This window comes from Mobula birostris, chromosome 14 (genome assembly GCF_030028105.1).
Source record: "Mobula birostris isolate sMobBir1 chromosome 14, sMobBir1.hap1, whole genome shotgun sequence".
Lineage (NCBI taxonomy): Eukaryota > Metazoa > Chordata > Chondrichthyes > Myliobatiformes > Myliobatidae > Mobula > Mobula birostris.
The window spans coordinates 35564757-35623563 of NC_092383.1; the positions used below are offsets into that span (position 1 = coordinate 35564757).

The 58807-nt window shown below is 41.0% G+C and overlaps 1 protein-coding gene across 4 annotated transcripts; it reads left to right on the forward strand.

The window, feature by feature from the left end:
• The first annotated feature begins 3435 nt into the window (after positions 1 to 3435).
• Positions 3436 to 56914, forward strand: spg21 (SPG21 abhydrolase domain containing, maspardin). Of its 4 annotated transcripts, none has more exons than XM_072278355.1 (10): positions 3436 to 3502; positions 12223 to 12320; positions 14570 to 14731; positions 21027 to 21107; positions 23337 to 23482; positions 24795 to 24911; positions 41071 to 41179; positions 42013 to 42120; positions 52241 to 52381; positions 53601 to 56914. In XM_072278355.1, the coding sequence occupies exons 2-10, from the start codon at positions 12258 to 12260 to the stop codon at positions 53718 to 53720; spliced, it is 1047 nt and encodes a 348-aa protein (XP_072134456.1). In that variant the 5' UTR covers positions 3436 to 3502; positions 12223 to 12257; the 3' UTR covers positions 53721 to 56914. The 4 variants fall into 4 exon arrangements, with proteins under 4 accessions (XP_072134456.1, XP_072134459.1, XP_072134457.1 ...); XM_072278356.1 differs by having other exon boundaries at positions 3470 to 3502; positions 12227 to 12320; XM_072278357.1 differs by lacking the exon at positions 3436 to 3502 and adding an exon at positions 3541 to 3612.
• The last annotated feature ends 1893 nt before the right edge of the window (positions 56915 to 58807 follow it).

Genomic DNA, 58807 nt, shown 5'->3' on the forward strand with positions numbered 1-58807 from the left:
ATAATATTTTCTTATCAAATCAAAAAAAATGTCAGTGGGTCAGGCAGAAGAGGGAAACAATTAACATTTCAGATAGTCATCGAAAATGCTAAAGATTTCCAGCAACTTCTGCACTCATTACAGCTTTTTGCTTTTTTAATCTTTGCTTCAGTGTTTAGTGTAAATTCTGCTCAATTATGTCTAATGCTGATCACCGTTTTATTGCTTTGCAGGTACAACTAATTTCTTTGAGTTCAAAGCATGAAGAATTCTAAATTGCAATTATAATCAACTTGATTATTTATTATTAAATGCACCAAGATTTTGGTCTTTACCATTACATTCTGGAATCTGAAAGTAAAACTGCTGGAGAGTTGGTGAGGACTGTGTTGCAGTTGGCCTCAGGGTGCAGAGATGTATTTCCCAAGTATGACTGAACACACCTTCTGAATTCTGGTATAGTCACTCATTTACATGCACACAGGCTGGAATTTTGGGGTCCAGATGTGTAATTAAGTTCCCCCTCTTTGTGCTTATCTCCCACTTCTCCTCTCCATGTAAAACCCCTCCATGCTCTCCTATTCTGCTCCCCACCTTTCCCTCACTCCCCTCTCCATTCCCATTTGTCTACACCACTTTTTATCCCAGTTTCTTATTTTTCACAGCCTTCTTTATCTCTTCGCTTTCTATTGCTCACCTCTATCAGCACCCTTTCCCAACCGGCTCCAGCCCCACTTTTTCTTTCCCCCCTTCGTTTGCCCCACCATCCCTCTCCCCCTCACCATCCACATCTCCACCACTCTCTCCCTCACCATCCCACTGCCCCCTCACTGTCTCCATCTCTACCACTCTCTCCCCCTCACCGTCCCCTCTCCTCCACCATCCCTGTCTCTTCACCCCTGACCCTCACTCTTCCCCATCCCCGTCTTTCCCCAACTCCCTGCTTACTCCATCGTCCTCCTATCCCACTCCCCGATCTCTCTTCATTGTTTCGCTTCCCTCAAAGTTTCCAACTATCCCCCCGCCTGCCCCGCTTTCACCCACTCTCCCCCACTCCCTTCACCCATGCTCCCCAACCCCCTTCACCCACTCTCCTCCACCCCTTCACCCACTCTCCCCAACCCCCTTCACCCACTCTCCCCTTCCCCCTTCACCCACTCTCCCCCACCTCCTTCACCCACTCTCCCCTTCCCCCTTCACCCACTCTCCCCCACCTCCTTCACCCACTCTCCCCCACTCCCTTCACCCACGCTCCCCAACCCCCTTCACCCACTCTCCTCCACCCCTTCACCCACTCTCCCCAACCCCCTTCACCCACTCTCCCCAACCCCCTTCACCCACTCTCCCCCACCTCCTTCACCCACTCTCCCCTTCCCCCTTCACCCACTCTCCTCCACCCCTTCACCCACTCTCCCCACCCCTTCACCCACTCTCCCCACCTCCTTCACCCACTCTCCCCTTCCCCCTTCACCAACTCTCCCCCAGCCCCTTCACCCACTCTCCCCCACCCCCTTCACCCACTCTCCCCTTCCCCCTTCACCCACTCTCCCCAACCCCCTTCACCCACTCTCCTCCACCCCTTCACCCACTCTCCCCTTCCCCCTTCACCCACTCTCCCCCACCCCTTCGCCCACTCTCCCCACCCCCTTCGCCCACTCTCCCCAACCCCCTTCGCCCACTCTCCTCCACCCCTTCGCCCACTCTCCCCTTCCCCCTTCGCCTACTCTCCCCAACCCCCTTCGCCCACTCTCCCCTTCCCCCACTCTCCCCCACCCCCTTCGCCCACTCTCTCCCACCCCCTTCGCCCACACTCCTCCACCCACTCTCCCCCACCCCCTTCAACCACACTCCTCCACCCCTTCACCCACTCTCCCCTTCCCCCTTCACCCACTCTCCTCCACCCACTTCACCCACTCTCCCCCACCCCCTTCACCCACCCTTCCCTTCCCCCTCCCTCCCCCTTCCCCCTCCCCACTCCCCCCCTCCCCTCTCCCCTCCTCCCCTTCCCCCCTCCCCTCCCCTCCCCTCCCCCCTTCCCCCCCTCCCCCCCTCCCCCCTTCCCCCCTTCCCCCCTCCCCTCCCCTTCCCCCCTCCCCCCTCCCCTTCCTCCCCCCTCTTCCTCCCCCTCCCCTCCCCCTCCCCTTCCTCCCCCTCCCCCTCCCCTTCCTCCCCCCTCCCCTTCCCCCCCTTCCTCCCCCCTCCCCTCCTCCCCTTCCTCCCCCCTCCCCTCCTCCCCTTCCTCCCCCTCCCCTTCCTCCCCCTCCCCCTCTCCCCTTCCTCCCCCTCCCCTTCCTCCCCCTCCCCCTCCCCCTCCCCTTCCTCTTCCTCCCCTTCCTCCCCTTCCTCCCCCTCCCCCTTCCTCCCCCTCCCTCCCCCTCCCCCTTCCTCCCCCTCCCTCCCCCTCCCCCTTCCTCCCCCTCCCCCTTCCTCCCCCTTCCTCCCCCTCCTCCTCCCTCCCCCTTCCTCCCCCTCCTCCTCCCCCTCCCCTTCCTCCCCCTCCCCCTCCCCCTCCCCCTCTCCCCTTCCTCCCCCTCCCCTTCCTCCCCCTCCCCCTCCCCCTCCCCTCCCCCTCCCCCTCCCCCTCCCCCTCCCCCTCCCCCTACTCCCCCTCCCCTCCCCCTCCCTCCCATCCCCCTTCCTCCCCCTCCTCCCCCTTCCTCCCCCTTCCTCCCCCTCCCCCTTCCTCCCCCTCCTCCTCCCCTTCCCCTTCCTCCCCCTCCCCCTCCCCCCTCCCCCCTCCCCCTCCCCCTCCCCCTCCCCCTCCCCCCTTCCCCCTCCCCCCCCTTCCCCCTCCTCCCCTCCCCCCCCCTTCCCCCTCCTCCCCTCCCCCCTCCCCCCCCTCCCCCTCCTCCCCTCCCCCCCCTCCCCTCCCCCCCCTCCCCTCCCCCTCCTCCCCTCCCCCCCCTCCCCTCCCCCCCCTCCCCTCCCCCCCCTCCCCCTCCTCCCCTCCCCCCCCTTCCCCCTCCCCCCCTCCCCCTCCCTCCCCTCCCCCCTCCCCCCTCTCCCCCCTCCTCCCCCCTCCCCCCTCCCTCCCCCCTCCCTCCCCCCTCCCCCCTCCCCCCTCCCCCCTCCCCCCTCCCTCCCCCCTCCCCCCCCTCCCCCCCCTCCCCTCCCCCCCTCCCCTCCCCCTCCCCACCCCCCCTCCCCTCCCCCTCCCCACCCCCCCCCTCCCCTCCTCCCCTCCCCTCCCCTCCCCTCCCCCCCTCCCCTCCTCCCCTCCCCTCCCCTCCCCTCCCCCCCTCCCCTCCCCTCCCCTCCCCTCCCCTCCCCCTTCACCCTCTCTCCCCTTTCCCCTCTCTCCCCTTCCCCCTTCACCCACTCTCCCCCTCCCCTTCCCCCACTCTCCTCCACCCCCTTCCCCCACTCTCCCCGCGTGCACCCTCTCTCCTTCTCTCCCTCGTCTTGTCAATTTATTTATGAACCGCCTCCCCGCCGGAAGGACCGCCCCCTGGACTACCCGGATGGGCCGAGCGTTGATTGGTCACGAGCCGGCTGTTTCCGGTCGGAGATGGTGGTTCGGGAGGTGAGTTCGAGCTCTGGGTCTGGTCGGCTGGGCGCGCAGAGCGGGGCTGAAGCCGCGACGCGGGGACAGCAAGTCTGAGTGAGGCCAAACCGAGCTGGGGCTTGCGGAGGGTAAAAGGCCATGAGGGGGGAACGGTGTGGTGGTGAAGTTAGAACGGAGTGCTGGGTGGTGAAATAGATGACGCTGTGATGCAGCGATGTGAGTGAATTTAGTTGAAGTGAGGAAGGTATAGAGGGAGTGAGGGGGAATGTTCAGAAAAGGGGTTCCAAGTTGATGGGGTAAAGGTATGTGGAAAGGGAGGTGTATTGGGATAGTAACGTGAGGGAGGGGGATTTGCGTTTAACTGCAGGTAGGGCGAGTAATATTGAGGAGTGGAGGTGGGCTTTAGGGTTTTGACATAGGTTTAGAAAAAGTAGCGGATGTTAAGGAGAATTAACGGAGGAGTGGAAAGGTGGATAATGAAAGATGATATGTTGGGGAAGGTTTTTAGATCAAAGTGTGTAGGGATGATTGGTTAGTGCCGGGATATAGGCAACTGTAAACATGTGAGCTAACAAGAGTAAGTTAGAATCTTGTGATAAAAATGATGTGAAAAGTTAGGGGAGTGATTAAGGTATAGAGGTGAAAGGGGTTTTGTGAGGAACTAAAGAGGTGGATGAGAGAGAGTAAATTAAAAAGGGGATAGGAAAATGGTGAAGGGGACAGTTAACAGATGGTAAGAGGAAACTGGGAATAGACAGCATTGAAAAGTGTGGTGAAGTTGTTGGAGAGTGGGTAAAAAGTTTCAGATAGCGCTTTGGAAAGATGTCCTAATTGCCTATCGCACTGTATCACTCAGCTGCCAGGCTTTAAACTGTGAAAGTCATTCCATGAAGCCCTTTCACTTTGAAAATGAATTTCAGAATGTGATGTGGGCAGAGCATTTGATTCCCATTAAAATGCTTCTTCGTTTGGCCCTGTATCAGAGTTTGTATTTTTTCTAAAAAAAAGCATTGGGCTATCTTACAATTTTAAAGGCAATAATGTACATTATTCTGTTTAAATGATACTGATGCTGACTGATGCCCATACTGCACATAAACTACACATCACTGTATGCATCGTCTAGCCTTAAAATTGATCTTGGTGATTAATAATATTTATATAAATAGAAAGTGAAAATCTTGGAGATGCCAATAAGGTAGGCAGCATCCATGAAGGGCCATCAATGACTTTTTATTTAACTCTGGTTCTCCATTGATACCATGTGACTTGCATTTTTTTATTTATTAGGATACAATGTGGAATAGGCCCCTCTGGCCCTTTGAGCCACACCACCCAGCAATCCCTGATTTAATCCTTGCCGTCTGGCTCCCCTGAACGCTTTCCATCCGTGCTGGGTTACAGGCTGGTGACCTGTTTGGAAACTCACCCGGCAGAAGGCAATGGCAAACCACTGCTGCAACTTGCCTCGTACGCGGTTCCCCGCTACGTCAGAGAGGCGTGGAGGGGAATTGTCCGCTAAGCAGGGAAACTCTGGATGCGACGTACCTTTCCTTTTAATCATGGGACAATGTGCAATGACCAATTAACCTCCCAACCTGTTCGCCTTTGGACTGGGAGGAAACCGGAGGGCAATATTTTTAAGCAACACACATAAAAATTGCTGATAAGCGCAGCAGGCCAGGCAGCATCTATAGGAAGAGGTAGAGTCAACGTTTCAGGCCGAGACCCTTTGTCAGGACTAACTGAAAGAAGAGATAGTAAGAGATTTGAAAGTTATATATTTTTAATAACTTATAATATCAATATTTTTAATCTCAAACTTAGAGCAACTGCAGTATTTTTTTTTGTTTTTTGAGCATATTTGTCCAAAAACTGGAAGCGGTCTGGAGGGTTATGGGCTGGGTGCAGTTTTGGCACAGGCTAGAAGGGCCGAATGCCCTGTTTTCTGTGCTATAGTGTTGTACGGTTTTTTGGCGCGTGCGTGTGCGACATTTGCCAGACGAAGTCTTTTTCATGCCTTTACAAGGCACAGAGAGAGAGAGACTGACTGTGTGGTGCGCCACTCCTCACACAGACATTTCGCAGTATTTTTCCCCTTATTTTACAAGGTCGAGTTGTGATCTTGATACTCAACCTGGCACGGGTGGAAAGCGTACTCGGGAGCGGACCCGGCTGGGTTCGAGCCCGGGAACCTCCGTTCCAGGGTCTGGCGCTGATGTCATTGTGCCACCAGCCGGTCCGTGTTCTATAGTTCTAAATGAATGCATTCTCGGTTCTGCCTATATTCTCCAGTGCCTCCACCTGATCTATTATCCAGACTAAAGTTCAGCCCAGCACTCCTAAATGTGGTTTAGCCAAAGCTCCCTGAAGATGGAACATTGCACCCCTGATTTTAGAACATAGAAAAGAGCAGCACGGGAACAAGCTCTTCAGCACATCTTGTAATGCAGAAATAATTAAATTAGTAATTAAATGCTAAGCTAAATAATTCCTTCTACTTTCACAATGTCCATATGCTCCCGTTTTTTGCCACGTTCATGTGCCTACCTAAGAGCCTCTTGAAAGCCTCTATTGTATTTGCCTCCGCCAGCAGACCAGACGAAGCATTCCTGACATCTTTCACTCTGTGGGTGGTGCAATGATCTTGCCTTGCACATGTCCTTTGAACTTGCCCTCCTGTCACTCTGCTTTTAGACATTTCAAGCCTGGGGAAAAGATACTGTCTGCCTGCTCTATCTATAGTCTTATAATCTTATAAACCTTTATCAGATCTCCTTTCAGCCTCTGCTGCTGTAGAGAAAATAACCCAAGTTTGTCCAAACTCTCCTGATAGCACATGCCCACTAATCCTGGTAAGCCTCTTCTACACTCTCTTCAAAGCCTCGACATCCTTCTTATAATGGGGCGATCACAACTAAATGCAATACTCCAGATGAGGCCTAACTAGATTTTATAAACCTGGCTCAACTCAGTTCCTCAACTAATAAAGCTAAACATGCCCTGTACCTTTATCACCCTATCTACCAGTGTGAGCTTTGACCCCAAGATCCCCGAGCTCATCAACACTGTTTCTTTGTCAACAATCTCTGTATAGCACCTACTCAAAAGTATTGTGAAAGTATACTGGAATCTCATTCACTGCAATACTCTTGAGTACTCTTTCAGTTACTACTACAAGGAATACAATAACCTTGTTTAATTATGCCTTGTGAGTCAATTCTGGCTAATTGTTCTATCTTGCGTGATCACCAAGATTACTGGCATCTATCATATATGGAGACTTTGACTGGTATTCTTTCAACTTTTTTTTTAAGTAACTGCATTTGACAACCCTCTGATGGGAAAAAAATATTTTTTATGAATGGGAAGTAATCATCTATTATCATAATTTCATTTAGTTATCTGCAGGTGTAGTCTATCTGAACCTGGGTCTTTTCTGGTTCAATTATGACAGTTGTGTTTTCTGTCTCTTTTGGTGTTCATGGTTAAGTGTTTTGCCATATAACTTGGAGAGTAAATTCAAATCAATCTGTAGTTATTATTTCAGTGAGTAAGTAATTATTGATGGAATAGCCTCACCAAAAGCAAAATATTGTCAATTAATTTAAATCCAAGTTTGATTTCTTACGGAGTGTAATACAGTATTTTGACAATCTATAAAAGCTGGCTTCAGATCAAGTGTAGTAAAGAAGCCTTCTGACTTTGCTCAGCTGATGTATGTGTCCTTCCATGTTGCATACTGCTTGGGAGAGGTAGCATGGGCAGAGTCAGGATTTTAAGGTCCATCACTAAGCATGGCCAGTAAAATCATCAATGACCAACCTGCCTCAGATTTAGGTGAGAGTAACTCTCCCTCTATGGATAGCAATGTTTGAGTATGTGTTGTGCAAAAGAGCCCCAGTAAAAACAAATTCAATGTTCATCAGAATAGAATTGTACCTAGCTGGTGTTCTGCATCTCTGTGATGTTTTATAGGGTTGTGCACTATAATAATAATCCTTATTACAATACTACTTTCAGATGACTTTAATGTATACAGATTCTTTCCAGTGTATTGGAACTGATTCTGGCCGTACTTCAGAAAATTCGGTATTTTGTATAATTTTTATGTACCTTTTTTAAAAATGGTTTGTTCTTCATGTGACACAGCAGTAACAGCTTTCCAGTGGTGACAAGATTATTTCTATCCTTCCAAGAATGCGTGCTAATTGCTGTTAAAAAAATTCTTCCTTGGTATTTAACTTTGAACAATGAAAAAGTTGTTCAAAAAGTTAACTTTAAATGTGTGTATTGGTTTTTGAATAGCTTTTTCATTAGTGAAAAATTGATGTAGCTCTTTTGCAATTATTGTTTAATAGCTATTTGTTATTTCAGTCATTAGTTATTTGCTATGCATAGAAATGGTTAGTGTGACATTTTAGCATCAGTACTGCTTTAGAGCTATCAGCATCAGATCTCTGTTAATGATAATGTGGTTTAACTGTGAGAGTCAGTGACTGGAAATTGAATAAAGAAGTTCAATACCAACAATGAAGGGAAGTCCAGTGGATTTTGATGTGTTTGTGTAGATGCAAGTTTCTTACATTGTTATAGTTGAGGGGGGTGGAAATGGGGGTTGTAGTGGGGATAAGCTCCCACTACCTACTAAATGCTCCCAGTGGTGTGTGGTGTACATCTTGTATAGCCTCTGACAGCCATCCAGCTTCTGGCCTTCACATGTGGTTTAGCTACTAAACCCGGTGGAACTGTTTCTACTGACAGAAGAGGTAAAGACGGGTCACTGGTACGTACAAGCTAGTCACTTCAGGCAGATGGGGTTTATCTGCCGTGGTTGGCAACTCATCTAGGAGAAGGAAAACTGATCTCAAAGCTCTGCTGCCTTGTAGCTGTACCCACTCATGGGGAAAGCCTTGGGCGTAAACCCTAAGGAAAATCCAGAATTGAAGTTCTTAAGGCATTCTTCATTGAGTTAAACGCTGACTGGCAACTCTATGATGCTGATGGTGCCAAACTGTATCGGTCTCTGCCATCCCTTTGCATTCATCAGCTCCGTGGAGAGGAGGAGCCTGTTACATGGGCAACAGCTTGCTCTCCATATTGTGCTGCCCTGATTTGCATACTGGTTTGCACATCATGAAGACAGCTGGATGCAACATCTATGACCTTTACCAACAAGGGCCTCTGAGTAGCTATCTGTGTGTTCATGAGGTGTGGTGGACCAACAGCAGCAGCAGCAGTAGAATTATCAATCTGTAATGTCATGGCTTTGCAACTGAACCACTTTATCATTACAATCAAGGAAGGGAACTAACTTCAGCTCAGCGGAGTGCAGAAGTACAAAGGTGCTGCACAAGATTTGTGCACATGAAACAGCAAAAACAGTATGTAATGGAGCTTAATAATCTCTCAGCCAATAGGTCGTGTGCTTCTTCCAGACCATAGCCTCGCCTTGTCGTGCCCAAATGAAGATAAGTAGATAAAGTGATGGGAGAAGGAAACATTCCTAGATTCCAAACTTTATCCATTTCCAGCTAAATAGAGACATAGAAAACCTACAGCACAGTACAGGCCCTTCGGCCCACAAAGCTGTGCCGAACATGTCCTTACCTTAGAAATTACCTAGGGTTACCCATAGCCCTCTATTTCTCTAAGCTCCATGTACCTATCCAGGAGTCTCTTGAAAGACCTACCATATCCGCCTTCACCACCGTCGCCGGCAGCCCATTCCACACACTCATCACTCTTTGTGCTTTTTTTAAAAAAAAACTTACCTCTGACGTCTGCTCTGTACCTACTTCCAAGCATCTTAAAACTGTGCCCTCTCATGTTGGCCATTTCAGCCCTGGGTAAAAGCCTCTGACTATCCACACGATCAATGCCTCTCATCATCTTATACACCTCTATCAGGTCACCTCTCATCCTCCATCTCGCCAAGAAGAATTTCCATCCCGTCAGTGTTGATCTTCAACAGGATTTTGGGAGGTGTAGTTGGCAGTGCCATCTAGCCACTTACCACAAGCAGGATACAGCCTGCATTTGGAAAATCACGTACACAAGAAGCATTGTTAACTGGAAATTCTTTATGATCTGGTTTTGAGACCTTAGGCTATAGTGCAATCCATTTTATATGAATGACATGATCCAAGAGATGCTAGTCCCTCAGTATGTTCAGGCAGAGAGGGAATAGGTAACTTCACGATGGATGAGGAAGATAGCTGGTTGGTGCTGGAGTCCACTGGTTTAATTGTACTGTAGCTGGTATTGAACATTGAAGGAGGCTGTTCAAGTTCATGACATAGTTAATACACTGAACAGGATGGGAGTAGAAAAGACTACAGTTAATTATGACCCTATGTCTGTGCTTGTGTTTGAAGAACGTTCACTTAAATAAGACATTAGACAGAAAGAGCAACAGTGGAATGGGAGTTCAAGTAGAAAATTTTTTTCTATTCCTTACAGACACTTATCAAATTATGTTAAGCAAGTTTGTTTGTCAGCCTCTGCAAAACACTCTACTTCCTTATGCAATAGGCAGGTAATGAACAGACTACTCCGGAGTTGAATGAAATGAAAGAAAGTCAAACCTGGGTGGAATGCAGTTTGTTAACTGCTTTGGGGCTTTTTGCACCTCTACCAATGTTCCATTTCAGATCCTGAGGGTAGATGCTCCTCTGTTTGGCAAATCATAAACTGTGTTAAAGTCCCAGGAAAAAGAGGCAACTATTTAAAATTGAAATAAGCAGGGTTGTGAATTTGGATTTCTCAGCTTCAGAGTGTTATGGATACTGAATTGGGATCAAGATGGAGTCAATAATCAGGTTAGCTATGATGTTATTGAATTGTGGAACAGACTCATGGGGTTGTATTGCTTACTCTTCCTATCTCTTGTGCTTACAGAATCAGTATTACAAGAGACCCTTTGATCTGTCATGTCTGCATTGGCTCTTTGTAGGAACTCTTCAATTTGGTGATGCACTCTTCTTGAACTGCAAATTTGTTCTCATAGTCAATGTTTGATGACCTTTTGAAGGTCCACTGAAATCTGATTACACTGCTTGAAGGAACAGTGAATCCTGGATCCAAGTTGCCAGTGAAGTGATTTATTTTTCGTTACTGTATTTTACCAATTATTTTATACCAATTCACTTCCCAATGACAACAGTTTCTCATGACTTTATTGGATCAGCTGATTTTATGATCTGGAGGCTCTTTGGAAGACAACAATGAGACATAAAAATTATTGGTTACTGCCGTTTATTAGGTGTTATAAGAGCAAAGAACGAACAAAGAAAAAAAGAGGAAGAATAAAGAAGTTGTGGTTATCCTATACCAAGAACTAGCTCAGACTAGACAAAACACAAGACATTCCAGTGATACAAATAACCTATAAAATAGCCAGTGGTCTGACACCTGCTACAGAGAAACTTCTAGAAGATACAAAATCAGCTGACCTATTACTGAAAAATTCTCTGAACAATTAAGCATTGCTTACTCTTTCTAAAGCTGCAGCAACATATTTAATTAGAAAAAAATTGGTAATAAAACAACACAAGCAACATCAAAGTAAGCCATGTTCAGTAGTTAACAGCTGATTAATTTGCTTAATGTAGCTTGTTTTCATCAGGTACCAACTTAGCTCACTTGCAGTGGCTAGTGTGTATCCATTTGCTTTTGCTTCCGACTTTTACTGATGAGTTGGTAATCAACAGAACTTGATGAGATCCTTCCCACCTTTTTATTTGGTTTTGCTCTGATGCTGCTTAAGAAAGAGCTAAAGGCACTGGTGTGCCCTCTTTGTGATACTTAGTTGTTGTTCGATTATCCCATTCGTTCATTCTATTTGTCCTGATGATGCTGAATGACCATCAATGTTCATCAGTCGACATAATTCCTGACAACACATTCCAGTGAAATGTGTCCAGGTTTTTCCAGTGGAAAAACTTCAATTAACCAACCCCATAATTTTGTGTACCTCTTCGATCTATCATTAACCTCTCGGGCTGGCAATTGCAACTTTTCCACCCGCTGCATAAACCAACATTTCCCCTCTTTGATATCATTCTGATAAACCTCATGGAATTCCTCCAAGACTTTGACATTGCAGGAACTGGGAAGTGGGGAGTGGCACTAATGGATGTACTCTCTTCAGGAGAAATCAAGTATATTCAACTTAGAGTTCAGAAAATTGGGCAGTTATTTCACTGAAACTGACAAAGCTTGCCTGGCAGCATAGGCACATACTGTAGTGTCTAGAACTTGGAGTCTCAGTCTCAAAATTAAGTGTTTTCCTTCAGATAGGAATGTAAACGAATTTCTTCATTTCAAGAAAATATATCTTCTAGAATTCTGTACCCAAGAGGCCCATGAAGGTTCAGTTATTAAAATGTATTTAAGACCGAGTTCAGTAGATTTTACTGAATGGTGGAGCAGACATAAGGGGGCTAAATGGCTATCTCCTATTTTTTTCTGTTCTTATTCTATCCTAAAGTCTTTTGCACAGAACACATACAGTACCCTCAGCTGAAATCTATCATATTCACCTACGAAAAATTCCTCATTCTTCAGGAATTGCCTTATAAACTTGTCCTATCTCACCTTTATATCCCTCAACTTATGACCAGGTGATGACTTTTGCATGGAATAAAGTGATTTGCTATTCCTAAAAGATTTTGCAGAAAAAATGTTAAGTCAAACAATATTTCTAGGTACCTCAATAATGTGTGTGTTTGCTTTAGACAGACGGATTACAGCGTTAGATGTTCCATTCGCAATGGGTGAGATAAAAGTCTCCCCTGATTATAATTGGTTCCGGAGTACAGTTCCGCTGAAAAAGGCAAGTACTGTTTTCTTCTTTTCAGTATGTGGGATTCAAGAGAATTTTTAAAGCATTTCTCTGTATGTTTTAAATCTAATCTATTCAAATAATTGTTGTAGAAATTGGTGGAGTATAGTTGTAGAAGTGAGGGAGACATGGGCATTAGTGAGAATGTGTGGTGATGGAGGGAGGAAGTAAATGAGGATAGAGTTGGGTCTTAATAGAGTCGTTGGATGCATGATGTGTGACAGTGATGTAATCGGCACATATGCGGGGTGGAGATTGGAAATGAGATAGCGAGATTACCAGGGGTACAGTTTGGGAGTGCTGTCTATGCACTGAATTAACTCCAATGTCGCTGTTTAGAGGGTGTATGTATTTTGGAGTGTCCTAAAGTGCTCTGGGTTGTTCGCTCAAGATTATTCCCATGATCGAAATCTGGGTTTGATAAGGGTAGACCTCGGTGCTGTAGCTTGCAGAAGCATGTCATGGACCCTTTCTCTGCCCCCCCCCCCCCCCACCAGTACTTATTGGTTCACTCAGATCAGAATGAGAGGTATTAATTGGTATGCTTAGAAGTGAATGCTGGTGTCACATTCACTCATTGTTAAGTGAACATCGTATGCCAATGAAAACTTTTAAGGATCCCAAAAAAACAGATGAGTAGAATTTTATAAACAGGCTCAGAGAAAGGGCAGATGAATGACAAATGATATTTAATTCAGAAAAAAGTGAGATAAGAACAAGAAATAGCAGAAGCATTCAGTCTGAAATTCTTTGTAGAGTGGAGCAGAGAGCAGTGGACGTAGAACACTGAAATTTAGGTGAAGTTGTTAGAGTTTTTTTTAAGCTTATTCTGAAAAGTTTGAGTGAAAACATGTCAGAGATCTGTGCAAATATAAGGACTGGCATCTACTGACTCCCTTATTCCTTGAATCCCTGAAAATCCATTGATGTCAGCCTTGAAACACTTGCTCTCAATCTGTTTTCAAGTGTTAAAGACTAACTCTGCTCGTATCATGATAAGGCCAGTTCCTCTCGGAATCAGTCTTCTGCATCATTCCCTTGTTTTTATGATGAAATACTTTAAGATACATGTCCATCCTTTTTGCCTTGTATTGTAGTTAGAGTGAGGAAACATTGGGAATTCTGGCTAAAACTCTTTTTGACAATTGCTTCTTGCACAATTTACATCTGTGCTAGATTGAACATCAAGCTAGCAACTCGGCCCCGTAAAACCAGACAAATGCTAAAGAACTGGCAACGTTGCTGCCCAATGTGTGGAAAAGTGAAGTGAGGAACTGAACACAACATTTTCAACAATCAAAGCAATTCATCAGGAGATCCTGTTAATTGAAGGTCTCATTATCTTAACATCCTGCCACTTTTTGTGTGCAGAGGTAGATATAAGCTTCAGTCATAAACTTGCACCTCAACATTTGGATTGAATTTACATAAAATAACTACACAATCTGTCAATTTTTAGCAGAGGTCAGTGGCCTTTTAGCGTTCAACAATTTCACTGGAAGTCTACTTTTTTAGGGCTATTGTGAGAAATTAAAATAGTTAACAGCTTGATTAAAACATACTTTGCACTATAAAGTAATAGTTATCTGCTCATATTCTTCAATTAGGGAAAATATTTGGCATTTATAACCTCTAACAATATAATTTAAAACTCATTATAATTTAGAACTGGGTTTGCCTTGATAAGCTTTCAGTAGTATAGTCCTTGGATCAGCTTTTCCACTTTCAATGACGTGCATATCCTCCAGGGTTCTTCTCCAAGCTGTTGGTGAGTTCTTTGTGATAGATTGGTTAAACTCACTGCTAAGAAGAGATTTTCTGGATGAGTTCTTGAAGAGGAAAGATCATGGTGCCTAGGTAGGTTGGTCAAATCCTGCCAGGAATAACTGCAAATCACTGGTTCCCTTCTCTGGGTTTTGGTTATTAAGTGGCTAAGATGAACCACATGATGTAAATGAACACCAGATTTGACCCAGATCCAAGTGGAAATAAACACAGTATAATGGCTTAATAGTGCCAGGGCAATTGCCTGAGGCTACCCTAAATCAGTGGCTGAAGACCAGGTGACAAATGATGGTATGACTCAGATTTCAATCAAAAGATCTGAATCAGGATGCCTGAAGGAATGGTAATGATGTGATATAACTTGAAAAATGACTAATGTTGATGGTGTTCTTGTGTGCTGGCTGCTGGAGCTGCTGTTTTTATTAACTTGGTTTTAACTTTGCTACTTGTTACAGATAATAGTGGATGATGATGACAGTAAAGTGTGGTCCCTTTATGATGCTGGACCCAGAAACATAAGGTGCCCAATTATATTTCTTCCCCCGGTCAGTGGAACTGCAGATGTGTTTTTCCAGCAGATTTTAGCACTAACTGGATGGGGTTATAGAGTTATCTCTGTAAGTATGGCCAAGTGGCAGGCTGCTGTGCTGTATCATTCTTTAAAGTATAATCACATTAGAAATCTAGATCATTTTGGCACAGTTTAATATACTTGTTTTTATATTCTGCCATGTTAAAGCAATAATAGTTGAGCTAATGTAATAACTTTACCTTTGAGATTAAAATTGCTCACATGCTTACCTTTTGTTTTTGTGTTACCCCTGAACCTAGTTCATATTTATGAAACAGTTTCAGAATTACAGTGGTTATACTATCAGTAACTGTTCATTTTCTCTCCAATATCACTTTGTCCTAACTGTGGATCACGATGTTATGGGAGGCCGTGTTCTATAGAATTAACAGGCACGAACCCCTACTCCCTTCTCCTGTGGCACAGAGTCAAATACAAGGGTTTTTAGCTTCAAGTACTGAGATTTCCCAGAAATTGTTTTAATTCATTGTGATTAGGATTTAATGGAATTACCTGTTGCGGTAGTAGAATCAGACTTAAGGCAAAAGGAAACACTTCGAAGAGAAGAATTGCAGGATAGAGGGAAAGACCAGTGCACTGGAATTTAAGGATGAATGCTTTATTTCTGTGCTATACATGTAGGCTGGTATATGCAGCTTTCTAGCTGACAGTTCTGCAGAAGACTAACAGTTAGCTTCATCTGTGTGTTGCAGGCCAGATGCCATTGCTTACTTTGTGTAAGACCAACACTCTTTAAAAATATTTATAGAACTCTTTTTACACTTCCGCCGCATCTGCTCTCAGGATGAGGCTTTTCATTCCAGGGTGAGGGAGGTGTCTTCCTTTTTTAAAGAAAGAGCTTCCCTTCCTCCACCATCAACTCTGCCCTCAAACGCATCTCCCCCATTTCACGCAGATCTGCTTTCACTCCATCCTCCCGCCACCCCACTAGGAATAGGGTTCCCCTTGTCCTCACCTACCACCCCACCAGCCTCCAGGTCCAACATATTATTCTGGGTAACTTCCGCCACCTCCAACGGGATCCCATCACTAAGCACATCTTTCCCTCCCCACCCTCCGACTTCCGCAGGGATCGCTCCCTACGCGACTCCCTTGTCCATTCGTCCCCCCATCCCTCCCCACTGATCTCCCTCCTGGTACTTATCCTTGTAAGCGGAACAAGCGCTACACATGCCCTTACGCTTCCTCCCTCACCACCATTCAGGGCCCCAGACAGTCCTTCCAGGTGAGGCGACACTTCACCTGTGAATCGGCTGAGGTGATATACTGCGTCCGGTGCTTCTGATGTGGCCTTCAATATATTGGCGAGACCCGACGCAGACTGGGAGATCATTTCGCTGAACGCCTACGCTCTGTCCGCCAGAGAAAGCAGGATCTCCCTGTGGCTACACATTTTAATTCCACGTCCCATTCCCATTCTGATATGTCTATCCACGGCCTCCTCTACTGTCAAGATGAAGCCACAGTCAGGCTGGAGGAACAATACCTTATATTCCGTATGAGTAGCTTCCTACCTGATGGCATGAACATCGACTTCTCAAACCTCCGCTAATGCCCCACCTCCCATCCTCTGGGCTTTCCCCCCCTCGCCTTTTCTTTCTCCCTGGGCCTTCTGTCCCATGATCCTCTCATATCCCCGTTGCCAATCACCTCTCCAGCTGTTGGCTCCATCCCTCCCCCTCCTGTCTTCTCCTATCATTTCAGATCTCCCTCTCCCCCTCCCACTTTCAAATCTCTTACTAGCTCTTCTTTCAGTTAGTCCTGATGAAGGGTCTCGGCCCAAAACGTCGACTGTACCTCTTCCTAGAGATGCTGCCTGGCCTGCTGCGTTCACCAGCAACTTTTATGTGTGTTGTTTGAATTTCCAGCATCTGCAGAGTTCCTCATGTTTGCCTTTTTACACTTCTTGGTTTTTTCTTAAAACTCCAATTTTGCCTCTTTATCAACTTAGACCCTCCTTGCTTTTTTAATGTACCTAATATGTTGACCTACCAATTATCTTTGTGCGATTATTTTGTTTTATTAACATTTCATACTATCTTTACCTTTTTATCTATTCTGGGTATTCTGTGCACCTTGTTTGGCCAATTCCTTAAATTGAGTTTCCAGTTATTTCTATTCCAGTTAAACTGTTTCTGTTTTTAATATCTCAAAAATTAAAAATCATTCTTGGACCACTCTTATTTCTCTCAACTGAATATGAAATTAAATTGTATTATGATTGTTGCTGTTTAGGAGTGATTTCACTTTGAGACAGTTAATTAATCCTATCTTTTTGTGCAATACTAGGTTTGGTATAACCTGCTTTCTGGTTTGCTCCAGGGAAAATACACCTTATTTAAACTACTCTTGCCCATTTGATTTTTGTTCCAGACATGTTTAGTTTAAAATCTCCAATAATTATCACTACCTTTCTCCAAGCTTCCATTATTTCTTTCCTTTATGTACCATGTGGTAACTGTTGAGCCTATGCACTTTTGCACATATTCCCTTATTAAGCCTCATCTGTAGCCAAACTGCTTGCATTCAATTTAGGGTATCATGCCCTATTATACCAAGACCATTATTAATTAACAGAGCCACCCCTTCACCTTAACTTCTTGTCCTCAAATGTTGTACAGTTGGCACTCTGTATCCGCGGATTTAACCAATCGCAGATCAAAAATACTGTACAGGTTTCCCCCGCTATCCGAAAGTAGAGCGCAAATGGCGTAAAGCGAAGGAACAAATGCCATTAATTTATATGGGAAAAATTTTTGAGCATTCCCAGACCCAAAAAATAACCTACCAAATTATAGGAAGGATATCAATAAAATTGAGATAGTACAGAGGAGGTTTAATAAAATGTTGCCTGAGTTTCATCTCCTAAGTTACAGAGAAAGGTTGAACAAGTTAGGTCTTTATTCCTTGGAGCGTAGAAGGTTGAGGGGGGACTTGATAGAGGTGTTTAAAATTATGAGGGGGATTGATAGAGTTGACATGGATAGGCTTTTTCCATTGAGAGTGGGGGAGATTCAAACAAGAGGACATGAGTTGAGAGTTAAAGGGCAAAAAGTTTAGGGGGAACTTCTTTACTCAGAGAGTGGTAGCTGTGTGGAACGAGCTTCCAGCAGAAGTGGTTGAGGCAGGTTCGATGTTGTCGTTTAAAGTTAAATTGGATAGCTGTATGGACAGGAAAGGAATGGAGGGTTATGGGCTGAGTGCAGGTCGGTGGGACTAGGTGAGAGTAAGAGTTTGGCACGGACTAGTAGGGCCGAGATGGCCTCTTTCTGTGCTGTAATTGTTACATGGTTATATGGTTATAAATCATACCAAATAACACACAAAACCTAAAATAACACTAACATATAGTAAAAGCGGGAATGATATGATAACTACACAGCCTATATAAAGTAGAAATAATGTATATACTACAGTGTAGTTTCAGTTACCAGAATCGGGAAGACAGCGAGCACACTGGAAGATTCACACATTTTTCTATCATACAGTTCTTTGTAAGTACTCGAAACATCCTGCAAACCTGCCCTAAACCTACGTAACCTTTCAAAAATAAAGTCATACTTTTCTGCAATCATTGCAGCACTGTCAATCATACGAAAATCTCACGCAATTCAAAGCTATGGCGTGCGTGCTGCCTCTATAACGGCTCGCTGCAAAACAAATGTTAAACACTATTTTCACTGAGGCAGTATCAGCATTCTCAGAAGAGCTACGATGGTTGTGTCTGTACTGAACATGTACAGACTTTTTATCCTTGTCATTATTCCCTAAACAATACAGTACAACCATGTAACAATTACAGCACGGAAACAGGCCATCTCGGCCCTTCTAGTCCGTGCCGAATTCTTACTCTCACCTAGTCCCACCGACCTGTACTCGGCCCATAACCCTCCATTCCTTTCCTGTCCATATATCTATCCAACTTAACTTTAAACCACAACATCGAACCTGCCTCAACCACTTCTGCTGGCAGCTTGTTCCACACAGCTACCACTCTCTGAGTAAAGAAGTTCCTCCTCATGTTACCCTTAAACTTTTTGCCCTTTAACTCTCAACTCATGTCCTCTTGTTTGAATCTCCCCCATTCTCAATGGAAAAAGCCTATCCACGTCAACTCTATCAATCCCCCTCATAATTTTAAATACCTCTATCAAGTCCCCCCTCAACCTTCTACGCTCCAAAGAATAAAGACCTAACTTGTTCAACCTTTCTCTGTAACCTAGGAGATGAAACCCAGGCAACATTTTTGTAAATCTCCTCTGTACTCTCTCAATTTTATTTGCATCTTTCCTATAATTTGGTGACCAGAACTGTACACAATACTCCAAATTTGGCCTTACCAATGCCTTATACAATTTCAATATTACATCCCAACTCATATACTCAATGCTCTGATTAATAAAGGTCAGCATACCAAAAGCTTTCTTCACCACCCTATCCACATGAGATTCCACCTTCAGGGAACTATGCACCATTATTCCTAGATCCCTCCATTCTACAGCATTCTTCAATGCCCTACCATTTACCATGTATGTCCTATTTTGATTAGTCCTATCAAAATGTAGCACCTCACATTTTTCAGCATTAAACTCCATCTGCCATCTTTCAGCCCACTCTAACTGGCTCTTCTATACTAACTAATAATATAACAACTACTTACATAGCATTTACATTGTATAAGGTATTATAAGTAATCTAGAGATGATTTAAAGTATATGGGAGGATGTGGATAGGTTATATGCAAATACTACGCCACTTTATATAACGGACTTGAGCACCCATGAATTTTGGTATCCGTGGGGGGTCCCGGAACCAGTCCCTCGTGGATACAGAGGGCCAGCTGTATACCATTCACTCTTGAGGTCTTGCCCTGTGCCAGCTGGCAAGGAAGTTTCAGTAATGGCTATCAGATCACATCCATTCATTTCTATTTTCACTCAGTTCATTTGTTCAGTTTCAGATTTTATATATATTTAGATGCAGAGCTTTTAATTTTGCCATTTTCATTATTTTCATAACTTTGTAGACTTATCTGCTGATTTACTCTAATATACCTTTCAGCTAGAATCAGTTTTTCATTTTCCTAGATTAAATTCTTTCTTGTACACTTTTAACCACATCTCTCTAATTTTGATCCCTTGTCCTCATTCTTTATTTAAGGTCCCTCCTAATCCCCTAGTTACGCTGCTTGCTGTAGATTCAGTTCCATCACTGTTTGAGTGTAGTCTGTTCCATTGAAATAGCTGCAACTTTTTACAGTACTTGTACCAGTGTTCTGAGAACCAGAGCTTACTTCTGTCACACTAGCCTTTGAGCAGGTAATATGCCCCCATTTATAACCTTTGAGGATTTCCACCTCATACTAGCCATCAGGGCATCTTTTATCTGTCTAAATTGATATCTAAAGTTCTACAACAGGAGGAGCTTCCTTTCTGTTGTAAGCTCCTCACCAGACCTGAGCAGATAACCTGAATCTTTGCACAGAGCAAGTAACATTGGTTTCTGGACTCCGTTTTTTAATTTCTATTGTTCTTTGAACATGAAGTACAAAGAAATACCGAACTCTTGGTCTTCTGTGATTTTCAAATCAGAGCAGAAGATTGCAGGCTAAAACTATTGCTGGTATTTCCATACCCGTGAAATAAAAGGAATGTCAAGTGATCCATAAAGCTAATTTGATGTTATGAAATGTTCTACTGTGCCCAAGAGGTCCATAAAAATACTGAAACAGTTCTTAACCAGAGGATTGAGGCCTGCTTTGGCATTTAATGACTCCATCCAACCTGGGCCAATGTCGGAGAATTCAAAGTGACTGAGTAGAGTTGTCTTTAATTTCCATTGTTAGTGATGTTGACATCCCCTTGATGTCCTCAACCCAACTCTCCAATCATCGCCACACCCTGAACCTCTCACTAATGATCCACTTCACACTACTGCCACCCCCCCGCCAGCTTTTTGTCCTCTTCCCAGCCCTCTTCCTCTGTAATTCTTCCTCTTTGCATCAACAGGAGAATTCAGGGGAAAGGCTATTGCATACACCGGTACAAAAGAATATTGGCCTTCCCTTCAAGAGTCCTTTCCTTAGTTGCCTAAACCAATACTTAATCAGCCAAATCTGATGTTGCTATAGCTTGGGTGTCCCTGATATTCCTGCATTCAGAATAGTGTTTAAAAGATAGAATGCAGAGAAATAAGAGGAAAAGAATGCATCTTTGGCAGTTTGGGAAGGGAAGAGCATGGCAGTCTTTTGCACTTTAATGTTTTGTTATATGCACTTTAATTACATGTTTTATTTTTTCCTGATTTCAAATTTATTGTAGTTACAGTATCCTGTTTATTGGGACCTCCTTGAATTTTGCGATGGATTCAGGAAACTTTTAGATCACCTGCAGCTGGATAAGGTCAGTGTATGACTACCAGGATCTGTCACAACATATAGTTTTATATTTGATGGAAATATTGATGGTTCGAACTAGGAAATTGCAGTGCATTGAAAACAATTTGACAACAAATTGTAGCAGTTGTTTATACAAAGGAAGAATGTGAGACAGTACAATATATTTGAACAATTAGCAAGTAGGTAAATAGCTGACAATTGAGTTGCAGTGTATATATTTTCAGAGTACAGGGATATTGCAGAGTGTAAGAATAATGATTAAAATCTAATTTACTTTAATCTGTGCAATTGAGTGGATTTGTACAGACTAAAGAATTCAATGGAGAGTGGCAAATTGGTTCAAAAACTAGCTCAGTGGCAGGAAGCAGAGGTGATGATGGACAAATAGTCTTCCCTTTGCAAAACGGTTTCCAGTAGAATTTCACAAGAATCAGGCCTCTTTTGCTGTATATGCTAATGATTCAGACTTGGAAGTGGAAGGCATGATTAAAAACAGTTTGGAGATGATGCAAATGTTGAGCTTTTTGCTGGTAGGAAGGAGGATAGATTCTGACTGAAGGAGGATACAGAAAGTCAGATGAGCAAAAGCAGCAAATAAAATAGTTCAAGGAAGTATCAGGTATGATATTTGGACAGTGGAGCAAGGCAAGGACATGTATTATAAATGGATGAGTATTCAAAATGTATAGGAATGGAGGTCCTTACAGTGCATGCCCAAAGATCTTTAATGACAGCAAGATAGGTAAATATGGGTGGTTTAATAAAAATATATGTAGCTGAGGAACAGAAAATGAGAGTAGGGAATTTATTGTAGAATTGTTTGTAACTCTTGTTAGACCACAGCTTGCATGTTGTGTACAGTTTTGGTCACCATGTTAAGGGAAGGTGTGATTGCACTAGACCATGTTCAGAGGAGGTTTATGAGAATGTTGGTATAATTTGGTAAACTTTGACACTGAGGAAATGTTGGGAGCATTTTCTTTGTGAACAAAGGTGCTACTTCATTAGCCTATAAAGACCTTAGCAGGATTACATTAAATTTATTCCTAGTGAAGTCAGAAGTCTGGCAACGGTGTAACTGATAGAGGGATTAGAAGTAGAATGAAAGTACTCTCAGGATAGGCATTTAGAACTCACTGAGTAAAGTTAAAACAAATGTTCAGTAAGTCAGGCAGCATTTGAAGAGGCAGAAACAAATTAATGTTTTTGATCTGCAAGTCACTGACTTAACAGCAGTGGACGCAGAAGCCTGATAGCGTTTATAAAAGCTTGAATGCATAATTGAGTGACCATGACCTGTAAGATTATGGATTGTGCACTAAGTTGGGATCAGGCTGGATAGCTCGGTTTCAAGTGACGGCTTGAATAGGTGCCCCCAGTGGTTTAAATTTCTTAAAGTCACTAAAAGTTGTGGCTCACTTTAAGAGGACTATTTTACAATGAAAATACTAAGTACAGGGTTTTAGTTGCTAAAGGAATACAGTTGGGGAAAATAAATTTGGTAGGGAAAAAAAGCAACAAAATAGGATAGAAAAACAAAGAAGTTAGGAAACAAGCGAACAAGTCATTAAACATTATAGTGCCGATCAGTAACGCAGATAAAAATGTGAATGTACCTCTTGGATATATTCTTAGAGATGTCATTTGAACCTTCAGAGACTTGTTTGATCATACTTAGCGCACTGTGCACAACTCTGGTCTAATAAATGGATGTGCTAGCTATGAAGAGGGTGTGAAAAAGATTTGCCATTTGATATCACAACTGAAATGTTATACGGATCCAGAAAAGCTGACTTTTTCCTGAGAAGTAATTTGATAGATTTTTAAACTAGAGAAATTTTGATGACATGAAAAAAGTATTTCCACTCATGGAGAAATGGAACTATAAAAATAAAATCCATTATGGATTCAAGAAGAAGAAGAAATGTTCAACCATGACATGAATCAATGAATAGAATTAATATGCATAAAAGAGGAAGCTAGATAACTCGAAAGAAGTTGAAGAGTTTGCTAATTGTTTTAGAGAAGGATGGTAGGAGAAAGCACTTATAACATCAGTAGAACAGATGAACACCAGAACAGACCTGATGAGTTAATGGCCATGACATAAAATCTATTTAATAAAATGAAATTCTTTTGAAATGACAGGTTTTTGAATTTACCAGAGATTTTCAATTGCATAATAGCCAGAACTCCTGGATAAACTAACACTAGTCAAATCTCACTTACGTAGGTTCACATTTTTGGTGCTTCCTTGGGAGGATTTTTGGCACAGAAATTTGCGGAATATGCCCACAAATCACCCAGAGTTCATTCCCTTATCTTGTGTAATTCATTCAGTGACACATCTATCTTCAATCAGTCTTGGACTGCCAATAGGTAAGATGTTGAAAGAACGATGTTTCATTATTAATGTACAATTGTTTATTCTTAATCATCTAAAGGAACCCATTTGAATTTGATGGGATTGTAGAACCTTGAATTTTTGTTATTTTTCCCTCTTACTCCAATATACCCTCTGAGTCTACACGTTTTAGTAAATGTTACAACCCAAAAGAAAGCAAATGCGTAATTGTAATTAATTTACGAGAACTTGTTAAATGATTAAAAGTCAGTCATGTATTAAAACTCCTCATGTCCATGCACCTAAATCATAGGTCTTTCTATTAGCAGGTATATACCAAACTTATGTTGACCTTGTCACGGTCTTGAATTGTATGTTTCCTGTCTGGATCAGTTCGTAGACCAAAGATATTGTGTGGTCTGCTTGTAGCTTTGTCTGTAGTGAAGCCCAATTTCACTGTTTTGGCTCTCTAGCAGCTGATTTGAGTACGAAGTTAGTTTAGGACATTCCACTTGCACTGTTATCTTTTAAGAAATACTCTTAATACCATTGCTGACTCCATAGCCAAAGTCTGCCACGGTTGTCGGGAGCTGGTCTGAACTGGTGTAATGGATATCTAACTGCCATGTATTTACAGTTTCCATCTCTAGAAGTGTGGTGGTATTACTTTAGCAAGGGTAGATAAGCTGGTGAAATTCATTTGCCTTTAATGATTTTGGAGCTAGCATTCAGAACAAAATCAAATTTTTGTTTTGCATAGTTAGAATGTTCCCTTTTTAGGGTGCATATGTTACCTGAGTAATGTGGAGGTTGTGTGGGAGGTTTCATTGTCGATGGAAGTGACCAGTCAGTCTGGCTGGTGCAGCTGTAATGAAGTGCCCACTCTGGATGTAGTCCTTGCCCCACAGGTCATTGTTATGGATATTGTCATGTCTTTGGGTGCCTTGTTTGGTCTCACTAATGTCAAGGAATAGTTGTCAGTGCATCTTATTGGAGTATATTGCACATTGCAATGATTTTTCACTCAAAGTAATGCAAAAACAAAGTTTCTCCAAAGGTGCTTGGATTAGATAGACCAAAGCAAGATGGCAGCTTGCAAAACTTCTAAATATACTTCTTTTGAACTACTTTCACTGCAGTCTGCAGCCTGTAATTTCCCTTTAAGTAACATACATTTGAACTGTTCAACAAGCTAGCGATTTTACGATCTTCTGAAGGACTCTGCAGACGTGACTCTCAGGCCTGCTTTAAGTAGATGAGGGTACATCATCACCGCTGAAAGAGGAGGAGTAGGGGAGGACTGCAAGCCCGGCTAATACGAAGAGTAATGAAACTTCCTCTTCACAGCATCATGTTGGCAAATTTACAGTCACTGGAGAACGAGACTGAACAAGATTGCTTGGGAAATGAGGAATTGCTGCGTTCTCTGTTTCACGGAGATATTGCACACTCCAGACATGCCAGGTACATCAGTGAGGCCCGAGAGCTTCTTGATTCACAGAATGAACCAAACTGCTGATTCAAAGAAAGCAAAAGGTGGGAGCTGTTTCATGATCAACTTTGTGGTGCTGAGACACAGAGGTCTTGTCTCACTTTTGTTCACCTGACTTGGATCATCTAATGATTAAATGCTGACCATTCTACTTACCAAGGGAGTTCTCCACACCACCTCCCTCCCCCCCCCCGCCCCCATGATCTTGTCTGTAGTTTACATACCACCAAAAGCTGATGTTAAGCAGGCACTTGATGTATTGAGTTCCGCCATTAGCAAACAAGAAACTGCCTATCCCAGTGCCTTTCGAATCATTTTTAGGGACTTCAGTCAGGCTTGTTTAAAGAAATCTCTGTCCGATTATCAACAACAGGGATCCGAACACACTTGATCACTGCTATACAATGATTAGGAATGCCTACCATTCTATGCTTAGAGTGCGTTTTGGGAAATCTGATCACTTGACTGTCCTCCTACTTGCATACAGGCAGAGACTATAGAGAAAGGCTTGATAGATAAGGACAACAAAGAGATGGTCATGGGAGGCAGGGGAGTGACCACAGGACAGCTTCAAATTGATGGACTGGACTCTATTCAAGGACTCATCAGAGGATCTGAACCAATACACCATGGTTGTTGCAGACTTTATAAAACAAAACAGTTGTAGACCAGTGTGTCCCCACAATATCATTCAGTCTTTCCCCAGCCAGAAGCCTTGGATGAACCAAGAGATCCACAATCTACTGAGGGCAGGATCAGTTACATTCAGATTTGGCGACCAAGTCAAATACAAGAGGTCCAGGTACGATCTCCAGAAAACCATCTCATGTGCTAAGTGGCAATTCTGAACTGACTTTGAATCACTGAAGGATACTTGATAGCTGTGGTAGGGCTTAGTTTACAAAGTGAGACCAAGCGACATGGGTGAGAGAGGTGAGGCATAGTTGAGGCATTGGGCTTCTAGATGAGGTCAATGCTTTTATGCTCACTTTGATCATCAAAACATGAGGATACCCTCAAACTCCCACAGTCCCAATGACCCTGTGATTTCAGTCTGAGGCTGACATGAGAGCATCCTTCATAAGAGTGAACACACAGAAAGTGTCAGCCCAGATGGGATACCTGGCTGAGTACTAATTACCAATGCTGATCAACTAGCTGAAGTGTTCACCAGTATCTTGAACCTCTCGTTTTGGCAGTGTAATGTACCCACCTGCTTCAAGCAGGTTTCATACTGGTGCCTAAGAGGAGCGTGGTAGCCTGCCGCAATGATTGTTGTCCAGTAGCATTTCCATCCACTGTGATGAAGTGCTTTGAGAGGTTGACGATGAAACATATTAACTCATGCCTGAGAAGTGGCTTCAGATGCCATTTCATTGGCTCTTCACTCAAATCAGGAAAATCTGAACAGCAAAGATGCATTAGCAGGACTACAGCTTGGTATTCAATACAATCATCCCTTCCAGAATAATCAGTAAGCTTCAAAAACTTGTTGTCAACACCTCCTTTTGCAACTAGATCCTCAATTTCCTCACTTGAAGGCACTAATCAGTTCGGATTGGCAGCAACGTCTCCATAATGTCCATTAGCACAGGTGCACCACCAGACTGTGTGGTTAGCCCTCTACTGCTCGCTTTATGCATATGACTGTGAAGCTAAGCACAGCACTAGTGCCATATTCAAGTTTGCTGATGACAGCCCTGTCATTGGCCGAATCAAAGGTGGTGGCAAATCAGCATATAGGAGGGGGTTTGTAAATCTGGTTGAATGGTGTCATAACAGCCTCTTACTCAATGTCAGCAAGACCAGGGGCTGATAATAACTTCTGGTGGAGGAAGTTGGTGGTCCGTGAGCCAGTTTTTATCGGGGAATCAGAGATGGAGAGGGTCAGCATCTTTAAATTCCTTGATGTTATCATTTCAGAAGATTTCTTCTGGGCTCAGCACCTAAGTGTCATTACAAAGAAAGCACAGCAGCACCTCTTCTCTTAGAAGTTTGACATAATTCGGCATGTTATCTAAACTTTAGCAAACTTCTATAGATGTGTAGTGAAGAGTACATTGATTGTCTGGTATGGAAAAACTAATGCGCTTGAATGGAAAAGCCTACAAAAAGTAGTGGATATGGCTTGGTCTGTCACGGGTAAAGCCCTCCCCAAGTTGAGCACATCTACATTGATGAGAACCCCCCCACCCGGGTCTTGCTGTCTCTTGCTGCTGCCATCAGGAAGAAGGTACAGGAGCCTCAGGACCCACACCACCAAGTTCAAGAACAGTTATTACCCCTCAGTCATCAGGCTCTTAAATCAAGGAGGTTTTCCATTGATTTCACTCCACTTGCCCCGTCACTGAACTGTTCCCACAACCTGTGGATTCACTCTTCATCCCATTTTCTCGATATTTATTGCTTATTTATTATTATTATTTCTTTTCTTCCATTATTTGCAATTTGTTGTCTTTTGCACATTGGTTGTTTATCCATCCTTTTGGGGGCAGTCTCATTTATTCTATTGTGTTTCTACTATTTACTGTGAATGCCCAGAAGAGATTGAATCTCAGGGTTATATATGATGACATATGTACTTTGATAATAAATTTACTCTGAACTTTGAACATTGACAAACACTGGGAATCTTTTGACTGCCAATCCTACTGTCACCATCCACCGAGCTTGTATTTCGAAGATCACCCCCAAGTTGTTTTTTTTTTTGTTTAGTGCACGTCCATACGTACGGATAACCACATAATGTGATACTGTTACTGTACAACTTCTGAAAATATAGAGCTACTTGGATTGCATTTAACTGTGTTGGTAGTCTATCACCTTGTTGAAACCTGGATATTTACATGCTGGCAGTTGAGTAGTTGGGCAGTGACACAGTTGTTATTTTTTCCAATATGAATTTTAAATCTGATTCTGCGATGAGCTTTCCTCTAAAGTCACTACACCTTTTGAGATATCTGGTAGTAAATGCAAAGTACACATAACTCTGGAATCATTCATTATCACTGCATACTAGGTCAGACAGCACTTGAGAAAGAAAGGTGATGTTTCAGGTCCGAGTCCCTTCATTAGAACTTTTAACATGTCAATTCCTGTTCTCCACAGACGTTTCCCATTCTACTGAGTATTTCTAATATCTTGTGACTAGTTTTTAAATTTCCAGCATTTGTAGCTTTTTGATTTTCATTTTGGTTGAACATTGAACCAAAGTTGAAGAGTTCCAGCAAAGGAACGGGCCATTTGGCCCACTAGCTGCACTGTCCATAATGCCAATATAACCAATCCCATCTGCCTACATTTGGTGCATATCACTCTCTCCTTGCTTGTTCACGTGTCTGTCTAAATACCTCGAGTATTACTTCTACCATCTCCCAGGCACCTAACACTTTCTGTATGTAAACAAAGTACATCTTGTACATTTTTTCCCCTCTCACTTTAAACCTATGCCTTCTGGTGTTTGACATTTCTGCCCTGTTGAAAAATACTCAAACCATCTACCCTATTGATGCCTCTCGTAATGTTATATACTTGTATCAGATTGCCCCTCAGCATCTGATGTTCCAGAGGAAACCATTCCTATTTGTCTAATGTTGTCTTATAGTTAATACCCTCTAATACAAGTGACATCCTGGTGAACTTCTGCACCTTCACCAAAGTCTCCACATCCTTCCTATAATGTGATCAGAACTGCACACAGTACTCCACATGCAGCCTATCCAAATTTTTATACTGCTGCAACATAACTTGCCAACTTTTATACCTGGTAACCTGACCATTGAAGTATATGTCTTTTATCACCCTATCCATTTGCATTGCCACTGTTATGATGCAATAGACTTGCACCCAAGATCCTTCTGTACTTTGATGTTCCTAAAGGTCTTACCATTTTACTTTCATCTTGTATCTGACCACTTAAAATTGAGCTCTTTCTAAGCCTAATATGTTCATTCTAAGCCCTCTAATATTTTTGTCTTGATCAAATTGTAAGCATCTTCTGTTTTTGAAATGTTATTTCAACAATTCAGCATGCAAATAAATTGAGGCTGACATATCTCGCCTTGCACTGATTCTTTCCAAGTTAAAGTAGATGACGAAGGTAGAAAAAGGGATGAGGTTCTGTGGGCAAAAGTTATGGCATTAGGAAAAAGGTTAAAAAGTAGGACTTCAAAGGATTGTTCTGTGCCAAGTGCTAACAAGTATAAAAATTAGTGTAAAGCCTATAAATATGTGGCTGGAGCGTTGGTGCAGGAAGGAAGGATTTAGTTTTGCAAGGCATTGTGACCATTTCTGGGGCAGTAGGCATAGGACAATACAAATTGGACAACTTGTACTTTAGGGCCTGGAATAAATCCATATGGGTAGTTGAGGGGAGTTGCTGTTACCATTGGGAAGATCTTAACAAGCTTGGCAGAGCGTGGAAACCTTGAAATCAATTCCAGAAGAAGGAAAACAAAATAGTTCAATTGTTCCATTTAATATCTGAGAATATATACAATATGCAATCTGAAATTCTTACTTTCTGCAGACATCCTCAAAGTAGAACAAAAACCCCTAAAGACTGAATGACAGAAAATGTGTAAGAGCGCCGAAGCCTCTTGGTCCCCTCCCATGCACAAGCAGCTTCAAACCTCCCCCCTCTCACCCCCCCATTTATTCTAGCATAAAGCATCAATATTCCCACCACCCGCCATGCAAGCAAAAGCAAAGCTCCCAAAGAGAGACGATGGTCTGCAATACACAACTAGCTGTTTACTCCAACATTTCAACATCCCACAGGCTCTCTCTCACTAACAAGGGAGAGACAGATATCGCTCCTTCCACAGTGAGAGGAGAGACAACAGTCGCTATTTCGATGTTACAGTCGGTCTGAAGCGTTGCTTTTTTTATTTTGAGTTCCCTGACTCAAAACTCAGCAAATTGATTATCAAGTGCAGAGCCCTCCAAAAGCCACTCTCATTGTCTTTGATGTTCTGGGTCCCACTGGCGTTCAGTATGCGACCCCGGTGAGAATTTGGAGGTGCCTGACTTAAGGCCAAACCTGGACATGCCGAAGCATGGTCGATCAGCGAACTCGAACTTCATACTGTTGTGCAGAACCACAGTCCTTGAATGCTGCTGTAGATCAAAGGTCCCGATAGGACCCTCAGCAACCTTGAAAAGGAAAATAGAGACATTAGAATAGGAAGAATTTAACTGTTTTGCTGATGAGCTGGGAGAAGTCGCCCTCTGGCGACATCCTTAGCTCCGCTAAAGAGATGAAAATTAAAGAGCATAAGTAAATGATACAAACAAAGGTTATCAGTAAATAGAGCCCCAGTATGGAAAAATACTTTAAAGTGGCAAATTGAAGTTGATAAATCACATTCACACAAGGTGAATAAATTAATGACACATGGGTATGATCTTATTACTAAATCATTACTATATTTACAATGAGCAATGCTGACAGTTGAATATGCAAACATATTTAACATTAGGAAGGCTTGGCAAGAAGAATAGGAGATGTCTTAATGCAATTAGTAACAGATTTGTGCAGTAGCAGGACATGATCTTGGCTTGAAAGATCACAATGTAGAACTAGAATCAATTTGCATTGAGCTAAAATAAAGCCAAGTGGAAAAATCATAGATCACCAAATAATAGTTGTAATATTATTAATATTAACAGAGAAATGGAGGTCATTTAAAGGTGAAATTTTGAGGGTTCAGAATCTTTATGTTCCTGTTAGGTTGAAAGGAAAGGTTAAAAGTTTGAGAGAGCCATGGTTTTCAAGAGATATTAGAAACTTGGTTCAGAAAAAGAGAGAGGTCTTCAATAAATATAGGCAGCTTGGAGTTAATGAGGTGCTCGAGGAATATAAAGAATGTAAAAAGAATCTTAAGAAAGAAATTAGAAAAGCTAAAAGAAGATACGAGTAAGGTGAAAATAAATCCAAAGGGTTTCTACAGTTATGTTCGTGGCAAAAGGATAGTGAGGGATAAAATTGGCCCCTTGGAGAATCAGAGTGGACGGCTATATGCGGAGCCAAAAGAGATGGGGGAGATTTTGAACAATTTCTTTTCTTCGGTATTCACTAAGGAGAAGGATATTGAATTGTGTAAGGTAAAGGAAACAAGTAGGGTAGTTATGGAAAGTATGACAATTAAAGAAGAGGAAGTACTGACACTTTTAAGGGATATAAAAGTGGATAAGTCTCCAGGTCCGGACAAGATATTCCCAAGGACTTTGAGGGAAGTTAGTGTAGAAATAACAGGGGCTCTGACAGAAATATTTCAAATGTCATTAGAAATGGGAATGGTGCCAGAGGATTGGCATATTGCTCATGTGGTTCCATGTTTAAAAAGGGTTCTAAGAGTAAACCTGACAATTATCGGCCTGTGAGTTTGACGTCAGTGGTGGGTAAATTGATGGAAAGTATTCTTAGAGATGGTATATATAGTTTTCTGGATAGACAGGGTCTGATTAGGAACAGTCAACATGGATTTGTGCGTGGAAGGTCATGTTTGGCAAATCTTATTGAATTTTTTGATGAGGTTACTAAGAAAGTTGACGAGGGTAAAACGGTGGATGTTGTCTATATGGACTTCAGTAAGGCCTTTGACAAGGTTCCACACGGAAGGTTAGTTAGGAAGGTTCAATCGTTAGGTATTAATATGGAAGTAGTAAAATGGATTCAGCAGTGGCTAGATGGAAGACGCCAGAGAGTAGTGGTGGATAACTGTGTGTCAGATTGGAGGACGGTGTGTAGCGGTGTGCTCAAGGATCTGTACTGGGTCCAATGTTGTTTGTAATATATATTAATGATCTGGATGATGGGGTGGTAAATTGGATTAGTAAGTATGCAGATGATACTAAGATAGGTGGCGTTGTGGATGATGAGGTAGGTTTTCAAAACTTGCAGAGCTAGAAGAGTGGGCTGAAAGATGGCAGATGGAGTTTAATGCTGAAAAATGTGAGGTGCTACATTTTGGTAGAACTAATCAAAATAGGACATACATGGTAAATGGTAGGGCATTGAAGAATACTTTAGAACAGAGGGATCTAGGAATAATGGTGCATAGTTCACTGAAGATGGAATCTCATGTGGATAGGGTGGTGAAGAAAGATTTTGGTTTGCTGGCATTTATTAATCAGAGCATAGAGTATAGGAGTTGGGATGTAATGTTGAATTTCTATGAGGCTTTGGTAAGGCCAAATCTGGAGTATTGTGTACAGTTCTGGTCACCGAATTAAAGGAAGGATGCCAATAAAATTGAGAGAGCACAGAGGAGATTTACTAAAATGTTGCCTGAGTTTCATCTAAGTTACAGAGAAAGGTTGAACAAGTGAGGTCTTTATTCTTTGGAGCGTAGAAGGTTGAGGGGAGACTTGTTTAAGATTATGTGGGGGATTGATAGAGTTGACGTGGTTAGACTTTTTCCATTGAGGGTGGGGAAGATTCAAACAAGACGGCATGGGTTGAGAATTAGAGGACAAAAGTTTAGGGGTAACATGAGGGGGAACTTCTTTACTCAGAGAGTGGTAGCTGTGTGGAATGAGCTTCCAGCAGAAGTGGTTGAGGCAGGTTCTATGTTGTCATTTAAAGTTAAATTGGATAGATATATGGACAGGAAAGGACTGAGTGCAGGTCGGTGGGAATAGAATAGGGTAAGAGTTCAGCACAGACTAGGGCTGAGATGGCCTGTTTCCGCGCTGTAATTGTTATATGGTTATATGGTTAATATTAGACCTGACAGAGCATAATACAGTAACCATGGCAACTTTCTGGGCAAATCAGTTTTGCATTGAATAGATGGAGTATCAATTTATAGAAGGTATATGTGATGGTTTATAGAACAATCTATAAAGGAAAGTTAGAAGTCCTGTTGGGCAGTGAGAAAGGGTTAAATTGATGATCTTGTTGTGCGAGTACTTCAGAGATGAATGATTCATGGTGGCTGGAAAGTGAAGTACTTCAGTTTGCAACTACGGTCCTAGATCTAAACAATGGAAACTATGAAGGTATGAGGCATAAGATGGCTTTTATAGATTAGGCATGGCAGTGGACAGACAATAATTAACATTAAGGAGTGAGTGCAGTAACTGACAGTTAAGTGTTCCTACTTAATGTAATAATTGAAGACTGAAAATCAATCCATGGTCAACAAATAGGTCAAGAATAGGATTAGATCTAAAGAGGAGTCAGTTATAGTTGTCAGAATGTAGCAAGCTTGAAGATTAGGAGTATTTTGGAATTTCGCAAGAAAGGACAGATTTAATTAAATTTATAACATGCAATGAACTAAAAATTGGACTTCAGAAGCTGCCACAAGTAGGTAAAAATGAAAATATAATTTGAGACTAGAAATAGGAGAATTTATAATGCAGTGCAAAAATTGTAGAGCAATTAACCATACTCACTAGTTACTCCTTTGCTGAAAAATATCACAAATAAGAAATCAGCTAGGGATGCATGAATCTAATGAAATGTAAGAGTTAAAGGAAAATAGTAATAGTAAAATAAAGTGCTGAAAACATTAATAGGGCTGAAAGCTGATAAATTCCCAGAACCTGATCATCCGTATCCCAGGGCAGTGAGTGAGGTTGTCTTGGAAATTGTGAGGTATTGGTTTTTCAAGGGTTTCAAAGGTACATTTGATGTCAGAGAGATGTATACAATATACATCCTGAAATGCTCTAACTTCGCAACCATCCACAAAAACAGAGTGCCCCCAAAGAATGAATAACAGTTAAATGTTAGAACCCCAAAGCCCCCCCGCTCCCCCCCACACATAAGTGGCAACAAGCACCGATCCCTCCCTCCCTCCCCCCACCAGCAAAACAAAATTCTTAAATTCTATGTATTATGGGATCGTTCCTGACAGAGACTCATAATAAAAGGAGAAGGCGGCCATTGGGCTACAGACCAGCCTAACGTCTATAGTAGAATGTTGGGTTGTGTGCAGTTTAGAGAGAAACCAGCAGGGGGTGGTGTTTCATTCATCTGCTGTCCTGTCCTGAATGGTAAATGTCCCAGTTTAGGAGGTGCTATTGGTGTATTATGTGCTGCCAATGTGAGCTAGTGGAGGAGGGGATTAATGCTTTGGGTGGAGGATGGGATGCCAATCAATATACCAGTTCCTTTTGAAGGTTATTACTTTATATTTATCCAGCAGAATTAAAGGTGACTATGCCAAACTTTACCAACCTCAAGTATTTTTCCCTCTAGTTATCTTACCAATCTTAAATGTCTGACGTGTGATTGTTGACCCATTAGCCAGCATTCCCCTTCCCTCACTTCATTATTTTAAGTACTTCTATGAAATCCTTTTCCTTCTTTCTCTGCTGTAACAGGAATGACCTCAGTTAAGAATCAGGGAGTTGTTATTTGTATGAATAGACCATTCCATCCATTTGTTCAACCCTTTGGTTGCAAAATAGTAAAGAACTGGTGATGTTAAGTGGAGGAAAGAGGATAAAGGGAAGAGAAGCTAGGAAACTACAGGTCAGTTTGACTAAAAGGAAATTTGCCAATCCTAATACAGCATCCTATCAATCCCATTCCCCTGTTCCTTCCCTGTAGCTCTGCAAGTTATTCTCTTGTGTTCATACAGTTTTCTTTTAGTAAAACTGATCTTAATTTCACCACTGTTCAGGCCAGTGCATTCCAAATTATTGCCAATTCTTCAATAAAATGAGGTTATGTTTTGGTTAAAAAAAAGTTATATAGATGCGTCCCTAGTTTTTGAACCATCTTTCCTCTAATCTCTCATTCCTAAATGGTTGTACAGCAGTTGGAGCTGTTGCCTCACAATTCCAGAGACCTAGGCTCAATCCTTAACTTGGGTGCTGTCTGCGCAGAGGTTGCATGTTCTCTGTTACGTGGTGGTAAGTTAATAGTCCACTGTAAATTATCCTCTAGTGTACATTAATGACACTAAAAATCAAAGTCGCAGAGATACAAGGAAATGGACAGAATGAGTCTCACGAATTGCTCACCTGGGATGAACCTGATGGGCTAAATGGCCACCTTTGGCGTTAACACGATATGATGAACCTGTCCTCAAGAGCATTCATCTCCATGCTAAAATATGATGGTCACAATCTGAACTATTATTTTGTATAGATTGAGCCCAGCTTCCTGGCTTTGTATTCTACTTTTATTGAAAGTTCAACGTACTTTGCTAACGGGTTTATTAACAATGTTTTGTTTCCACTCTGTTTGCCATTGTCCCTTGAAATGCAGCAGTATGTAATAGGCTGCTGTGTGAATTCAGTTTTTTTTTATCTCATTGATCTCTTGTGGAAATCCAGATTTAATCTAAGATATTGAGTTAGATATGGCCCTCGTGGCTACGGGGGTCAGGGGGTATGGAGGGAAGGCTGGGGCGGGGTTCTGAGTTGGATGATCAGCCATGATCATAATAAATGGCGGTGCAGGCTCGAAGGGCCAAATGGCCTACTCCTGCACCTATTTTCTATGTTTCTATATCCCAGTGGGAATTAAAAATTGATGCAAACTGGAAAAAGAATCAGATTACCTGAATATCAGAAGATTCAAAACAACATGTACTGCAAAATCGAAATATTCATACTGTCTTCCTTATAACAAACCCACATGATGTATGAAACTGATAGGCCTACTTATGGCATCACTATTGGGTGAGTAGAACTGAGGGTTAAGTGTACTGTTTCTAAGGGTATTAGCGGGGGAGTATAGCACTAGAAGAAAGTATTGATCTTTTATCCTTCTCTCCATCTTTCGTAATCAGATGCAGTATAGTCTTTCTTTTAGATTTGTTTCCTCGAATTCTGTTAAAAAACTAAATGATGATACACTGGGTAGATTTGACTAAATCTGTATAGTAAAAATATAGTGTTAAATTTTAAGACTATTGGCTTTTTGGTGGAAAGTTTTTGAATCATGTACCTTGTTTCATTCCAGGGTGGTAGAGGAGATGACTAAAGTTTTCTGTATGTATTTTGAAATGCAGCAAGTTATCTTAAGGTTACACTAAAAATAGCGTACCAGTTAAACTAACAGATAACAAGAAACTAATTGGATTTGTGTTAATGGAAGTTGATAGTTTACCTTGAATGCAAAGATACAAAAGAAGCAAAGATATATGGGTAGAAGCTGTTCCTAAAATGTTGTTTTCAGGCTCCTGTAACACTCCCTTGATGGTAGCAATGAGAAGAGGGTATGTCCTGGGTTATGGAGGTCCTTAAGGATGGATGCAGCCTTTTTGAGGCATCACTTTTTGAAAATGTTCTTCAAACTGGAGAGGCTAGTGTCTATGATGGAGCTGATCGAGTTCAGAACTTTCTGCAGCTTTTTACCCTGTTTAGGGGCCCTTTGATACCAGACGATGATGTAACCTGTTAGAATGCTCTCCATGGTTCATCTGTATAAACTTGATGACATACTAAGTCCCCTCAAACCCCCTTTGGAAAAAAGCCACTGTCGTGCTTTCTTTGTAATTGCATAAATATGTCAGGCACAGGATAAATCCTCAGAGATGTTGACACCCAGTAACTTGGAAACTGCTCACCTATTCCACTGTGATCCCTCAAGAAGGACTAGTGTGTGCTCGTTCGACTTCCCTTCCTGAAGTTCACAGTCAGTTTTCTGGTCTTATTGACATTGAGTGCAAGGTGGTTGATAGACCAATCAGCTGCTCGATCTCACCCTGGTATGCCTCCTTGTCACCATCTGAAATTCTGCCAACAATAGTTGTGGCATCCACAAATTTATAAGTAGCATTTGAGCTGTCTTTAGCCACACTGTTGCAGGTGTAAAGAGAGTAGAGCAGTGAGCTAAGCCTGCATTCTTGAGGTGTGCCAGAGTTGATTGTCAGCAAGGAGGAGATGTTATTTCTGATCCACGCTGACTGTGGCTTCCCGATGGCAATGTCAAGGATCCAGCTGCAGAGGCCCAGGTTTTTAAACTTGTTCATTGGTACTGAGGGTATGATGGTGCTGAACGCTGAGCTATAAGCAATAAACAGCAGCCTGTTGTCAGTATTGCTAACTTTCACATGATTCAAGGTCAAATGGAGAGCCAGTGAGATTGCATCCACTTTTGATCTATTGTGGCAATAGGGAAATTGCAGTAGTCCTGGTCTTTGCTTAGGCAGGAGTTAATTCTGGCCATCACCAACCTCCCAAAGCACTCACCACAGTAGATGTGAGAGCAAGTGGGCAGTAGTCATTGAGGCAGCTCACCTTGCTCTTGGGCACTGGTATGATTGTCACCCTTTTGAAACAGGTGGGAACCACGGACTATAGCAGTGAGAGATTGAAGATGTCCTCGAACACACCCGCCAGTTGGATGGCACATGTTTTCGGTGCCCTACCAGGTACACCATCAGGGCCTGATGGCTTGCAAAGGTTCACCCTCTTGAAAGATGTTCTGAAGTCAGTCAAAGACAGAGATCACAGGGTTACCAGATGCTGCAGGGATTCACACAGGTGTAGTTTTAAACTCTTTCAAAGTGTGCTATAAAAGGCTTTGAACTCATCTGGGAGTGAAATGTCACAGCCATTCACAACGTTAGGTTTTGTCTTGTAAGAAGTAATAACCTGCAAACCCTCCCAGACCTGATGTGCGTTCAATTCCATCTCTAATTTCAATCAGAATTGCTTCAATATTTCGCTCTTAATATGGTGCTCCGTAGGTCATATCTAGACTTCTTGTACAGTTCTGGATCACTGGAATTGAGTGCCTTAGATTTAGCCCTCAGCAGACTACGAATCTCCTGGTTCATCGATGGCTTTTGGTGAACAGAAATATGAATATATGGCATATTCTTAGGTCTTGATGAAGTCGGTGACAACTGTGGCATATTCATTCAGATTTGAAGATGACTCCCTGAATATTGTGCAATCCATCGGCTTAGAGCAGTTCTGTAAGCACTCCTCTGCCTATACTCCAGGAACAGAAGTACACCCAGGTGATTGGACTTTCCGAAGGCCATGCGTGGAATAGCATGGTAAGCATTCTTGATGGTGGTGTAAAAGTGGTCAAGACTGGCTTCTCTGCTTCCACTGCTGATAAATTGGTGGTAGTTGGTCAGAGACTTCAACCTGGCCTGGCTGAAATCTCCCTCAGTGATAGGGAAGGCATCAAGGTGTGCTGTTTCGTGATTGGTGATCATGATGCTCAGCAATTGATGTTGGCCAGGGGTGGAATGTACACTGCTACCAGGATGATGGTGGAAAACGCCCTCGGTAAATAAAGTGGACAACACTTGACTGCAATATGTTCCAGTTCAGGTGAGCAGGACTGAGACGGAACCGCTACGTCTGTGCACCACGATGAATTAATCATGAAGCATAATCCACCTTCACAACCTTTAAAAGACGCGTATAAATAACATTGGAACTGACTGCAATCGTCTTCAGTCCTTTGTGTGTGAAATAGTCGAAAATTGGTAGTGTTAAATAAGTGAAGGGTCAGTGTAAAACTGGGAAACTGAAGGTCAGTTAGGCCAACATAGTAACAGGAAGTCTGTAGCAATCATTAGGGACAAAATATACAGGAAAACACTGAGGACAGTTGACATATTTCTCTAAAATAAATAGTTTGTGATGTTTAAGTTCCTTGAGGTAATAATGGAGATTGATCAAGGAAGTAATAAGTGTTTTCTGGAAGGTATGGTATTTTGCAGATTGAATCTGTGAAGTTTGGTGGAGGAAAGTGGTGGTCCATGTGTGGAATTGTCTCAGTGAGAGAATTCAAATGATTGGTTAGCATGCCTGTTTCCCAGACTGGGCAGTATTAGGAGTGTTGCTAATTGTCAATTACATGCACAAGCTGTTATTGAACAACTTGTATGAGCCTTAGGAAATAACATGATAGAATTTGGATGTTACGCAAAATAGCAAAGTGGATGGTCTTCAGACCTGGGCATAAGTCTTGCGGGCATTAGAGAAGTATCTACATTTTGCAGAAAAATAGTATTCCCTGAATTAATGGAGTGTATGGAGCAGAAGTTCCTCTGTAACCAGTTACATATTATAAGTTAGAGGTGATTTGAAAGATATCTTCTTTACTAAGTAGATGAATAGAGTATAAAGACAAAGAAGTCATGCTTTAACTTTGGGACTTGGCTTCTATTCTAAGTACCATATCTGGATAATTAAAGACATCAGATAACAGGATGTTGCCGGAATGTTGCTAAGGATGAGCCACTTGGTTTATGAAGAGAGGCAGAGGCGTATGCAGAGATAATTCAAGCTTTTGGTTTGATACAGAATTGTTTTTTTAATCAAGAGAACCAATGACTAAGGTAATTAATTTAAAATCATTGCAATTTAGAGGGCTAATGAATTTTTGTTTTATTTGGTTGTCAGGATATGGAATGTTTTTGTAGTTCTGAAAATTGTTTCCACTAGGGATTTTTATAAGGAAAGTCAGCTGAAGGATGTTGAAGCTAAATTTTGTGAACAACAGTAAAAGATCAATATACAGGCAAAGCATTATATCATATTTGGCTCTTAATGTTTATTTTGTGAGTGTCATTAACTTGAGAAACCAATATTCCAGCACAGAAGTAGCAGAATGCTGACAGGCAGGAGGCAGCGAGTGGGAATAAAAGGGGCCTTTTCTGGTTGGCTGCCGGCGACTAGTGATGTTCCTCAGGGGTCAGCATTCGGACCACTGCTTTTCACATTGTTTGCCATTGACTTAGGTAATGGAATTGGCCGCTTTGTGGCAAAGTTTGCAGATGATATGAAGATAGGTGGAGGGGTAGGTAGTGCTGAGGAAGCAATGCGATTGCAGCAGGACTTGGACAGATTGAAAGAATGGGCAAAAAAGTGTCAGATGGAATACAGTGTTGGGAGATGTATGATAATGCATTTTGGTAAAAGGAACAATAGTGCAGACTATTATCTAATGGGGAGAAGATTCAAACATCAGAGGTGCAGAGGAACGGGGGTCCTCGTGCAAAACTCCCAGAAGGTTACTGTATAGGTCGAGTCTGTGGTAAAGAAGGCAAAGGCAAATGCAATATTGGCATTTATTTCAAGGGAATAGAATATAAAAGCAAGGAGATAACTCTGAGCCTTTTATAAAACATTAGTCAGGCAGTTTTGGGCACCATATCTCAGAAAGGATGTGTTGTCATTGGAGGGAGTCCAGAGGATGTTCAGAAGGATGATTCCAGGAATGAAGGGGTTAGCATATGAGGAGCATTTGGCAGCTTTGGGCCTGTACTCACTGGAACTTAGAAGAATATGGAGGGGGAATCTCATTGAAATCTAACGAATGTTGAAAGGCCTAGATGGGGTGGATGTGGAAAAGATGTTTCCTTTGGTGGGGGTATCCAGAACTAGAGGGCACAGCCTCAAAATTAAGGGGCGACCTTTTAGAACAGAGGTAAGGAATTTTTTTAGCCAGAGTAATAAATCTGTGGAATGCTCTGCCACAGACTGCGGTGGAGGCCAAGTCCATGGGTATATTTAAGGCAGAAGTTGATCTTTTCCTTATCGGTCAGGGCGTCAAAGGATTTGGCGAGAAGGTAGGGGTGTGGGGTTAAGTAGATCTACAATCAGCCATGATGGAATGGCAGAGCAGACTTGATGGGCTGAATGGCCTAATTCTGTTTCTCTGGTTTATGGTCTTGTGGAAATTGAATCCATGACTATCCAATTTAACCCATCTGATTTTTTGCTTACTGTCCACACAATTCAATAGAATGTTAATTTTTTGCCTAATAAATCATACATTTTTGTGACTTATTGTTATATTAAAATTTAATGTTTTTAACAAAACTTAAAATGCCATAACTCAACAGAGTGCATATGTGGCGAGCTAACGATTGAAGTTGGTGCCTTTATATTGTTTTTGAGTAAAGACATTAACTCCTCTCTTCATGGATACCTGGTGATCTGCCATGTTTTTATAGGACTTTCTATTTTCATTTTAGATTGTCAGCATCTTCAATATTTTCTTTTTGTTTCATCAAATCTTTATCTTATCAAATGGCTCACTTTGGATTTTTCTTCATGTATTTCCCATCATTAGGTTATCTGTAAAAGAATTTTAATCATTTTCCCCATAAAGATTTGTTGGTTAATTATGCTTATTTTCTTTTGTTTTCTCTTGTCAACGAATATCCATTTTACTCTCAAACTTTTCTCCAGTTTTTGGCTGATGCCTGGATTTATGCTGAAAAAGATTGTTCTTGGAAACTTTACATCTGGTCCTGTGGATTCAAAAATGGCAGATGCAATAGATTTCATGGTTGATCGGGTAAGCAGGATTTTGTTATTTATTAGTACATGATGGGATTTGACTTGAGTCTCTGTATCCAGTGATACAGTTGCTGCTAGAGTATCATAATTACAAGACTACTGCACTCTATTCAATGAAGCTTTACTCGATAGGTGCAGAGATTTCTGAGAGACATCTTTTAAAACTTAGCAGCCTGCAAGAAACAGAGAAAAGGCCAAAAGTAATAAGGTGGTACCATTAATGTATCTTATCACTGTGGGAGATGATGCCCAAGTAATTTCGTTCAGCAATTCAGGTTCAGTTACTGCATTCAACAGGACTTGAACTTTGTGCAGCAACCAAGCAGTCGTTGAAAGGGTTGCCAGTGCTGTATTTCAAATATAAGGAAGGGGTCATTCCAAATATGTATGAATCATTTAGTGTCTGCTGGGGCTTGTAAAATTATGAACTTCTGTGCAAGGTGGCAACATTGAGAAATATTATGTCCTGGAATCATTCCAATCTGGATTTGCATGTGACTACATCCTTATAGGTTGGGTGTTTAAATCAGTTATGTGGGAAGGTAGACAACTGCAACGCTATCCTCATTGTTGCCTGTCTGTCCTCCCTTGCTCTCCTTTCTTGTTGCTCTTTCCCTTCCTTCCATCTGGCATTGTCACTTTCCGCTGCTTTCAACCAGCTACACTGCCAGCCACACACGTGATGGATAAAAGCTACAGTATCAACTAACAAAATTCGTTAGTAGAAGGATTTTAACTTATTGAATCAAAATGTTTAACTTGAGTTGCTCTAGCCTTACTTCTGGATGTTTATTCAATGAAAATTTCTTTCCTCTCTTTTATTCAAAACAGTTGGAAAGTTTGGGACAGGGTGAGCTGGCCTCTCGTCTCACTCTTAATTGCCAGAATTCCTACGTAGAACCTCACAAGATTAAAGATGTTCCTGTTACAATAATGGATGTAAGTATGTTTGGTTTCCAATGTTTCTAGTGTTTGACTTATCTCACAGATGTTTCCAATCACACAATTGGTGGATTTACTGGTTCATTGGTTGAAGATTTTCTGTTAAATTTTACTAGTTTCATGGATTTCTTTTCCTCCGGTCATAAATATGTTTCATACTTATTTAAAAAATATACAAAAAAACTGCAGATGATGAAAATCTGAACTCGAACAGAAAATGCTAGATATTTTTTATCAAGTCAGGCAGCATCTTAATAAAACAGTAATTAAGTAATTAGATGAAATCCTTTCAGTGGAACTAGGAAATGTTTGAAATTATTTTAAATTAAAATGTGTTAAAGATCAAAGGGTATGTTCTGAGGAGATGAGATGGGTGAGAAAAGAGAAGGGAGGAAAAAAATGCTGAAACTTTGCAGATGCTGGACCTCCAAAATAAAACAGCACATCAGGAAACTTGTGTGTAGCGATGAGTTATCATTACTGACCAGTTTTGGAAATGAAAATTTAAGGCAACAAACAAGTGAAGGTGTTTTGTTTGCATTTTCTTTCTCAAAGGTAACAGAGACCATGTCCCAAGCACCAAATGCATTACCTTGATCTTTTACACTATTATTATTTTTTTAACTGAAAAGATGTTTTATTTCTAGTTTTGCTGAAAGGTCATCAAATTGAAATGTTCACTTGATTTATTTCTACATATATTGCCTAATTTGCTGAGTAGTTTCTGTGTTTCTTATTTTTATTTCAAACTTTTCTAAACTCACTAGATATTTGTAGAATGTTGTGATTTCCTTTTTTATATTGAAGTGATTTACTCAATCACACTGCATGGAACAATATCTTCAGCTGTCTTATCACTCTTTTCTTACCCGTCACCCTGCAAATTTTCTCTTTCAGGTGTTTACCATGTTCCTCTTTAGAATCAGATTTACATAATTAAATCAGATGAAGTAGATTGGTTGGGGGTGATGCTTCTATCATTCTGTCAGATAGTGCATTCCAACTTAACTATGTAATGAAAAATCATTTTGCCATCAGCTTCTTGTCAATCAACATCCTATGTCCTTCTGCAAATACTGCAGTATTTACCTTTCAGGATGATCAAAGATGCTTGAAATTTTAAAAAAAACAAATTTTTGCTTAACTGTAATGAAAACAAGCCCAAGTTTTTTACATAGGGCTCTTATCCTTGTAAACATTGTGGCCGTGATCAGTGTCAAAAAAAGCCAGATTAAGTCCACTGTGATTCAATGTTGTAAAACAAAAAAACATGGAAACTTCCCGGGGGGGGGGGGGGGGAGAGACTTTTTATAGGCACTGTAGTTCAACATCAGTGAACATTTTAATCTTGAGTTTATAGTTACAATTTGTAACTTAAGACACTGAATATACAGTAGCTCTAAATAAAATGTTTCAAATGTGATATGCTTATTATTTGGAAAATTTATGGATTATATTCATGAACACTAATTACAGGGCATGATATAATATTAACAAATTTCAAGATATTAACGTTGTTTCAAAATTATAAAAAAGAAAATTCCATCCGCACAGCAACAAAGGCTATGTGTGAGGGAGCATTTCAGTTATTGCGTGGCCACCCACCCATGCAACTTAGAGGGGACAGTGTCACCAATGAACCAGTAAACCAGACTTGCAGTATACTACATTACCAATGTCCAGTAGGGTCTTGCGATCCCAATGAAAAATATCCAAAACCATCACTCACACAGTGCACTGTCACAGCACAACGGTCTGCTACAGGTCCAAGCGACAACACAACAGTACACAGTCAGCCCAGCTCTGTCTCTATTGAGTAACCTGCTGATGGGATAGTCCTGCAGTACTTCATGTTCTTAGTATCCAGCAATGATTTACGATCGTAAAAAGGATATACACAATGAACAAATATAACTTTGATTGGACCCAGAGTGGCTGCTGTGTCCAAGTGTGCCGCATCTCATCTCACTTCTCTAGAGTAAACTCCGCTTGCCTCTTTTAGTACCTCCATAATCTGTCCAGTGGTATCTTTCTGTATACAAGCTCCTCACTACCAACGATACTAATTTTGTTATTAGCAATTGTTTTAAAAAATCTCCTGCATTTAAGCTTAAAGTATAAGGACTCTAGTAATGAGTCCTACAGAGCACCACTGCATACAGCCCCAAAAATCCAATCAACCATTACCCTTTGCTTTCTGATACCGAGTCATATTTAACCCAGAATTTTCCCTTAGATCTCAAGGACTTCTATTTTCTGGCTATTGATGGTTGGCATGTGACATCTTAGGGAAATGAGTCAGGAAATACAAATTTTTTTTAAAAAGTAATTTTAAAGTATAAAGAGAACAATAAGAAATTTGATTACACATATCTAAAATTGGCAGGACGAATTATTAAAACACTTGACTCAGGCTTTTGTAAATAGAGGCAAAAAAGGAAGCTATTTTAAACATCAGAATATTTTATCCTACTCTGGAAAGTCAAGGGATTCAAGGTCATAATGTTTGCACAGATGAGTGCCTTTTGTAGAAAAGTTGGGCTTGTTTTCATTACAGTTAACCAGAAATTTGTTTTTTTTTTATTTCAAGCATCTTTGATCATCCAGAAAGGTAAATACTGCGGATATTTGCAGAAGGATATAGTCAAGTCAAATTTATTTATATAGCATATTTAAAAACAACATACGTTGACCAAAGTGCTGTACAGATTAGAGCAATCACAAATACAAGAAACACAGACATAACCAACAAGGCAAACAGCTTATAGGCACAAAAAAAACAACACAAGGGCCTAGGCACTAGCCAAAAATCAGCCACATCAGGAGGATTCAAACGCTAGTGAATAGAAGTAAGTTTTGAGCCTGGATTTTAAAAAGTCGATGGAGGAGGCTGATCTGATGGGGAAGGGAATGCTGTTCCACAGTCTAGGGGCTACAGTAGCAAAGGCGTGGTCACCCCTGAGCTTAAGTTTAGATCATGGGACAGCCAGGAGCTCCAAGTCAGCCGACCTGAGGGACCTGGAAGTAGAGTAAGGGGTTAGAAGGTCTGTGATATAAGTGGGGGCCAGCCCATTTTGGGCTGTATAAGCAAACGAGAATCTTAAAATCAATTCTGAACTGTACCGGCAGCCAGTGGAGGGAGGCCAGGATAGGAGTAATATGGTCCCTCTTCTGGGCACCTGTCAGGAGCATGGCTGCAGCATTCTGGACCAGTTGCAGGTGGGACAGGGACAACTGACTAATCCCAGTATACAGGGATTTGGAGTAGTCCAAGCAGGAGGATATAAGGGCATGGATGACTTTCTCGAGATCTTTGAAAGAGAGAAACTGCTTGATTTTGGCAATAGTACGAAGCTGGAAAAATCTGGCTTTTACTACTGTATTAACTTGCTTGTCTAACTTAAAGGTGGAATCAAATATTACACCAAGGGATTTAACATGGGGTTTGACAAGGGTGGACAAGTTACCAAGACTGTTGGTAATCACTTTGATGGAGTCAGGGGGCCCAAATAGGTCAACTTCAGAATTGCCTTCATTCAGCTGTAGGAAGTTTTGTGCCATCCAATAGGATGTTGATTGACAAGAAGTTGATGGCAAAACTTACATAGTTAAGTTGGAATGCACTATCTGACAGAATGATAGAAACATCACCCCCAACCAATCTACTCCATCTGATTTAATTATGTAAATCTGATTCTAAAGAGGAACATGGTAAACACCTGAAAGAGAGAATTTGCAGGGTGACGGGTAAGAAGAGAGTGATATGACAGCTGAAGATATTGTTCCATGCTGTATGATTGAGTAAATCACCTTAATATAAAAAGAGAGGAAATCACAACATGCTACAGAACACTTTGTAGAGATCTGTTTTCACTTTGACGTGAAAGCATTTTTCTGATGATCAGTGTCAAAAAAAGCCACATTAAATCCTCTATGATTCAATGTTGTAAAACAAAACATGAAAACTTGCGGCGGGGGGTGTAGGGGTGAATACTTTTTATAGGCACCCTACATGCTAAAAAGAAACAAATAATTTGAAGAACTGGCAATTCTTGTTTACATTGTTGGAATATTTCAAGCTTCTAAAGCTGACTTCAAACGTGGATTCAGTCTTATGAATTCAATCAAATGTAAATCCAGAAACAGACTAGAGGTGGAACATTTGGATGATCTAAAGAGGATTAAGACACATTTTTCATCCGGATTCAAAATTAATCTGGACAGTGTTTATAGACAATAAATTTGTAATAAAGCCAGACAAGAAAAAGTTGAGAAAACATGGAAGATTTTTTGTGGTACTGTACTTCATTATACCCTTCAATTAATAAATAAAGTCTAAAGTATGTGGTTTTCAAATTTTTGTTCTAAATCATAGTATGCATTTTACACAAAAGACATTTAAAGTACCATGCAATTTTCAGGCCGTGTTTTAAAAATAAATCCTGCTCAGAGTATTTGTTGGTGTGTGCAGCTGTTTTTTAAAAAAAATGAGAACGTTGATTGGTGAGATGGGGGGGGAGGGACTGTGTTGCCGTGATTGTGGCGAGGACCGGGCTCACCTATTGCAGCTGTTCAGTAGAGGAGGTGTCAAGGCCGGTGGGAGAGCCACTGCTCTGTGTGACAGGCTGGAATCTGTACTGGGTGGGGGCCAGGCCCTGCTGTCAGTGCTGTGCTCTGGTGTTCACTCAGTGTTGCTCTTCAGTGGATCAGGACTACCGTCATGCCACTCAGGGACTTGGACCACATTATTTTTTCCTTTGTGACTGTTTTTCTGAAATCGCAGCTATGGTCTTACTTGTTGTCTGTGCTCTTGCTAATATGCGTTGCACCTAGGCCGCAGAGGAATGCTGTTTCATTTGGCTATACTAATTATGATTAAATGATAATTACACTTGAAATGAGGTCATATATTTAAGGAGAGCAAGGGAAAATACAATTAATAATAGAATACTGAGGTTAGAGGGATGGAAGGACTTTAGAACTTGTGCTTTATATCTCTGAAGGTATCAAAAGATTCTTCAGCCTTACAGCAGACCTGCTTCTAATGAAGCATAGAACATAAGACCAGGGAGGTTGCTAGAAATATAAACAACATGACCTGGACTGCAGCCTGGAGATTGTGTACCTTTCTAGCCACCACACCGCAGGAAGGGCGCAGAGTAGGTTTAATAGTAAATTTTCAGGGCTGGAGAGTTAGTTATGAGGAGATTAGGGAAGTTGAAATGTGTGTTAAAAATAAAGATTGTGAGAAGCCTTGACAGAATAAACAAAAATGACCTGTTTCCTTAGCATAGAGGTCAGTAACAATGAATGGAATTTGATGCATGAAAGGGAGATGTGACAGAAACCTTCATCACATTTAAACAGTACCGTGGTGAACATCTGAAGGGATAAAACTTCTCAAATTATAGACGGATAAAAAAATTATGTTTTGGCCTTCATAGGCGCTATAATTGTATCATTAAATATTTTTTGCAATTTCGGCAGTCTCTCTGTACTTTTGAAGTTTGCTACTGTTATCATAATTACAGATTTCATTTTGGAATTGTGACCTGTGTATATAAATTTAGGTCATTAATTAACCTAAAGGATTAATGCTCTGATACAAACGCTATTATATGCTTCCATCCATGTGAACAACAAGCAGTCTATTCTAGTCTCCTACTTTGCCCCTCAGCCTCTTTTCTATCCAGGCTGCCAGTTTAATTTAAGTCATGGAATCCAGTTTTGCTCAAAGCAGAACTGGTAAATCGAATCAGGAATTAGTCAGTTGAGATGCTCTCAGGCTTTTAGAAAGAGCCTTCCGAATTCACAGAGTAGACTATTCCAAGAAGAAAGAAAAATTCCAAGGGGAGGATCTGTGATTAAATAAAAAAAAAGATAGAATTGAACTTAAAAAAGACATTATGGAGAATTGTTAATGGAAAATTAGTAAATAGCAAATGAATTTATTCAGGCGTTTTCCATCAGAAGATACAAGTAACATCCCAGGAAAAAAAAGAATAGGAAAGTAAAGAAAAACTTAGTTATAATCAACTGGGTAGTGGTACATGGCAAACTGTTGGAGCTGTGGACTGACTACTCTGATGGACTTCATCCTAGGTTCCTAAAAGAAGTAGCCAGTGAGATGGTTTATATCATAAGGTTTAATTTAGATTTGGGGAAGATTTCATTAAATTGGAAATAAGTAGAAGTAAGCTGTTTATTCAAAAAGGGAACAGGGAACTGCAAGCTAGTTAACATTACATTTGCTGGAGTGGGCGAATGTTAGAAGCTAAGGTCATTTATGATCAGGCACTTAGAAAATTGAAAGTAATCAGGCAATTATCAGCATTTGGTTTGTGAAAGGGAAATCACTTGAACAATTTATTAGAATGCTTCAAAGAAGTTCAGAGTAATTGATAGCTAGATTTTCAGAAGCTTTTGATTACGTGCCATGTCAAAGTTTATTTCATGGTGTGAGAAGTAAGATGTTGTGGAATCTAGGTTTACTGGCTAACAGGAAACAAAATAAGCATAATTGGGCCCTTTTCTGGTTAGCAAGATGCAACAAGTCAGGTGCCACGTGGAATTATGCTGCAACAACTGATCTGCAGTAAATCTTCTGAATAAAGACAAAGTATGGATGTTAACTTTGGTAGTTAGGAAAAATAAATTGGGAAAAAGTTGTATGCACTGTACAAAGCCCTCTTAAATTCCAAGCTCCCTTGTTTTATAAAACTTCTCTTGGCCCTACTGTTTTGATTATATAAAAAAAATTTAGAGATAAAGCACAGAACAGGCCCTTATGCCCCAATCACAGGACAATTTATAATGACTAATTAACCTACGAACTGGTATGTTTTTGGACTGTGGGAGAAAGCCCATGCACACATGGCAAGAATATACAGATTTTCTCACAGAGGACACTAGAATTGAATTCAGAATCCGGCGCCCTGAGCTGTGGTACCGTCATGCTAACTGCTGTGATATACACTCCAATGTTAATGTGAGCGTCCTGTTGTCTCAATTTGACCTCCCAAAATGCAGCACCTTGCACCTATCTGCTTTAAATCCATTTGCCATTTCTTGTTTGTATGCAGGTTCAGCAAGTATTCAGAAAAGCTGACATTATTACTTCCTGAGAAGACAGGTTTTTTGGAGTATGCAGGCCTCTCCTTCACATGTTCTACCAGTCTGTTGTCACCAGTACAATCTTCCATGGAGCGGTGTGCTGGGGCAATGGCATCAACATGGGTGATGCCAACAGGCTCAATAAACTGATTAGAAAGGGGGCTCTGTTGTAGTAGTCAAACTGGACACACTGGAGGCTGTGATAGAACAAAGGACCCTTTGGAAAGTTGTGGCAATGTTTCTCACCCTCTGCATGCCACCTTGGCTGAATAGAGGAGCACTTTCAGTAATGGACTAGGACAGCTGATGTTCCAAAGAGCTCTATGAGATTATTCTAGCCCTCGACCTTTAGGCTCTATAATGTCAAACCTATTGCTGAAGAAGTGATGACCCTCCTATTAGACTGTTATTAACCCCTGTTTAGTTCTGTTTACCACATCCTGTGCAATACTACCATCACTTCTTATCTGGACAGTTTGAATGTGCACCCATTACTGTATAATATTACGGTAATTCTTGCACTACCATCTTAGCAAGTGTGAACTTGAAAATCTTATAAATCTTGTAAACTTTGACTTGTTAATATTGTACATCTTAATTTTTAAGCTAACTTGTTTTTTAATTCTTGTAATATTTGCATATCTGTGCACTTGTAATGCTACTGTGATACTGATTTCATTTGGGATCAATAAAGTATTTATCTATTATCATTTATTGCAGATGGGGGGGAATTTGCTTCAGGTACATTGTACTCCAGATATGATCTTATCAGTGCCCCATGTACAATACTTGACTCCTATTTTTGTTCTGATGAAAGCAGATCAGACAAGTTTTACCAGACTAATACCTGGAACGGGCAGATGGTTGATCTGGCTAGGCTTACATTGGCTGATACTTTGACAAGTGAGAGGTTATTTCAATGAAACATACAGTACAAAGATCTTAAAGATGTGGAGATGCCATTTCCTATAATGGAAGAATCTTAATATCTTGAAAATAAGGGGTTGACCATTTAAGACACAGATCCACATATTTCTCTCAAGAATTTGTGATCTTGGAACTCTTCAAAATGTTGCACTTTGGAAGCACAGTCTTTGGATATTTTTACGGCAGAGGTAGATCAATTCTTAATTGGTAGGCATGCAAGATTGCTGCAGTTAGATGGAGAATACGATGTTATGTTTGCAGTGATCATACTAAATGGGAAAGCAAGCTGGCATGCTTAATTGTGTTCTTAATGTGTACAGTTGAATGCCTGCCAGAATTTTTGTGTGGGACATTTATCACATCCTCAGCAGCTGCCTAAAAGCCCTGGGCAAAGCATTGTACTGGTGACAACAGACTGATAGAACATGTGAAGGAGAGGCCTGCATACTCCAAAAACCCTGTCTTCTCAGGAAGTAATAATGTCACCTGTGGTGTCATAACCAGCTGCTGAAGGTAGTGGCAGAAAATATTTTCTTGGCCATTAACAGTAGTAGCACCTCTGCCAACCCAGAAAACCCATAGCCTTTGTCAAAGCTGGAGACCAATCACAGCCTCGTCTCAAGTCACCAGCAGGCTTGCTTGTCACGGCATCTGACTGGCAACTAAAAGTCGATCCTGACTTCATTGCTGAGGCCTCACGTGGTCATTCTGTCAGAAGACTTGAAGCAGGTGGTGATGGTAGAACTGACAGTGCCTTGGGAAGTCGATTGAGCAAGAGTTCGAACACAAGAAGGCCAAATACCAGGAGCTGGGAGACAGTGTCAAAGATAGGGGTGAAGGGCACGAAGGCAGCCTATAGAGGTGGGGAGCAGAGGTTTTGCTGGCTGCTCACTCGTCAAACCTACTCTCTCTGTCGTTACCGGAGCCGCACAGAGAAGAGCCGTCACAGAGGCTACTGAGTGAGCCTTCAGATGGCTATGGATCAAGAGGTGTGACCATGGGCCAGTGCTGCTGGGACATTAGCTGAGTCTAGGTTGCCTGGGCGAGGGTGTCTCATGATGAAAGAGCCAAACCACCCGATGGCACCAGGATACGTCACTGGTGATATGTCCCAGTGCCTCCTAGGATATATCTCAGCATCACATCTTTGCACCCCCATTACCATATCTCCGTTGCTATTATCTTGGAAAAGGAATTTTTTAAAAAGACATTTTATTTACAAACAGGATATCTGCAAATGCTGGAAATCCGATCAACACACAAAATGCTGGAGGAATTCAGCAGGCCAGGCAGCATCTATGGAAAAAAGTACAGTTGATGTTTTGGGTCAAAACCCTTCGGCAGAACTGGAGAAATGAAGCTGAGCAGTGACCATAGTACTGTGCAAAAGTCTTGGGCAACCTAGCTATGTATACTGTAGTTACTGGAGAGACTGGGGATGTGGATATGAAAGTCATTGTTCATCATGACAGACAGGCATTCTCTTAGAGATTCTCTCGGTAGACTCCCACAAACTCCAAGTACATCACATTCTTATACTCTTAAGATCAAAGGTAACAGTAGGTGATTCAATACAATTTCATTAGTTACAATGACATTGTTGGCTTTGGGTTGTCAGTGCTTCCTTTGAATTGCATATCTACAGTGGGAGATGTTTCTGAATGTTCAAATACTAATCACAAACTTGTTTACAATATTGCAGATTACTTAAACCCATTACTCAAACCCTAGATTGATGCAGGACAATTAACATAATCCCATTGTCTATATGTTTGGTTGATGCAAATCCAAATCTCTCATGGTCACCACTTTGCAAACTATATCTCTTGGTGCTACACAGACAGTATTATTTATTTGCCAAGGTGGGCTTTTAACTTCACTTTACTGCTTGCAATTTACAATTTATATTAAGAACTGAAGACTGGTTCCTGCTTGAATTAATATCTGCTATATTCACATATTCCAGAATATTCCCACTTTTCATCAATAGTCATGCCTTTCATTTGCTTAATGAATATTTTTGTTGAGGAATACTTTATGTGGGTCATTCAAGTGTGTGTTCTATCACCCATTTTAGGTCTTTGACCACAGTGCACTTTCTCAAGAAGCCAAAGAAGACATGTACAAATTATATCCAAATGCAAGGCGAGCACATCTTAAAACTGGTGGTAATTTTCCTTATTTGTGTCGCAGTGCTGAAGTTAACCTTTATATTCAGGTAAAATGTTAAAAGTTATCTTGTTTTAAAAGTGTGACCTTGAACTAAGAGCTTAAACGAGATTTAAGAAAGCAAGGAAGTTTGGAATTTTTGACATGTGGTTGCTAGAAATGCAAGGAGACGAAGGAGCAAAAACAGTGAATGCATTTTAAAAAGCTTAATTGCAAGTTTTCTGTAGCAAAGAAATTGCATATGTGTCAATTTCAAAACTGCAGGAAGGGTTTTGTAGTTTGAGATTGGTAAGACTTCCTTAACCTCCAGCTCACTTCCCTTGGCAACCTAGGATACATCTTGTTCTACCCTTCGGGTAGTTCATTTATGAGTTTCTACTTGATTAAGCACATTCAGCTCTCATTTTAATGGGCCATTTAATGTGTTAGGTCACGTCCTGCGCAGCCAGGAAGTAGTAAGTAGATAAGCACATTGGCCAGAGATTTATGTTGGGAGAAGTTACATTAATGTTATGTTAGCAAAAGAAGTTTCTATCCAAAGCTATCTTGTTTCCCCAGCAGAAGCATTGCTTTTGCACTCCTTATTCACTAAGTCATGCCATTGAATCTGCAATTTTAAAAAGTATTAATGGGAGTAGTATCTAATTGTATGATTTTTTTTAAACCAGCATCATCAAATCCGGAGAGTGTGTCAAATTTGCTTCACCTCTCTTTAAGAACAATCCTTTTTATACCCTCTTAGTTTGTCAATTTTTCCTTGTCACTTTTCCTTTCAATATACTATATACACACTAGTTCTCTCACTTCTTAATTCTGACCAAACAATTCTACATTGATGTCTAATGACATTCCCTCTACTTTGCAGTATCATAACTTCTTTAAGTGGTACTGCCATTCTGAAACAATGGCTGTTTATTCCCCTCCATAGATGCTGCCTGACTTGCTGAGTTAGTTCCTCGAGCATTTTGCAGTCACTTCAAAGCAGCCTAATTGATCAGTAGCAACTTCACCACCATCATCACAATATGTCACAGTATCTACTATTGGCAAGAAGTCTTGTTGCTTTTTTAATACTCCCTCCTCCTAAATTCAGGAACAGCAGTGCACTTATTTGTATTGAATTTGAATTTAATGTAATTCACTTAATATTCTAAAAACGTTAGCTTATTGTATGTCAAATAATACAATAATTTCAACCAGTAAAGCCAGAATTTATTCAGGATTTAACTTCAGCTCCTGTAAAGTTTGGCCTCGGACTTTCTTTTCAGATCCATCTTCGGCAGTTCCATGGTACGCGTTATGCTGCAATTGACCCTGCCATGGTGAGTGCTGAGGAACTTGAAGTACACAGAGCCAGAGTTGATAATATGAATGAAGAAGAATTGTAACAGCTGTCCTTGAAGAAAAGTACATAAAGGCATTCTGCTGCAAACTGATTTTTTTTTATATACTGTATACAAGAAGTCAGTGGTGCCTTTTTAGAGTTTTTCTTTATAACAGATGTTGAGAGATGTCAGTTTATTTTTGTTTATTACCTAATGAATTTAATCCCCAAAACATATGTCCTTAACAGCTGTGGTTTGTTGGACAATCTTCAACCCAATAAATGATGTACACTCCAAGCTACGTATAAATAACCAACTGAGAGTGCAAGTATCCTTTGTGTAGCCTAAACCGATTTTATTTCAGCTTCCCTTTGAAATAGCATTGGATCAGTTCAGTGTTTCATATACTACTTGTCTGTGGTCCACATACATGCTGGTTCTTGATACTAGGCTTGTATTTTACTAAAGTATGTAAAATTGTTATATAGGGCCTTTTTTGTACTTGATTTGATATCTAAAATGAAAATATTTTAAATCATTTATTTAAAAGGTTGCCACAATTTGTTTTGAAGTTATTGCAAAACAATTAAATATGCACATTACTTTGTGTACTTACTAATTTTTGATTTGCTACTGGTTCTGTTTATGGTTCCAAATATAAAGCTAGGATTTGAAAGCATAAGTGTGTAACTTTTAGTATTTATAAAGTAATTGTTTATGTTGTAAACAGTCGTATAATTAAACTTGTTTCGCTCTAATTACTTTTGTTGGGAAAAAACAATTCAGTGATGTTAATGCCATCATGTTTGCTGCATTTTGTAAACTTCAGACACAAATAGATAATGTCCAAAGCTACTTTTAAGACTGTCATTTATTACTGAGCTCTCTCAATGGTGACTTTGCATTAATATATTGTGATAGTTAACGAATTGCTTTTGTTTTGATAACTGTTCAGAGCCAAATATAATTTGACACCTGATTTATTTCCCTCTCCATCGCTGCACTTCAGTCCAACTTGATGAATTTCTTTTTAAGTTAAATGATCTTAAAGAAGCTGTACTGCTTTCTATCCAACATAAATTCTTCATCGCCAGCTTCCTCTTTCCTGCATTGCAGGATTTGGTGCCGAGTAATAAACTAGGATTTATTAATCTTACAGTACAAGATCCAGTGTCTTCAATATAACAGTATAACTGAATCCCTCACTCCGTAAAATAGATCTTTACTGTGTCTTTTCTCAGCCCTTCACATCCTTGCTAAAGTACATGACTAGAGTTATTTGCAACAACATAATGGTTTAACCTATATTTTATTGAAGACGTAGTACAGCACAAGAACAGGTCCTTAGGCCCAAAATGTCTGTGCTGACCCTGATGCCAAAATAAACTACCTGCCATGGTTTATATTCCTCCCAGTTACTGAATATTGAGGTGCCTGTCTAAATAGCTCTTCAGCACTACACGATTGTGTCTGCATTCACCACCATCCTTGGCAGAGTGTTCCAGGAACTGAGGTTGATCCTTTTATATCAGGGGCATCAAGCTTGCTAATGGAGACTGATGAATCTTTTACCTTGTACTCCCTATGAATGTTTTGTTAAACAGACTTGTATCTTGTCATTTCTTTGGTGGCAGATGCAGTGCCAGCGAAACCAGATGATTCAAACATCAGACTGAATTTATGACCCAACAGAGACAGATCAAAATTATTTTTATAACTTTGCAATCAGTTTCTGAAAATCATTGTAGTCAACATTGGCACCATTCCTTTTACCAACATTCTTATGTTAAAAGTACAATCAAGTTCAAAAATAATTCAACTTCGGCTCATCTATGTTTGGCTTCCATTTATTCATTTGAAATTCCTAGTGCCAAATACATTTTCCCCCATTATCTTAGAACTTTTGTGGCATTAGGTAAACTGTCCAAGCTATTCTAGAAGTCAGCTTGTTATCTATGGGATTGTTGTAGGATCCTGTTATTTTTCCATGAAGGTGGCCTATTATTAGGTCATTGCTCTCAGAACTTGTGCTTTAGTTTTACTTGGTCATTGACAAATTAAATCCATGTCCTCAATGCCTCTCTAGCAATAGTTACCTTCTCAGGAGCAACATTGAAATTCCTCCTTGTCTTCTGGTCCATCAAAGGCACTTTATCATAGCATCAGGAAACTCATCACTGTTCTTAGACCATCAGCTAGAAATTGAAATGTGGGTTTGAGGCTGGCATTACCGAATGTGGCCAAGCTCAGCCATTGCCCAATGAGAACCTTTGAGAGCCTTTGCCCAAGATGGAAGGTGCCACTCTGAATTCTGACAGTTTAAGAAGAATGTACAAGAGTTGGATTCATTGCTGGTTTGTTACCAGGAGTTCACTGTGAACTTGAATGTAATTCGGATTGGGTTAACTTTCCAAAAACTTTAGCTTTTGACAAATAACCTGGAAAGTCTGGGGACTATTTTTTAACTTCTCTCTTCAGCAGCCTGAGACATTTGGAATTCAGTCAGGTCTTTGTTCACATTGTAGCTACCATGGTAGCCAAAATAAAATAGTTTAAATGATAATCTAGTAAACTGAATTTTGAAGCCAAAGTAAGTGTTAATTGCTTGCTCTATAGCCTGGCTCTGTGACGGTTGGAACTTTTGATCAAGTATTAACTTGTAAAGATAGGTTTTGTTGTAAATTATGACTCTGTAATTTTATGAAATGACGAGAAATGAGATTTACTACTATGCTGAATAGATTAATTCCAAGGAAATAATATTGAAGTGTTTATATTCCAGATTTTCATCTTAATGTATTAAGGGATTAATAGGATTTTTTTTTGTCTTCTAGTTTCCTGAGGAAACTCTTTAATTTGTACATTTAGAACTGCTTTCAGCAATTTGAAGTTTATTGTACAGCAGGAATATGTGCAATAAAATTAGAAACCTCTGCTTTGTTTTTATTCTGTAAACTTTAGCCAGAAAGAGCAGTAACAGTACTCTCTTAATATAAATCCAGCAGTATTCTGAATAAAATACATTATTTGTTTTGGCTTTCCAAATATAGTCTTGATTTTTTGACTGATCTTTTGTGGAAGGGAAAGGTGGAATTGTCATCTTTTTGCTGTCACCTATGAAATTCTTATAATCTAAGATCCCAGCAAACATAGCTGACCCACCCTCTGTGATTTTTACTGTGCCCTAGTTTCTACATGGATTAAAGATGGTCTTTGTAATACAATTCTGCGAGGAAGCCATGGCTTCAGATGACGTCCTGGGAGAAAGTGCATTTGATCTTCATATATTGTACTTTCTACAAAACAATTAAATGAAACAAAGAATTATATATTAACTGCACTAGTAATTGAAGGCTTTTGTATTAAACCAACTTTAGACACATCTGAATTCTTGCACGCTGGTAAACAGTACATTCGTGTTTATAATATGGTTTTTACATGTATAAACTAAATGGGGCATTTTGAAAGGGGTGCAGGAAAGACCTGAGAGTCTTAATGCTAATACATCTGATTAAAAAACAATTCATGCTTGAAATAAAGATGGAAATTTAGGTGAAATCTTCCAAGGCGCAAATCCATGGTCTCACAAGACTAACTGATGCCTATCATGCTTGAAATAAAAATGGAAATTTAGGTGTAAAATCGAGACAACAGTGAAAATATGAACTGGGTGAATTTTATGCTTGTACATTCCACAGTTGTGTTTGCTCACTGTCTTTCTAACTTACTAAATACCATATACTGCTTTCTGTACTCTGGATACCACTTGATAACTCTAATAAATCTGTGTAATGAGGGTGGGTCTGTTTGCTGGGATCTTTGATAATCTGCTATATACTATGGAAGTCCAAATACTGTGGTATTTGGCTCATCTGTGGAACATAACCCTTTAAATTCTTACCACCCCCCCCCCCTTAAAATGACTGAGTCCTTGTTTACTTCAAGCTCACTTGATTCTATTCCCAATGCTTCCTTTAAAATCACTGGCATCTTGTTTTCCCGTACTCCTTGTCAATTCACCTACTTCACTGGAATAATAATCGTGTACTCACTATGTTCACCATCTGCTGTAGCCCATCCACTTCAAAGTTCGACATGTTGCGCTCTTCTGCACACCACTGTTGTAGTGTGTGGTTATGAGTTATTGTCACTTTCCTGTCTGCTTGAACCAGTCTACAGAACTACCATTCACTGAATGTTTTTTTTGTTTTTCACTTTTCTCTGTAAACTCTAGAGACAGTTGTGAGTGAAAATCCCACAAGATTGGCAATTTCTAAGATGATCAAACCACCCTATCCAGCAGAATCATTTCATAGTCTTAAGTCACTTAAATCTGATGTTTGGTCTGAACAATTGCACCCCTTGCCCATGTCTGCATGCTTTTATGCATTGAGTTGTTGCCATATGATTGGCTGATCAGATAGTTGCATTAACGAGTAGGTTACTGAGTGGCCAATGTAATACCTAAAAGGGTTGACATATTAATAGGAGTAACATCCAGTAGTGTGGAAAATCAGCCAGTCTGTCAGTGCAAAAGTTCTGAGGGTGCTAGATGATTGGAGTCTTACTGTAGTACCCCTGCCGTGAGTTGGGCCACTGAGTTATTGCTGGCTGCCTACAGACCAGTAGGGAAAGAAAGCAGAATGAATCCAAGAGAGTTGAAAAAGGTGAGAAATGGAGAAACTGTGGGAGGAAAAGTGATCAATATGGAGTGAAAGAAACTAGAAATGATTGAAGGAAACTACCAGAAGGAAATTAACAAGGACGCAAGGCATTGGAGTGCAGGTGGAGGGTCTGAGGCTTCTGAGGATGGAGTCAGAGATGGGATTGGTTAGGTAGGTGGGATTGGGCCAAAGTTAGGGTGGGTGTGGAATAGGAGAATGACCTGATGGACAACAGCCTTGGAAGGCAGAATGAGGATCAGGTGAAGAAATGACTAAGGTCAGTGGTGAAGATTGGAGGGAATAGTCTGAGAAAATTGGCAGTGAGAGGCATGGAAGGTTGAGACAAATATGAAGAGAGTTTACAAGATGATAATGAACACCTTGGAGTCCAGCAGCAAACAGTGGGTAGGTAAAATCTACCACCCCCAACATAATAGATTTGCAACCAAACAAGAACCATTACATTAGAGTAAAATAGCAGCATAC

What these genes read in the sequence shown, in the direction of transcription:
- spg21 (XM_072278355.1), top strand. Translation starts at nt 12,258, where the DNA reads ATGGGTGAGATAAAAGTCTCCCCTGATTATAATTGGTTCCGGAGTACA. An exon ending in TAGATTTCATGGTTGATCGG is followed by an intron (nt 41,180 to 42,012) that starts GTAAGCAGGATT and finishes TATTCAAAACAG; the next exon opens with TTGGAAAGTTTGGGACAGGG. An exon ending in TTCCTGTTACAATAATGGAT is followed by an intron (nt 42,121 to 52,240) that starts GTAAGTATGTTT and finishes CACCCATTTTAG; the next exon opens with GTCTTTGACCACAGTGCACT.